The sequence below is a fragment of the Amphiprion ocellaris genome, chromosome 4 (assembly GCF_022539595.1).
Source record: "Amphiprion ocellaris isolate individual 3 ecotype Okinawa chromosome 4, ASM2253959v1, whole genome shotgun sequence".
NCBI lineage: Eukaryota > Metazoa > Chordata > Actinopteri > Pomacentridae > Amphiprion > Amphiprion ocellaris.
The window spans coordinates 162,572-234,660 of NC_072769.1; the positions used below are offsets into that span (position 1 = coordinate 162,572).

Below are 72,089 nucleotides of genomic sequence, written 5' to 3' on the forward strand. Positions count from 1 at the left end.
CAATCAAAGTTTGCTCCTGAACAACCCAAAGAATCAATGTAAACCTGTGTTCTCCCTTTACATCTCTTCCAGATCAATCAACAAGATGTATCTCTGTTCTCTTACAGCTCTTCATGTGTAATAATATCATGTAAACCATTGATCTTTTCCGCCAATAACATTGTTTTGATGCAATAACAGAACTGTGGATACATTATCCTCCATCTGTAAATACATAAATTCATCATGTCATATGTGTACATATCCATATATTAACTCACCATATCATAACTGTGTATATCCATATGTAAATTTCACTGTCATAATGTACATATTCATATGTAGATTTATCATGCCTTTATTTTCATCTTTACAGAAAACAATCCAAAGATGCAACTATGTGAAGGACTGAAAAAAAAACCACACCCTGACAGTGGGGGGGACGGACAAAACCAGGCTAAGGGAAGGCAGTCATCTGCCTCGACCGGTTGGGTGAGAGTGGGGATATTATTATATATTTGTTTATAGACCTGTCATATTTTTTGTAATTCTTGTGCTTTTTTCTGTCTGATCTGTATCCAGCTGCTCTAACATGTGAATTTCTCCAGTGAGGAATCAATGCTTATCTTATTTTATCTTAAACACCCAGTAATTGTCCAGATTCATATATTATGTAAAATTTCAGAAAAAATTGTTCTGATTCACTCAGATGGACAAAGCGACCCTGAACCAGAGAGAGGACTGGTATGGCTCTCTGACCTGTTCACATAATTGGGCTCGCCCCGGTGATTTTGTCTCTTTATCATGAATGTTCACAAATCCCTGGTAATGACATCATCTTGTTCTGGGGGAGCTGTAGCCAAACGGAGAGGGAAGCAGCACCAAGCGTAGCATCCAGATCCAAGCCCTCAGCAGTCACTCTCGTGAGCCAGCAGACCTGGACACCAGCAGAGAAAAATATGCCAAATACCTCCCCCCAACCACCACCCCACCCCAACCTTGTCCCCCCCTCACCACCTATTATATCTGCCCCCTTCCCTCTGTTCTTGAAAGCTTGGTTACATCATCCTCAGTGTCCACATTTCAATAATGCCTCTGAAATCTCCCACTGGCTACAAGACACAGGGGTGGGAGAGAGAGGAGAGGGGCTGGGATGGAGAGAGAAAATGCATGATAAAGAATAACAGCTTGCATACAGGAATCACAGAGCATTTGTTGAGAGACGGGAGTTTAAAACATTTGGAACATGTCAGTCAGATGTAGCTTTCTGTCTGTCCTCTTCTTCCCTCGTAATCCCAGCTAGTAGACGTGTAGTGGTAAGCGTTTGTATTGACTCAGGCTGGTCAGCCGAGCTCTCTTTTCAAATCCCCCTACCGCACCATCCAGCCGAGAGGGGTGGGGGGGTGGGGGCTCTGAGCTCCATGCAGGCCCAGCCATAGCAGACATTTTTGTGGTGAAATCATTAAACCCACGTGCAGCTCTCTCTCTGTGGTCACTGGGGGTCGTGCTCCTCTGCCTTTAGCTGAATAAATCATAAAGTTTGCCGGGGGACCACACAAGAAGCCAGCCCAGTGCAGCCAGAGCATCCAGCCTATGCAGCCAGCGCAAAACACATGCACACGCACAGACCCAGACCTTGTTATTTTTCAGAAAAACACCAGGAGTGAGACAGAGACAGAGGGAGCGAGACAGAAAGTGGCGAGGAGGCAAAACGGCAAAGGCACAAAAAAACAAGAGAGAGAACATTGCTTTGGAAATTATGTCAAAGAAATTATAAAATATTAAAAAAGGGGGGAAAAGTCGCATTCTAAGACAGAAAAGCCTGAGGGAAGGCACAGCTAGGTGGAAATCAACAGACTAAAAGGGAAAGCTTGAGCACAGTGAAGGAAAAACTGAAATTGAAGCGCAAAAAAGGCAGACTGACAAATCTGAAAAAGATGTCAACAACATTTGCTAACAACATCAGGTAGGATGGAAGTAAAAAAAAAAAAGTACAACATTTTTCAGTTCTGGACTCAGGAGCATCATAAACGACAGAGATCCTCTCTCTGTCTGGATGACCTCGCCAGACTGATCCTTTAGACAAGACGTGACTACTGGAGGAGGAAGCACTGTCCTGTCTGAGGATCACACACTGTCTGGGCCCACATCTGCAGCATACACCAATTAATACCAGATATTACTCAAACGGATCACCGCTGAAGCTGAGAGAGACTGAGAAGAGCTCTGTGGACACCTCAGACTCTCAAATTTAATGTTAATTTGTGAAAACATTATTAGATATCTTTGCTCAAGTGGTGACAAAAAAAGTTTTACTTAATTAAAGTTGTTCTAATAATAATATATTTTTTCATTCTTAAAAATGGTCAAATGGCAATGTATACTGACAAAATTTACAACTAGCTGGATAACATAGAGCCAGAGCTTTCAATTTGGAATTGGTGGAGAACAAAATTGAGCCAAAAACTGAGTAAATGTTGGTCTTACTTTTGTCATGAGGACAGAAATACAATTCCAAATGAGTGATAATGTTATTTTTATGTATGCTAAATGTGCTGACGTGGCAGCAGATTGCATTAATGTCAAATTTAAAGGTAAAAAAACAAACAAACAAAAGCACAGTTATTGCAAGTATTGGTTGAATACTAAACACTCTAAATATTTCTTTACAGTTTAAAGTCCAACTTCCAGAATCTTACACAAGTAAAAGTTAAATATTAGTAGCAAAATTTGTTAAAAATATGAAGTCATTAAGCAGCAGAATTCCCTCTGATAGTATCATATTACTATACAGTATAATATATACAGTATATATTATATATGTTGTATAAATATATAAGCAACATTTTAAAGTTATAGCCAGTCACTACTAAGCTCATTTTTTTACAATTTTCTATACTTTAGGTTGCTAAATAGTGGCAATACATATATTCTTAGTTTCTTACTGTCTTTCATAATGTAATTTCCAAAGTATGCTACACATAAATAATAGAACGTGTAGCACTAGAATACTGTACCATGAAGGACTCCATAATTGTGTCTATGTGCAGATACCAGATTCGTCATTGTGCCCCACGCTTTTACACCACTGTGCCATCAACACACCCCTTCCCACATAAAAGATGTTAAAAGATGAACCACTGCCGTCTAACTCTTTTTTAACACCCTGCTGTCCCGCTCTTTGTCCACCTCCGTCAGGCCTCCATCACCTGACTGAAAGATGGAGGTCGTCACGCGTGTCACGGTGAGAAATGTAAGCGGCAGAGCGGCCTGGAGAAAGAGGTGAGGGTGAGGGTGGAGGTTGAAATTCTAGTCTCACCGTTAACGGAGGCCAGAGCACCTCTCGACCCCGGGCCACACATTTCTGAGTGAACTTTGGCCTCGTGACCACACCAGTGGTGCTGGATACATCCTAGAGTCCAACATGCACGTACGTACACACACACACACACACACACACACGCACGCACACGCACGCACACACACGCGCGCACACACACACACACACATGCACACACACACACACACACGCGCGCGCGCCAACAGTATATCCTCAGACACCCTCTGGCTCGCAGTCAAGCAGCCATTACCTGGAGATTGTATCAGTGTCAGTTTGTGGGGGATTCTTGCTCCCTGGGGTAAAGCACAGAGGGCAGGCGCCTGATCTCTCTGTGAAATGTTAATGTGGAACAAAACAGGCTGAACTCAGAGTGTAGCAATATGCGGAGCCCTCCTCATTGGTTAAGAAACTCTATCCCCTCTAGCATCAGTTGGCATTTGACCAAGCCCAAAACAAATCAGACAGCTTTGAGTGCTTTGCAGAGCTTTTTAAGCACACGTTGATGGTTCCCCAGTTAGATCTGTGACACATGCTTTACAGTATATCTGCAGCGCTCTGCCCTCATTAAACTGAGACAAAAATCTCCCATTCAAGCTACAGTTAGAGCATTCATTAGTACTGGTATTCCAATTTTGAAGACAGTAAATTGGCCAAGGAATGCAGCCTGCAGAGCTTATCAAAGTCTAGAAGCCAAAGGATCTGGAAATGCCTTGCTTTGTTGAGCGTTTAGTTTATCTGTCCCATAATTGCACATTGTAAAACTGTCTCTCTGGGCTTCTTGCTATCCCCAGTGGCCAATGTAACCATCTGGCCCTCGCAAAGATCTGAGCAGGAAGTTATGTGAGACGTCAGAGGATAGGAACTCTGATAATAGATACTTAGCCTCACATGAAGTTGGGTGATTCTATGACATTCCCATCATTGCCTGAAATACCTGTCACTGCGTGTTTGGCAGCAGAGCCGGAGTTGTCAATCCTCACAGTGCTTTTCTGCAAGTAAGATGCTCGACAAAAAAGTTAACAAGCCCGTCGTGTTTTTTTCACACACTGCACTCTGCATTGGTGTACAGGTGGTAAGCAGGCACACCACTATGTTACTCGACCTTGTATAAATGGTTCATTGAATCAGAAATTCTGGCATCTCTTTACCCAAGTGCAGGTGGATGGAGCACACAGCCAAGTCTTTGTGCACACTAGCAGTGCAATTTCACTATGGGGAGCACCTGCTGTAGTCTTGCACAAATATGTCTCTATTATGAGTTCTTATGTCAACTGCATGGCATGGCAGAAGGAAGCACTTTTTCATTATTTTGTCATTATGTTGCTGATATATTGTCATTTCAGAGCTTGTGAGGTTGTCAAGACATGTGTTCTTTGTCTGTCTCCATCATTGTGGTTCAAACCTTTAACAATAAATCACTCTGTTAACACATACGAGCAGGTGGCTGGCAGCCTCTTAGAAACCAAGCCGCACAGTCCAGTTGTGTAGGATGAGAGTGATTACATCCTGCACCGCTGCCTACCCAGGGGGTTGAACTGTTTCAGAAAGCTGGAGACAGACACAGTGATATTAAGACAAGGAGGTCCCGAAGAGTCACCCTTCGCAAGGGCACCCCCTCTGCACAGATCCCTCTTTATGCTCCTGTTTATTACGGTCCCAAGTAATCCATGCCTTGTACACTACACCAGAGCTGCCATATGTCAACATCTTGCTGGTGGTTTGCAGGGTTCCAAACAACAGATAGGGTGCACTGAACCTACCATGTAAACTTTATAAAACACATTCAGCAGAACTGTAATTATTTACAAAACCAGAGCATGGGAATATTTTTAGTATGGGAGGGGGGATTTTATTTATTTATTTTTTGACATAACAAAAGTTCATTGTACATGGTTCATAGGGTGAAAACGTTTGTTATTAGGGAACACATTTAGGATGTTCATTATTATGGTGCCCCTTTCAAAGCTGATCGGTGCTGTATTTCATGTGAACATTTAATTTACACAGCTTTGCCCCAGCTCGGCTAACACGCACGTTTGTATATGTCAGCATTAGTGCCTTAATGATCTAATGAAGGGTTCTGCAAAATGTAGTCCACCTTTCCATATGGCAGGCGTGGCAAGAAAAAAAAACGGATGGGGAGAGGGGTTGTTGGTGAGGAGTGAGGGAGGTTATTTTTGTGAACACCCCTACAATGCTCCACCTGTGCCTCAGCCATACCCCAAAGGACCACCCACTTAGGGAGAGAGAGGGCAGTCGAGAATCCCTATAACCTCTTTGGGTGGGCAGTAAGGCCTTGCACTAAAGTAGAGTGTTTCAGGCAACTGAAAGACTCAGGAGGAATGACTCTGAGCGAATACTATCACACCACCAGCAAAGAATAGCAAGTGCTTGTTTGAATTAAGGAGGTGCTACATTAGGGCAGCCTCTGTGTGTGTGTGTGTGTGTGTGTGTGTGTGTGTGTGTGTGTGTGTGTGTGTGTGTGTGTGTGTGTGTGTGTAGGAGTAGCACACGCATACCCATATGTGTTTGTTATGAGTGTGTAAAGTTGATTTACAAAAAAGAAAAACTGAATTTATTTACCATCATCCATTTAAATTATTGCCACCATTAGACTGAATCAGAAGTCGCCCATGTAGACACCATGAATATGAAACTTTCACAAATTCATCAGCACCTCCAGACACTCTTTTCATCCCCACTTTTAAGATGAATGTCATGCAGATAACCAGAAACAATAACTGTCAGTTATGATAGCAGCATGAAACAGCTAACACCAGATGAGTAGCAGGCCTCCACCGAAGACACACTGAGGTCTTAAAGGTCAAAGACACACTTCACCATTACTGATGTAAAGCTGTGCAGGATTGGCGCAAAACACCAGGAGCAAAGATACAGGAAAAGTCCACTATATTGTCATTTACAAGCAAAATCTGAAATGCTGTATTTACTACAGATTGCAGGTCAAGTTGAATAAACCAAAGTGACAGATATAGATTATAGAGTCATTAGGAACAAAATTAGAATCAGCTGTGATGATACATGCTTAATGGATACATGTTTTGGTCAGGTTGCTTTCCAAACTGGGGATGCATTTCAAACAGTTTTGTCTGTACACAATAACTCAGTTCATACCCTGCAGAGTTGGTATTTTTTCTAACTTTCTGAAATCAAGCACTCTTCACATAGCATTTAGCAGGTGTGTGCAAGTGAGAAACCATCATCTTCTAACTTTTCTCCTTCTTTCCAGAATTACTTCTGTCCCTGTACAAGTTATCCATTTGATGGATTATCGTGGTTCTCTCCTTTGCAACAGCAGGTTTTTCTTCAGGGCTTCAAGTGTGGCTTCTAGCTAGAAACACCTTTGATCTCTGGCGTGCTTAGAGAACACGTCTCACACTACAGCTCTTTAGTTTCAAGCATACCCGGCTTTATTCGGTGTTACATTTTGGTGGACTGAGTAAAAAGTGTCAAAATAAAGAGCAGAGCATTTAAAAACATACACATTGGTGGTTCATGAGTACCACATGGTGCATCAATCAGTCCTTGTGAATCAAAGATCTGGCATGAAGAATATACAGCATGTGTAAATTACAATATATTTTCACTGTACGTAACTCTGGCTGAAAGTAAGTGTAAATTCCACATAATGGCAAGGTGCGAGGATGAGCGTCTGGTTGTGTTTGCTTGTATCTATCTTTGCTTATGTCTCTGTGAGTGATTGATGGCTGAGGAAGGAGGTGAAGGCCTCCTCCCTGGTGGTCTGGCTGGGCTCTTAGCCACTGTGCAATGACCGCTGCTGCTGCTATCCCTGACCCACATCACCACATCATTGACACTAAACCGACCGCCAATCTTCCGTTGGCCCATTGCCTTTGGCACAGACTGCACCGGAGCTGTTTGGATTATAAACCTGCTTATTAATGAAGACTGAACAATAATGAAGAAGAACGCTGTATCCACAAACTACAAGATAAAGTTTGTTTGTCTATCATTATCTTCAGGCCGACTGATATTTCTTTCTTTTTTTTAAAATGCCATGCACACTGCTGCACAGGCCAACACTGCGGTGCACGTGTTAAGTGGCAAACACAGGGAGGATAAAACAGCTCAGAAACACTATCCCATGTTCAAATAAACAGATGTGTGTGGGGTCTGAAGAACAAACACACATTCATTAGGTGTCTTGGTGCCTCTAGACCCATAGTGTTTGAGCAGTGATGCGCACACACACACACACACACACACACACACACACACACACACACACACACACACACACACACACACACACGCGCGCGCGCGCGTGCGCGTGCACACACGTACATATACACACTCAATCACATGCACAGCCTCCCATACTCTCTCTTTTTAGCGTTCATTCTCACACACACTCACATGGAGTCCAACCAACCCCCAATTAGACAATCAAACAGCTCTACTGACCCTTAGCTTCTCTGGGATTTGGAGTTTACACCCCAACATGGGCCGCCCACTCCTGTTTACCCAAGAAACCTGACTGATGGATTGTATTGTTTGGCCTTTCGCAGCTATAATTGGCCCCGTTGTATAGGTTAAAGCTTGGGATATATTCTGCAGACCCCAAACATGCCACGCATGGCCTCTGGGTCAATAACACTCATATCAGTCCAGGGCCCCCTAAATGGTAAAAGGGTCAGGAGTGAACGTCAGTGGCTCACTAACGACATTAGCTGGTGGCAATGACTTCACCATCTTACCCCTCCTTCGTCTCCTTGGTCCTGAACCAGAGACACGAGCTCGGCCAAGTATGCCTTCTAACCCCCCCCAGCACCCAGTAAATATTTAGCCAGGACTCCGCACTGTGACACACAGCCAGTCCAAACAACCTGCTAAACAATTATCATTGGCATAATCTGTATACTGCACTGCCTCCTTCATGTATCCATGTGTCAATATAGTATTTGGCTTTAAAACGCTGTGTGATATTTTGTTAGTTTGAAATGTCAAATTGTACATACTGTGTACTGACCATCACTCCGACACCACAGAACAAGAAAACATACATTTCAAATTGTAAAGTCAATGAAATAAATAATGTCCACAGGCTGGGTTTAGTGTGTCTGATCTCACTTATACCACACAGAACCACAACTGCAAGAAATTCTACAACACTGCATAAAAGTAAACAAGAGAGTCAGTCGCAAAAGTGGACAACCCGAAGTAGTGGTGGAATATAGCAACTCCACTGGGCAAAACCTACAACGGTAAGTGAAATTAATCAAATCTGCAGGACAAACACTGCTGTTTGTAATTTGAACCTATGTTAACCAGTGTTGGAGCATAAAATCAGACATAGATGCGTTTTTGTGTCGAATGTTGTATTGTCCTGTCTGATACCACAATACTACCATTGTGGCCATTTTTTGAGATTTATCTGGTGAAAAACAGAGTTCATTTAAGAAAAAATTACATTTTTCATCAGGGTTGCCCACTAGCTTTGCAAAAAGTAAAATGTTTTGCAGTCCATTGGCAGTTAAAAGTGTGAAGGAGATGCTTTAAGCTGCATGTTATGATGGAAAGTCATTTAGTCATGTGGATCTACAAGAGTCATAAATGTCAAAACCACTGGTTGCTAAGCATTCAACAAAGACAGTTACAAACACATGACACCTCTCTGTTTGGCAACTGGTGAAGTTGTCACACTTGGATATGCAAACATTTGCTAAAATATGGCTTCCTCTCCTCTGCTGCTTGCTAATGAGGCTGCAGTCACAGTGATTTAAGGATGTCCAGAATTTTGCAGTTGATCTTGGAGACCACGCCATTTCCAATAAATGTAATTATTTCCCTCATTTTTTTTATGCGTTTAAGTTTGTGTTAAATGCTTGACTTACATTTCTGTCTGTACTGGAGGCCTGCAGGAGCAATGACTCAACCAGGAGTTTACAGTAACTGTATTTGAACAATGATGCAGGTTTGTATACTGTGAACGTCCGTAGAGCCAGATGCTAATCTGGTCACTAGTTGATGCTGTACTGTTTGTGATAGCTGTCCAAAGAGAGCTAGACTGACAAAACCCTGTGAGCACGCAGCTTGGAATGAGACAAAGTGAAGTGTTGGACTTTATAGATGACATTAAAAAAAATCTAAGTACATATGATGAAAAAGAAAAGGTGTATGAGTGATGGCTACATTCTAATTAGGGTAGGTCCTGTTTCTGTGCATGTTAGTTCCTGTATCATGATGTTCTGAGATGCTTAATGTAACTGAGCCATCATCTGTATCTTGTGTTTCACCACAAGGCACTGCACATGCATGTTCTAAGCATGCTTATGACTGTAGAGAAGCACATTTCTGACAGCTGCAGAGGACATTGAAGGTTACTGCTGCTTCACACACAGGTGAGTTGAAGAGCGAGTCTCGCTCTGTCTTCTCTGGAAGAAGGGTAACTGATGGGCAATAGAACACACGTCACAGCTTCAGATTTCATATACGAATATTGTCACAGCCAGTTGGTTTGTCAGACTGTAAATGCAAGAAGTTTCATGTAAGGTAATTGTGATAAAAGACATTTATTTAGACGAAAATCTTTGAGATTGCCACTGAAAACAAGACAGCATGACCGCTTATAAACTTGTCATAAACACGACCTGGCAGGACTCAGTATCAAAACTTAAAGAAACTGTTTACCTATATGTGTTATGATTACATTGTACTGTCATTCTGACTATTGTCACGAAACTATTATAACTGTTTCATTGTGCTGCCAAGGAATGCGATGGAGTTATGTGACAACTGGCATTGGTTTGTCTGTCTATCTGTCTGTCTATTGGCAACATCACTCAAGAACAGACAAATGGATTTGGATGAAATTTTCAGGGAACGTCAGAAATAGCACAAGCACCAAGTGATTAGATTTTGGATCTGGATCCACGGATTTGTTAAAGATTTCTCTATCATTGCGAGATAGCGGCACGGAGTCACTGTAACCATGACAACAAGTGAATGCTACATCAGTTGCCTGCTGACGATCACATGATTGTGATCCTACTACAAATCAACCACTGAGGACTTATCAGGACTTATCCATCAGAACAGATCCAAGGAACAACTGATTAAATTGTGGGGGTGTTTCTGAGTCCCATCAATTCCTGCCTTCCGATACATATTTAGGTCATGCGATTCTGTATCCGTACATAAGGTACACATGCATAACACACACCTGTGCTCAGCACAGGGTCATTTTGTTTGTGGGTACATCTATATTAAATGGCCACATTCTATGTTGCTGTGATTTCTGATCATCAATAACTACTGCGCTCTCCAAGTGCTTTTCTAGTTTAAATTTGGTTTTACCTTCCATATTGTATTCATATAACCCTGTACAAACAAAGTAGTATTTTAGCAGCTGGGCTGGCAAAAATACTGTAAAATAATAAAAAAACAATACTGGTAACCCATATCCATAATTAAAATACATTTTCTAGTCCTAATTTTACATGAGAATATGTGTATTTGGCTATTAGACAGATGTATGTTTTCACTAATTGCATTTTTTTAAAAATATTTTTGCTGTAAATAAAAAGGAAATAAATGTGAAATTAAAATAGAAATGGTATGGTTATTCACAGTAATTTTGCTTTAGGCATGTAAATTCATATTTTACAAGTTTATAAATGCTGTAATCCCCACACTTGTTTAATGTCGTAACAAAAAAAATGATAAATCTTGCATTAAAAATGGTAAAATGGTGCTTAATCAAAACAATTATGAATATTAATAAAGACTCACCTCGTTTTCACGGCAGGTATCATGTCAGTTTTATGCGCAGGCCATCAAAAAAAACAGCACTGTTTGTTCTTCCTCGATGGGCTTTAACTTTAGAACATCCCTTTTTAATATTTTTGATCTAGAACACAAGTAACAAAGTCAAAATTTCACAACAGGAGATCCAGGAGAAAAGAGAGGAGAGTGTTTCTACCCTAAACACGCAACAAATGACAGACTCAAAAGCAACAGTTGAAGATCTCAGCACCTTTCAAAGTAATCACTTAGTCAACAGAACTGATTCACAAACTGATCTGCATATTATACAGATACACAGCATTATTGTTTTTTTTCTATTTGCTAAGCACTTAAACTCAAATTTGTTGCTCCTATAGAAGTTGTCAGATTGGTACCAAATGTTCCTTCTTAGTAAGTAGAACAGATATCAGAAATCAGCAGACAACAAAAAGTTATCCCCCTTTTAAAGCTTATTTTAGGGAGTAACAAAACAAAAGCACAACACTTGAAGAGTACAGTGCAGAACATGAAGCAGGTTCGAGAGTGTTTGAACATTACTGATGTGATCCAACCGCACAGTACTATCCAGATGACCACACAAATATTTGGAGTACGCAGTGATACTTGGCAGTCTGCTTCTCTTTGAAACAGCATGCGAGCCACAGGTTGTGAAAGACTGGTAGGAAAAAATGTACTTTCCCAAGGAGAGACAAGTGTTGAAATTGATCTGAATGTTGCACTGTGCTGCACAAATAATTTATAATCGATCGTTCGCCTGATTTGTAAACTAGTTTATCTTACCAGCACAGTAAAATCTGGTCCTTGGATATCAAAATTCACATAGCTCTTTGGTGGGCTGAGTGCCCCACAAGCGCGTAAAGGCTCAGTTCATTTAGCATCCTAGTAAAATACATGCCATATGGATTCTAGGTCTTGGCCTGTAAAATCGCAACAACCTTCCTAACCAAAGGCATTGTGTCTAAGGAATACTGATTCCAGTTGTGGCCTGATGTTGGCACATTTCCCTCTTTATATTCCTCTGCCAAAGGGTGAAGAAATAGACAGCAATTTACAGCACATTACCACAAATCGTACATCTATGCGTGCTGACGTTAAACACCTGTTCAAGCTCACCGCAATCCATGTAACAATACTGCTGTTCGCAATTATGTAGCACTTGTACCAAACAGATCTTCTCAAATCACATCCCTAAATGAAAGGTTTGACTGACTCGAAAAACAAAAAGACGTATTTTTCTGTTACCTCCAGTGGTGTTCAGCATGCACATATTTTGGTTTTATTTGTGCTGTTTTTTAAGGCTTCAGTATCTAAATAAATGCAACAGAGTACAAACTGCTGCTCAGCTTTTTCCATCATTAATCAAAAGTTATTGCAACTTATTCTGTCAGGTTTGTGAATAGAAAATGCTGTTGGTTTTCAGAGTGTTCATCGCACAGAATTTAGACTTTTGCTTATAGACACCTCAAATAAGAGATTACAGACGCAGCACTGCCTCTCTGACAAGCAGAGGATGGATAAGTAGCAGAGGCAAATGTTTTATCAGAGTCTTTGTACATATCAAGTCATGTAAGTATACTTAAAATCCCTGGTGGTCCAATGGCTCTATCAGCGTCTGGAATGTAGCACCAAAAAAATTCTGCTCTGTATCTTTGCAATTAGCTGGGGATAAACTTGCGTTTTACACTGTCCTGATTTATCCTTTGTTTCCTAAATTATTTACAAAATGATCTTTCCCACAAGAAAGTACAAACATGTAGGCTGTGTTTATGGTCACTGACTTTGGTTAATTTGTTGTCTGTTCTAAAGGCTGTGAGGGTGAAGTTGAAGATAATGAAGCCGTGTTTACGATTTCGAGTGCTCGGTGGTAATGGGCCTGCAACTGTTTGCGTGTTGGATCTATCGGTTCTTGCACATGAATGTATGGAGGACATCTGTGAGTTTCATATGAGACGGTCTGCCTGTCCATGTGTCAGTGTGACGGAGGGTTTGAGGAATGGGAGGGGGCATACAGTGGCAGACAGGGCAGCGACCCCATTCGTCTGAGATGAACCCTGCTGAGAGAGGTCTGAGGCCGGGGACGCAACTGCTCAATCACACTCTCTGTGTTTACATGCACTTGTGGAACTGGGTTATTGTGAGATTTCTGCATTAAGTTGATGTTTTTATAAAGTCATTTAAATGAGTATTTTGGTTTGCTCAATCAGATGAGGACATTAGACATACATCGCCAAGAAATAGTATTTTTTGGCAGAGTATACATGCATTTGTGTTTCTAATGGAGCTTTTACATGTGGCCACATGCCGAACTAATATATCAAGGAAAGTATAGCTGTGGATATAATACAGGAGTCACAACAGAAATAAAAGTAGTGGCCATGCTTTAACATGTCCTAATAATTATATGCAAAATGCTAAATAGATTGTCATTAAATATATTTGATGCTGTGCTGCAAAATAACACAAACCTCATCCTCTACTTCAAATCAAAATCTGCCAAACGTGAGCTCGTTCAAAGTCATCAAGACTCTTTAAGCAATTCCTGTTCATCCTGTTCACGGCTCTCCGGCAGACCAGGTTTGGTGTCTGACTGGGTTCACTGTTGCCAGCATTGTCCATTAAGTATGTCTGGTCCTCCTCGTCCAGTGTCATGATGTAGGTGAAACAGATTTCTTGTGGCAGAGGGTAACTTCAGGGCCTAAAGTAAATAATAAAACTGAAACTGACACAAAACAACACCTGGACATAAAAAATGAAGCATATTGATGTCACACGGTGTTTAGAGCGAACATGGCTAACAAAAGCAGTGGCAAGTGTGGCACTTTATGGTTTTCAATCCATTGCTTCAAAGCTACCACCAAATAGCTTCCATGGCTTGTATGAACCAAATTCACAAAGGAGACCACAGTTTGAATTAAATTTAGAGGGGAAATGTGAAAATGTATACTGTACTAACTGGGCAGTGTTTTGGAGCCGACGTACCTTGGGCCAACTGTAAGGGATTAGAACAAAAATATCCCGACAGGAGAGGGGGGCACATTACAAAAAAAATGACTCATGCTTTGTAATCAGATCCCAGACAAAGAGGAAGTTTTCACTCGGGCTTTTTGATATAAAAGAATGAGGATCGGCCGAGGAAATATCACTCTGAAATGACACCTCGAAACAATTCCCTGGGACAAAAAAACTCAGTAAGTTCCCAAACAGTAACCTTTGTGTAGAAGGGAAAAAAAACGGAAAAATTTCAAAATGATTCCACACCAAATGGCCTACTTGGGAGTCCCATTTTCCAGTCACCTCTTTCCTTTTCTGTTGTAAAATGATCCCAATCCCAACTGACTACTTTTCCTGGGAAAAGCATGTAATCTCCACTTTTGGGAGAAATTGTACAGTGCAGCACAACCGAGCCAATCAAACTCATGCCGAGGACCACCTTGGAAGCTGCTTTTTCAAATAAGAGAGGTAAAATATTTTCTTTTAGCTCAATCTAAATAAGGGTGGAACTGATTAATCTGGTTGATAAATTTGCTACTTTATTTGTTTGTATGACTTCCAGATAAAATGTTCACGTTCAGTGAGAATTGATGTCTTTCTCTTAAAGGTACAAATTTGCTTAGAAAGGGGAAGACACTGCTTAGATCTGAAATGTTGATCTTAGAAAAGAAATCTGCAGCAACAAAATGTGTTACAGCTTTTGATATGACCTGATCCTCTTATTTACTGGAAAGAATAACTGTTAACAGCACACACATTTCTGTATTTACGCTGGATATTTTCACTTGAACTGATCTGCTCAAAGTCAAATTGTTGGCCAGCTAATGACATTGGTGGGCCCTCATTTATCAAACATTTTAGGCAGTACATAAAAAAAAAAAAAACAAACTTGCAGGTGTACACACACACATGCACATAGTCCTCTGCCTGGCTTATTCAGATGCCAGGAGTTGAAGGAGCACTCAATAGCTCAGGCCTACCTGATGGAGAGCTTGAGAGGCCAAGCAGGAACAGATGGGCTGAGGACGGCGGGGTACTGAGAATGAGGGAGTAAAGGGAGGGAAAGAAGGGAGAGAGCATCGACAGTCAGGGACCACCATCATTGCTGCCCGCACCAGACTGCACTTACCACCAGCCTCCCGCCCGCCCGACCCATCCCATCCCACCAAATTCATTTTCACTGCAGTGTAATGAATGTGCAATTTGCACACATATGTATAGTGCCTAACATGGTATTACTTTGGGATCTGTTTAACCCCGATGGAAACATTTACAAACAAGTGACCACAAAGAGCCATCAATCTGCACATTAACCTCTAACTTGTCTTTGGGGGATTGTGCTATTCACTATTATAGAGTTCAGAGAGGACCAAAGAAACTGGAACAGGGAGGAAATGGAAATAGTCCCGTTCAAAGCAGAGTACAGCCGTAATTAGCCGAGTACTAACAGAACCGAGCTATGGTCACTCCAGTCATGGTCTTCTGTCAACTTTATGATTAGAGAAGAATACATGATCAAAGAAAAGTGGGAGATCTGAGACCCTTGAGAGGTGGAACGACCCCTTCTAAGCTCCATGAACTGGAATCTAAAGAGCCACCTCTTTGAAAGCTACTGAAAAGTATCTATCTAAAGCAAATGATTGATCAGTTTTATACCTTTCCTTAGAGAAGAAATGGAATCTACCACTGCTGTTCTTATCTCCATGGAGCTGCATCACTGTATTTGCATTGAGTATAGCTCCATCAGTTACAGGACAACTTGTGCAGCACGGTATGTGTCTCGTGCCACCACGCTAGGGAGCCCTGGGTGGCTTCACTTACTCATGCCATGTGTATACTTTAGCCAAACAAGGCCTAAGGACACTCCAGGGTGGTACAGGGGAAGGAGGGGCGAGGAAGCTAAAGGCGAAGTAGTGTGGTCTGATGGTTGAAGCCGGTGATTTAGAGGCTGTTGATACCGGGCAGACAGCCCAGGCTCAGTCACTGACTCACTGTGGATGACGCTGCATAAGTCACTACACTTAAAATGTCCTCATGTGTTTAGAGCCATTCAAGTGGAAATCAGGCGCACTCACACAGCTGGAAATTGCTACTGGATCTGATTTTCTTGTTTCTCTTTTGCGTTTCCCTGAAGCTTTCATAAACAGATGGCAGAGGCTCATTAAGCTGTTGTCAGGACTATTAATGACATTGTGAACACTTTCCGAGGTCTGTATGCCTTAAGGCGAACGATTGCCAAATCTGGCCCATTAAAGAAGGTGTGAGAGTAATACAATGCTGCTGTGTGCTGCAAGGTGAGGGATGGATGCCATGAAAGAGAAGTACACACATGGTTGAACGACTGTTAGCAGCAGGCTGACGTTAATGATTTCATGTTAGTAGTGAGGCTGAGAAAAAACGGAATAATGTGATTTTAGCACTGTAGAAATATGCTGAATGCTTTGACCTTGCAGTGCTACATTGCATGCTTACTATATGAGTTATATGTGCTTGACTTCTGATGACGGACGAGCCATAGTTGTACGATCAGATATTAACATTTCACACAGATAATACTTTTGTATTACTTTGCTTTACAAGTTCACATAATATTTAGAGTCCTAACGAGCCTAGAGGGGCGAGTACACTTTGCCAAAAACTGTATATCAGATTGATGAACAGTTTCAGAAACCATCTTCCCCCACATCTTTCTGACATTGAATTAGGAAGGGTCTGAATGTGTCCCACCATTTCTGTAACTTTTTGAAACAGACGATGTGACATTCACACCTTTGATGGTTGGCTAGCTGAGCAGACATGATAGACAAACCAGAGCTTCTGGCTTTAGCTCACTTTTTCATACTTGGTTCAACTATTTCTATCACACAAGTGCGATATTTTAAAGGTCTTCCAGGCGATAAAGTCAGAAAATGTGAATTCTCTATGATGATCATGTTCTTCCACACACTTCTGAGTTGTGATATGGTCAGATAGCTCATCATACAAACCATTCTGGTTGCATATTCCCTGGGCCTAAGACACTAAAGCCACCCTTGGCATTGTGGAGCTATATTAATGATGCTGATGTTAGGTTTTTAAAATGCTTACCAAATTCACCAACTTAATTGTGCATTTCAGCAGTTTAATTGTCACTTTTTATACCACAGCATTGGCCAAATAGGCAATTTTTACTAGATGATGGCACTGCATTGAAGCAAATGCAGTCTAGAGGACAGATCTGGAGATCATCAGTCATTAAAGTTCATCCTCTGGTGACCATGAATGTCTGCACTAGTGTTAAAAAAAAATCCATCCAGCTATTGCTAAGATGTTTTAGAATAACTGAAAATGAACTGAAAATGGACTGATTCCATTTTTTTTTACAGCTATTTAGAAAAGACATTGGGTTCTTCTCATGTTTACAGCTATATTATATAGTTAACAGTAAAACTCATACTAGATGAACCATTTTGAACCTGCAGTTAAGTGTCGGCCACCTCTACCAACACTCAGGAATAACATAGGTGGACTTATGAACTGTGAGGTGTGAGGTAGTGGTTTCTGCCTGCTCCGAATGGAAACACTGAAAATGCACAGATGGAGTCCTGTCATTTCCCTCGTCATGTGTTTTTTCTCATGATTATGAAGCAAACAATGCAGCAACAGAGTGGACAGCAACAACAGAGTAAACTTTCAACGTCTCCTTGGTCTGGGAAACAGCGGAGGCGGCAATGAGAGCTCACGGAGCTCCGAAGTCATGTTGTTGATCCTTATGTGGTCACACTCAAACCTAACCATCATCCCCTGGGATATCCTTTCACAGGGTCAGACTCTGAGCGCATGAGAATTCCCCCACTGACCCTGCAGAAATAAAGGACGAAGCAGGTGGTATCTTGTCAGGAAATTATCATCCTCTTTGCTTATTTTACTTACACCAATACTAAGTTTACAAAAACTGACCAGCCAATTTAAGGCGAAGAGAGTCTGATATGTCAGAAAATAAAACAAACTGAGTTTGTACTGAGTAATGTGGAGGGCAAGTACTGCAAGACAAGACATTTTATATGGATGTCTGATTATTTCTTCCTGTGTGTGCATGTGTGTGTGTGTGTGTGTGTGTGTGCGTGCGTGCGTGCGTGCGTGCGTGCGTGTGTGTGTCTGTGTCTCACTATGTCAGCTCAGAACTGCGGTCTGTCGAACTGTGATTCTTTTGGTCTATCTCTCCCAGCAGATGTACTCTTCTCTGCGCCACAGCTGCATCCCACATGTTTTCACGCTGTTTGACAATGCAGTTATATTCTTTTCTGTGCTCGGAGCTCTAGTGTTAGTGGTGGTGGAGGCAGATTCCTTCTCTTCATATGGTCCCACTCCTTTTCCTCCTTTACATCTAGAATACAGTGGTAGCACTTTGGCTATACTTGGTCCTGAAATGCCTTCTAGTTGGGTAACGTAAAGAATGTAGAGGGTGGGGGGTCAGATCTGGCAGGGTCTACCACGGCTTCATAGCACACACAGTCATTTCCATAATTGCCCACAATCAAACCAACCCCTCCTGGATTCCACCCGCTCCAGATTCCTGTAGATAAGCTGAGCCAGGGCTCTAGTGAGTGCTGGAGACCCCCAAGTAAGAACAGGTGCTGCTAATGTAACTGATTTCAGGTTCTCTGTGTATCCAAAAAAAAAGGGGGGGGGGAGGGGGCGCTGTTGTTTCTCCAGTAATTGGACATTCCCGTTTGGATTGCTATCACGTGACTGTTCTGAAGAGGGGAATGAGCGAGGATTTGTCCCACATTTGGTACTATCAGGAGACTTGAGCCAAATTATGATGCCTTACATTATGTGCGGCAACAAATTGCTCAGGTCGTCAGTGATTGATTCACATCGTGGCCAGTTTTCCACAGCCTGCAACACGTGTAATTCTTCTGCGGCTACCAGAGTAAACCTTCAAACCATATTAAGAAACAAAGTCAAACAACCCATGACACAGTATGTGATGTAGCATTATGCTCCCCGTTTTCAGAATGCCAGAGTCTTGCAGAAGTAACAGTTGCCTCTGCCATAAAGTCAGTCATGCAGAGACAAATGCGTGTATCATTTTTATAGGCTATGTTATATACCATATATTTTAAAGACATGGCTCTGGTACATGAGCTTTAAGTAAGTCCAACATATGGATAGGGGTGAGAATGTGCTTAGTGGCCTATGTAAAAATAATCCATTACATTCAATAATTTATACTTATGCTGTATATTTTAAGACAGTAAACTTGTTGTGCCTGGCTGAGAGGGAGTCTGTGTTGACTAGTCCATAACAAGGCATCATATTTCGAAAGCTGGCCATATGTTTTGCATGTGAAATCATTATCTGCAGAATAATTACAGACTATTTTCATCTTAAATGTAATGCAAAAGGAGTTTTTCTATTTTTTTAGTCAAGCTCAACTGTAACTGCACTTTTTCAGACATTTTCAGCTGCAACTAAGAAATCACAGGAATGTGGTTTATAAAACCAATAACCATGGAGACTATTAAAAAAACAAGAGAAAGATCTTGCAAAACCAGATTGGGCTGGAAATTCAGTAGACAGTATTTCATGTTTCCCTGATATCTTTTCAACATGTCATTTACATTTGTTTACATCATAAGTTCAAGATGACAGAGGGTGAATGATTCTCGTTTTGTTTGCTGTTTTTTGTTTTTTCGCTTCACTGAGCAGTCTGCAGTGACTCCGGTCTGTGCGCGCCGCTCCGTCAGGTAACCGCTTACCTCGACGTGGACGCGGCTGCGGCCACACGCGCGCCCCCGCGGAGTCATACGTCACCGCGCTCACTCCTCTTCTCGCGCGCTGGTTAAAAAGAAGGAGGAAAGAGCACAAGAAAACATGTGAGCGTTCTGAGGACTTTAGTGAGAGGCAACTTTTATTTTCTTATGTGTTTTTTTCTCCACCCGTGCATGTCCACACTCTCTCTGAAGGAATTACATCTGAAAGGAACGTCACGTCTCTTTTTTTGTGTTTGTGTGTGTGTTCATCAGGATAAATTGTGTTTTTGCTTTGCTTTAGTTTTTTTTTTTTAATATTTTGCGCTATATAATCAAAAGAAGCAATAATTAATTTTTTTAAACACCTGCCTTTGTTGACGTGAATCAAATTTTGGGACAGCTGCGTTTACAAACAACTAATTTGTAATTAACGGCTTTTGCTACTTGGAAAATAGAGCTCTAATAAATATATTCTTCATATACTGCAGGTTAACATCTCTCTTTTTTAAAAAGAAAAAAGGGGGGGGTGATATTTTGTATTTTTCAGTTTTTTTAAATATATATATATATTTTTTGTCATTATTTTATTTGATGATTTTTTTGAAACTATGAAGCATTTGCAATTCGTGCTCGTCCTGGCCATCGCGGTCAACGTGTGGGAATGTGGGGACGCAAAGTTCGGCGAGAGAGGAGAGCTCAGCCCCAGGAGGAGAAGATGTTACGACGGGAGTTTGCCCAAGCGGCTGAAGAAAAGGGAGCGAAAAGTGTTGCTTGACGGCAGCAGCAGCGGAGACGTTTGCCACAGGTTGTATCCTCGGGTGTCCTGCTGTCCCACCAGGAGAGCCGCCTATCAGATCCTGCACCGCAGGGATGCCAGGGTAGGTTACAGTCCATCCACCACGTTGCATTTTTCCTCAAATTTAAGGTTTGGGTGTGTTTTTGTTTGTTTGGTTGGTTTTTTTTTGCTTGTTTGCTTTAGTTTTTTTTTTTTTTTTTTTTACTGCGGATGTCTCGGGAGATGCGTTCATTGCCCTTGTGTATGGTCATCCTGCGTGTTATTGCCGACAGCTGAATTTGGGGATGGTTGGAGGAAGCTGCCCCGGGGCTGAGCTGCTCCTGAGTCCCGATGAGAACATTTAAATACATCCGGGGACACACTGAACTCACCTTGTCACACCTGGTGTTTTTAACACTACTGTTATTATCATTACCCCCACTGCGACAACACGGTTTATGTTTTTTTAGCCTGTTTTTTGTTGTTGTTGTTTGTTTTTTTACATTCCGATAGCAACTTAATCTGCTCGCGTCTGTTTTTTCACCCCGTGTTTTAGCTTATACCTGCTCTGAAATAGAACCAACTTGCAGCATTCCGGGATAAATGTACATTTTGTTTACCCGCTATCTCGCTTTGCACAATCTGGTGCAGCTCTAATTCAGCATGTCCAATGCGCTTCGGCGTTACCATGGCAATCACTCGCCGATTTACGTTACTTGTTCAGCGAGCTACAGCTGCCAGCACCGAGGCTACTAGCTAAACTGTTGAACCCCAAAAGGTAGGAGCTAGGTTGTACTGTGTTTTTAGTCAACAGTGGACGTTTTTTTATGTTTTTTAACCGAAGCTGGGAGCTGATAGTGGTTTGTTTTCTTCGCGTGTTAACGTACAGACATTTGTTTGTTTCACGTATTTACTGGAAACTTCCATTAAACGTACCAGGCTAGCACTGCCTGTCGCTACAGCGTCTCACGAAGTGCGTGTTAAAATGTCATGTAGCATTAAGCTAAAGGCTTTAAACCTCTCCTCAGAAATGCAGGAGGTTAAAAAAGGCGACTGTATGCGCAAAAAACTTGTAGCGGATTCTCACCGGGCCTTTCTCATGTAAACCACCCCTCGAATCATTCAGTGGCTGGGTGGTATCTCACTTTGTGTTGCGACAAAAAGCCATATTGCATCATTTAATTTGCTCAAGTCATGCAAATAAGAGGGGGGAAACTGAATGGGACGAACTCGACTTCTCCTCCTCCCCACTACACTGCCCACACACGGAGCCCTTTCTGATTATGGCAAAAGAATAACAACAACACCATTGTGTTTGTTGGTTTCACTAATGGGAGAAGCTGGAGAACATCACTCTCCCCCAGTCATCAGCCCTGTCCAAGTGTTAATGCCTTTGAGAGGGTGTGTGTCCTTGACTATATCCCCCTGCCGGCAAACTTACACCTATTCCCTGAGGACAAGTGTTTTGTTAAAGCTTAGTGTTGCCTACCTCAGTGCTCTCCCCCTTCCTCTCTCTCTCAGTCTCCCTGACCATGAGAAGTTTGCAGATTTTTTTTCTTTCCTGTGACTGAATGGCATTTTTTGTTTTTAAATGAGGCGATATTTATTATGTTTGTTCCGGCAATGTTGCTGTCAAGCCACGATGCAGATGCGATCATAAAAAAAAGAAGTAATCCTGTAACAGCTGTTCTCCCACATGAAGCTGAACATTGCAGGTGTGAAGCCAATATTATAAAATGCAATGTAAACATTGGGAAAGGCTTGGGAATAAGTTGCTGACAATTTTATTTCCTTATGCCATTATAGTTCCATGTTTCTGATTATGGCTCTGTTCTTGACCTCAGCAAAAGTGCAACAGCTGACCCTCATTACTATTTTCTCCCTGATTTTTTGAGCAACATACACACTGAGATTCAGCAAAAGGCAACAAACAAAGGTCCACTTGTTCTGGTTTGGATGATGGCAACATTGGAGCCCATCCCAGCAGCATATGGACACAGGGCATGGCTGAGAGCACACAAATGCTACTCTCTGTGGACCTTGTGCCAGCCCATGGCACACAGAATCAATGGGCAATTTAGAGCAGGCAAGCAGGCATGCCTGTACACTACATGGCATAAGTGTAGAGGGCACCGAGACAGAGGAACACACCACATATAAAGGGTCATAGCCAGCCTGGAGCTCTCTTTTTGAGGAAAACATCAACACTGCAAATTGTAGAACAAAATTTGATTTAGATTGGAGTTAACTTCAAAACTCGGAAAAACTAGATGTTCTTCTTCCTCTTTATTTAGTCCTTTATACTGCTGCTATGGTGAGACATTTCCTGTGTGCATGTCAATATATCCTTCAGCTAGACCCACAGATTTTTCCATAGGTTCAGCCACCTGTGGGATGAACACAGCTCTGTACAACTTCTCAACAGAAAGTCCTTTCCTCGGTTGCAGTTTGCTCTGCAACCAGAGTGAATTGTAAGGTGTCTATATGTTAGCCTTGGGTCCCCCGGTCTAATTGACTTCGACAGACTGCTAATTTGTTGATACCAGAGTGGGAATGATGTGCCTGTCTATCTCTAAATTGGTGTTTACACATGGACCTCACACAGAGCAAAGCACTACCAGTGTGCCTGCCTGCCTGGCTGCCCAAGCAGCACTGCTCTTGACCTAAAACAGATTACATTGTGTTTTATTACAGCTAATTTGTTATGTAAATAATCCTGCTGATTTCTTTTGGATTAACTCTATGTGTACTTTTGCGTAATGACCCCCAGGCTCTTGTTTGCCTTCATTCATTTCATGCCCTGAGATCTGTCACAAGTGGGAATTTTAATTTGACTTTAACTGTTTGTGAACTTGGGTAAGTAGGCAGGGAATGAGAAGATTTCTTTGTTTAGTTGTGTAAAAAGAAAGAGTTCTCTAACATCAGTGCTTTGCAATTTGGTATTGAAGGATACAGACTGTATAACGTTATTAGAATTGCGTGATGTGAAAATATCTATTTAGTTTAACAGATTTAGTTTGTAAAATTAGACTGTAAAAGCTCAATCAAAAGAGAAAAAGTGTCGACTCCACTGCTTACTAGTGAGAAACTGGAATACCTTTGCGATGTGTTGATGTAGACTGAATAAAGATGCTGCACAAGAAAATTACTGTGCAAAGAAACTGTTCAACATCAATACCAACACTTGAAATATGTATTCAGTCTCAAACACATCTGATAATTAAATACTAATTTAATTTTGACATTAAATTAGTGATGTGTCACAACTAGATTCATGACTTGTATTATTGTTTCAGTCTTTGTTACCAGCTACAGAGTATCTCACTGTGTCAAGCAGGAGAAGGGATTTGTTAACATAAAACTGCTATGTGAATGTGAAAGGTCTTGTTAGGCATCTGTGTTTTTGTTTTGTTTTTTTCTGAAGAAAAGATCTAAATATTTAATCAAAGCCATTCATTTTATACATCTCATTGGCCCTTTGCATACACCTCTAACATTTAAAAGGTTAGTTAAGTATAGCAATTTACTTTTAAATGTTAATTTGAACTCACCAAGATAATATGAAACCTCAGTTTTTGTAGTTATAACCTTGGAAAATCTCACACTGTGTCTAAAGTTGTCAGGAATTAATGATAATGAAGATTTAAAAGTGCAGTTTATAATCCAAACTTTTCCTGCTTTATAGTGCAATATTTATGTTGTTAATATCACCAAAGTTCAGCAAATCCCAAACTACACATCAGCTTGCCTGTGTTATGTGAAGTAAGTGGTAAAAGTTAACAGCCAGCCATTTTAATCAGGCATTGGTTCTTGTTGCGTGTGGTCTCCAGATTTTCTCCACCAACAATACAGAATGTGGACGTCTCCTGGAGGAGATCAAGTGTGCTCACTGCTCCCCCAATGCCCAGGTGTTGTTCCACTCCTTGGACATGGATAAGATGCCACACAGGGAGCCAGACCTGCCGCGGCTCTGCCAGGACTTCTGCCGCGAGTTCTACTACACCTGCAGGGGACACATACCAGGTAATTACACAGATAATAATGGTCATGATTGTAACTTTAATTGTTGCCTGTGTGGTTACCTGGTGGTACACAAGCAAACCTATGCACAGGAACGGAGTAAGTGAAAGTAAGCATACGTTATGCAGTCTCTCACACATTTAAACTAACATGTCTGATTGTGATTAATTGAAATTCACAGCAGGCCTCATTTCTTATTGAGACTCAGTTTGCACATTTAGAACTGGCAGATTTTTGGACTTATGCAAGAAGTGGTGCGTCAGTAGTCTGGTCTGTGAATATTTATTTATCCAGCTCTTACCTCATCTGACCTCACCTCCATTTGTTGCTGAGCTTGTCTTACTGCTCACTTGCTTGCTGCTTCGTTTCCTATTTTACTGTTCCGTTTTAATTAATCATTCTACAGACACAACATCTGATCAGACTGAAGACTTGTGTAAGCACAACTGATCTAGCAAAGTGCGGAGGGATATTTGTGCATTTTATGACAAGCATAAATTTATGTCACCAGGTGCAGATATTTTTGTTCACCTGTCCTTTTTAGATTTGTTCAGATCATGCAGGTTTATTTTAATCAGCAGAAGTTTGACCTCGAGTGTAGTAACAACACACAGATTTGAGACATCTGATGTGTGAATGGAAAATATTAGATTTGCAAAGGTGGGTGTGAAGGCAAATTTCTCAGTACACTGACAAAAGCCAGCCCGCCTGACCAGTGTACCAGAAAACTTGACTGACTGGAGCAGAATCAACTATTTTATGACCTATTCCTGGATACTGTTCACCAGACTCGACTCTTGGGCTTGATTCTTTATTTGGGATTCATGTGCACCTTAGCTGTGGTCTAGACATGACTGCTGGGTGCTTTGCTTTTCTCAGACATAAACTGTCACCAACAAACCTGTGTCTCATGCTCTGCCATTACAGTGTTTTCATTTGAGCAATAAGTTCACATGATTCTAAACATAGCTGAAGTGTTACTCTACTGACCAATTCCGTCCCTGACTGAGTTCTACTAGGAGGTAGGAGAATCCACAAAGCAGGGATGAAACACATTGATGCAAGTTTTGCTTGTGTATATGGTACTGTTACATAGGAACCCGTCTGCCCCCTGAAAGCGTTTACTCTTCAGAAGAATTTCCTTTGAAGGGATGCAAGATCACAGGTACCTATGCCTTCAGAGTGCATACCAAACATGATCAAACACTTTTTGACTGTCTCTTCTCCTCCAGCCAAGTCTTCTTCCAATCTCTGTCGCCACAAACTGATTAGATCTGCTGAGATTTGCAAACAGAGAACAGTTTCAAACACACTTGTCTGCAACCCACCCACACGATACTCTGCAGCCCAAGTCAAATATCAAACACATGCATTCCATCCCATTCCATCTGAGTCTGCATCTAATGACCAGTAGGCATATCATGTACAACACTTAAACTACAATTGAGGTTCACGAGTGGGGCTCCACAGAACAAAGACAAGAAGGAGGAAGAAGTCTTGTCTGAAGCTGCATAACTTGCTCATGAACTGAGAGTCAAACCAAAAAAGCTCAAGAGAAGAATCCAGAGAAGAATCCCCCCTCCCCATGTTCGTTGTTGTGCTCCTCCCTGCTCACCCCCTCTCCTCAGCCCCCGACAGATCAGCATATGTGGTGACGAATGACACATTTATTTTTCTACAAAGGTTGTGTGTATGTAAAACTGCTGAAGTGCATCAAGATGTCAAGTACTCTGGGTGGGCCACCCAGGTTGCCTTGGAAGATAACCAGATGGAAGTATAACTTTAGCGCTGGGGAGCCAGGAATATGGACAGAGTTCTGTCTCTCACTCTCTGTTTCTCTCTCTCTCTTTCTCACTTCCTTCTTCGCTTTCTCTTTTCATCTCCTGTCTTTTTTTCTTTTGCCTGCTACTCTTTGCCTGTTTTTATTTTGTTAGTGCACATGTTACCACGTAGCTATTGTAATATATTTCAATGAAGATGGAACATATTGTGCAAAATTTATGCACACCCTACTAACTGCAGACAGGGTAATTTGGTTAAATCCTAAGACAGAGAACACTACTTCCCTTAAATGTATTTTAAAATAGCTGATAGATAGATATTTGAAACTATACATCTGCATACTGAGGCAGCAAAAATGAGTATAACCACAATTATGACCAGACAATAAGACACTTGCTTAAGTTTCACTAATTCAAAACCACTGTCCAAAAGTTTTAAACAGTAGCCTTTACAGCATCCATAACTGTCGTCCTTCTCCCATGAAATTTCCTACCGGCGCTTGATTAGGCCGTGTACTTGGCCCCTTTTTCTCTATAAAAATATTTACTGCCTTGACTCTCACTTCTGCCGTACGGGCCTCCCACCTTCTCCATACTGCTCTTCTCTCATATCTTCCTTTACTCATCCCCCCACCCTGCACCCGAGGTCCCCAACCAGCATGGTTAAGATAACTGCAGACACAAGAGTGTGGGTGGTATAGCCAGAGCTGTGTGTGTGTTTCTATGTGTGTTTGATCTTCATGTTGTGTTTAGATGTTTGAGGGGATATCCTGTCACCTCCAGTATTTGGTGTGGTCAGCCCTTGCGGTGTGTGGCAGGAGAGGGAGATGAAAGGGGGGACAGGGAGAGTCTTGTTTGTGTTTTTATCACTGGTATATTTGCTCTCCTCTGTCCTCTGAGGGATTGACTAAAGGAAACAATATTGGCAAGATTGTTTTTAGGTCGCAAAGGGCCTCTGAGACCCACTGCACACTTTGCTTTTTGCTGGGAATAGTGTTGTGGCTGCACTGGCTGGAGGCGTAGCTGTGTGTGACGGCCATGTTTATGCAGATCACCTTTTGCTCTGGCACTGAAACATTTCAGATGAACTAGCAGGCCAAAGGCAAATAAGGAATGACGTGATGTCAGTTTTACCTTGAATACATGTGCTAAATTAGCAGAATGCAATCTTCAGCATTTGGGAACATCATGTCATTGTTTAGCATTGCAAGTAAATTAACATCTCTCACCATGAAAACATTTTTGTTTATTCGGAATTACATGCCATATTTAACAGGCTGATTATTTCATTTCACATGCTGTGCCCATGTGCAGCTCAGTAATGCAAAACAGCCAGACCTGTTTGAAGAATAAAACAAGTGGTTGGTTCGTTTTTTTGTTTTTATAAAAGAGCATTAAGCCATCCCTAAGAATATCTTACTCCAATTACGTGAATGAAGATAGTTTTGCTACCACCTTCACTGATTGCAAAAACTGTGATTGAAACTGCTATAATAATGCTTTTTGTCATTTTAAAATTATATACACATTGCAGTACAACTTTTGTCTGTATATGCAGGGTTGTAGAACACAATGTCTGGTTTGTCATATTCATAAAGTCCATTTGGTTCTCAGAATTGTCTTCCATTGAGACATACTAGTTGTTGACACTGCCAATAGAATAGTTTGGCCTGAGATGACGTAGTTTCCTACTTGTACTAATCATATAGTTGGCTCTCTTTCAGAGACATGGTAAAGGTAAAACTCCCTGTAGAACTTATATTGGGGTATAGGTATGAGCAGTGTTTATTTTCTAGATATAGCTTTGTCAAGAACACTGCTGGGTATGTCACCACCTACTCAACCCTTAAGTGACCCATGGACCAGCTGAGATAAGAGAGAAAACTACAGCCCTGATTATACCTGATTGTGCACTGGCTTATTTCAAGTTCTTTATTATTTACTGCTGAGGAGATGCACACTTGTTGTGCAAACATGATGTCTCTTGCAACCACTTGCAAGGTGTTGCTACCCATTTCCAAAAGGCTTTTCATTTCTTCTGCTCCTGTTAGCAGGTGCTATAAATTCAAACGCAAGCAGCTGGTGGACACTGACACTATTCACTGGATTTAACTATTAGTTAATATTTAATGAAGGGCCCCTTAAGTTGAAGTGAATGCAACCTCATTACTGACAAAAGTGTTGCTGAATAGACTTCATGGGATGCCAGGCACAGAACATTTTCCATTAGGAAATCATTTGGACACATTGTGCTGAAGCATCATTTCACAACTCAAAATATTGACAGGGTCAGCTAAAATTGAGAATGCTGTCTTTCTGCTCTCTGGAAGTGGCGTAGTTCACTGTTGAGCCCTGTCTAATCTGTGATCCATTTGGTTTGGCCCAGTTTCTCTTCACTTGTTCATTTCAGCCTAGTCTAGCCAGGTTTTGGTTTGGCTCATCAAGTGTAACTCCAACCCTCCCCAATACACTAGCATATCACATAGTTTCAGATCACTTCTCCCTTCCTTATTCTCCACTCACCTTTATCACCTTTATCTTCTATTACACACTCATACATGCACTGGCAGTCCATTACAGGCACACAGAACTAGCTACCATATAAACAGTGTTATGAGAATATTCATTGGATCTTCATGGTTTAGTCAGCTACATGAGCCAAGTACATGAAATCAATTAACCATGCCTTATTTACAGTAAGTGTAAGACCCTATGACTATTTCTGTATCTGTTGTGTTTTCTAGAGCTCTTCCAAGCCGATGTGGATGAGTTCTGCCAGTACTATGGGAGGAGAGATTCCAGTTTATGCTTTCCGGATTTTCAACGAAAGCAACCACATGGGCAAGATTCCAACTACTTGGGAGATGAGAAAATAGAAGATATCAGCAGGTTTGTAGTCTGACTTTTACTATGTTTAATTTCATTTGATGACTTAGTTACACTGGGAAAGGTGTACAGTATTATTTTAGGTAGGATTTGACTGGTTCATGTGTTTCAGCTAAGTTTCGTCAGTTCCTACGAGTGCAGATTGAAGAGTTTCAACCATGATATTTATGTTATTATAAAAACGGACGTAGCCTCTGTAACATGTTCCCGGTTTACTGGTCCATTTTGACATGGTCCATACTTTCAGACAGAAATGCTATGCAATTTCTCCTCTAATCCTAAAGTTTGTCCAGACTTCTTCTGCTCTGCTTTGCTAAAATAATGAAAATGCTTATCCTGCATCATTCTGTTTCCCTCCCTCATTGCAATGGTCTGTACATCACAGAGAGCTTTGCCCTTTTGTCTATGGGGGGGATTCCTTTCATCTCTGTTTTCCCTGAGACAAGAAAGCCAGGAAGCATGTGCACCTGAATGGCAGCAACCAACATTCTGTGAAATAACTTCCGACAGTTAGAAAGTCAGGGGCTCATTTATCCCTTCTGTGCCTTTTGCTTTGAGAAATCTACTGACATAAATGACATTGAGCAAGGGTCTCCTACGTTAAAAACTGGGGGAAAATTTTTAAAAATTCAATCAAAGTTAATGTCTAAGATTATGGGCTTAATTTTTGGGAATTAAGGCACAGAGCTCGTATGTCATTTGTGCAATGCACAGATGGAGTGTTAGAGTAACTTTTTGGTATTTTCTGTTGGCGTGTGCTACCCACCCTAGAAGCACATATAAAATGGAATAGGATAGGAAAGAATCCAGCATCTGAATTATTACTGGATGTGTCAGAAGGTTATTGGCTGGTATCACTTGTGGCCAATCACCTCTGCTCTTCTTATTCCCCTTGAAATCAGTGCACCCAAGTGGTCACGTTCATGGGAAAGTCTTAAGGGTTCTTGACCTTGTCTCCATGGGATGATCACATACCTTCGCAGTACAGAATAGATGTAGGAGGGTTAGTTTGAACCTCCTGTCTCTTCTTTTACCACATCGATTAAAAAGGCAGTGTGGACACACACAGTAATGTCCAGATAAGCTGGTGTTGTGAATGAAGTTTTAAAACAGGAGAAAAAAAAGTGGTGGGAATAGGTGACTGTGACTGAATTCTGCGGTGTAAAGAGGAAAGAGGTTTTAGTTGTCTTATAGCATGCAAAGGAAGAACTGCGTTGCTGACATTCACAGCGTAAAGTAGAAATCTTTGTTGAAATCTCAGACACAAGCAACCAAATAGGTCCAGGTGAAATACTGAATTTTGAGTGTTTAGTTTGCAGCTGTCTCTTGTGTGTGAGGACCAGTACTCAGATTTGTCACTCCAGGTAAAGACTGCAGATTGAAAACATTGTACCTGGTGCCCTCAGATGGCTGCAGAGAGAGTTAATCAACATTAAGCTTTCATATAACAGATGCACTGTTACAGTTGAGACATGTTGGTAGGAATCAAAAACAACGGTAAATCCAACTTTTACTGTGTATTTAGACATATTTTGTGGTTTAAATGCACAATAAAAGTGAAATAAACAAGCATGTATGCATAATACCTCATACATCCTGGCTCTAGCAAAGTAGTCTCTTCCCACATTGCGAAATGGCATGTCACAAAATTAGTAAATCAGTAAAGATGAGAAAAACCTTACTTAGTCTTAGTTAAAAGTAAAATCTGATGTGATTCAAAGAATACAACGACTTGTCTTGTGAGCTGAGAAAAATTTCAAGTCCCACCCAGCCGAGACAGCCACATGACAGGTGTTTATCACACATTTTTAATCATTGTACGTCATAAAAAGTTTAGGTTTACCTGATATCTTACTGTTGATTGTTTAACGCTTCCTTGAAAATTCTACTGCGTGGAAGTCTCCCCTGCCCCTTCTACCCTATAGCTGGATTCCTTGCCGCTACCATCATTCTCTGACATTTTGTAACTTCCCTGTTACCCAGGAAACACAAACACAACTGCTACTGTGCCCAGGAGGTGTTGAGTGGTCTAAGGCAGCCGGTGGCTGTGATGCACTGTGGTGATGGTTCCCAGCGTCTCTTTGTCCTGGAGAGGGAGGGAATTGTCAGGATACTCAACCATGACCTCGAGCTCATCAAGGAGCCCTTCTTGGACATCCACAAGCTGGTGCAGAGTGGCCTGAAGGTAGGGATAAATCTTAGACTGTTACCTGTTTTGAAGTAATTATAAAAGTAGTGTCTTAATATGGATGTAATTTGATTACAGACGTAAACAAACAAGAGAAAAGGAAAGGAGCCTGGCTGATGCAGTATGAAATAGTTTCTTTCTACATTTATAGAGTAAGGCAGTAATGTGATAGGGTTTTAACACAAGTCTTCACAACACAAATGTTTGCACCTAGGTAAACGTGTGAAGGATATTTTCCAGCCAAGATAAATCCCTTCAAAGTGGTGCCTGCTCATTGTTCATATTCAATTATATAATTAGACTAAATAAGCAGTCATTCATCAAGTGTGATTGTGCATTACACTATTATTTGCTAATTAACTGTACATACTCCACACATTATACAAACTGCTAATTTTCTGCTAGTTATCACATGAATGGTTAATGACTTTATTAATCTTTTCCATATTTTCCTGTAAGGGCTCTAATATCATAGTGACATATGCCACATATTAACTGGAATACCAGTCTCTCAGGTTTATTTGTAACCTTTGTCTATGCTATTAATTCACCTGCATAGAGGCATTTTTATCATATGGCTGTGATAACTTTTTGCTCTTTTGCAATAGTTATTATGGGTTAGTAATACATATAAAATGTAGAGCTGAGTAGACATTGAGCAGAGTTCGATATGTGTCTGTCTCACAGTGCACCACTGTGAAAGTCTGTTTGCCAGAAGAGGGAGCTTGATAGGATATTGGGGTGTCAGAGGGCAAGTAAACATGTGTTCTACTTCTGTTTGGGTCAGGGCCCTATCTGAGAAAATAAACACAGGCAGAATCATAACAAAGAAATAAAGGTGCACATGAATTACCATTTGTCATTCATATGTTTTGAACATGATCTAGATTTTGGTTATTATTACATCAAGAAGATATATGCTTAAAAAATGTGTATTGTAGTAAGGTGCTAGTTCTTGAAATATCTTTATTGTCTATGGATATCTCAGGTGCATTGGCAACTTCAATATCACAGTGACATCTTTAGACTTATCTTTCATCCCTAATCTTTACTGGATCTCAGATTTTGAATTCAAGAGTTTATAAGTTGTTTAGATTCCACGAGGAGCTGGCGTAGCTGGGATGTTTTGGGTCCACACTCCCAGACAGGAAGTTTATCTATCACGCATGCCTCTTGCTCCTCCACTGACAACACCCTTTGCTTACAAGGAGTCAAACGGAGCACAGCATTTGAATATGCAACTACTCCCAGCGGGATGCTCTCCCTGCTCTTCTCAACTCTCTTATCCTAATTCAATCCAAACTGGTTGTGGATAAAGTGACCATTATGACAATTAGATGTGGCTCAGTCCCCTGCAAGCCCCCCGAGTCCTATTCTGTGATGTTGGCTGCCGGAACGGGCTCCCAGCCACCAGCCACATGGGTTGGACAGAACCAGGGGAGGGCTAAGGTGTTTACTGGCAGCATCAACAGGATGGAGCTGTCCTTTATACAGAGAGAGGAACCCAGGCACCCAGGAGACAGGGTAGATAACGGGTTTATCATAAACCCCATGCACATGCTTTGATTGTAATGTTCTGTGTTTCCTCTCACTCTTCTCTCCCCCTCCTGCCATGCAACCCCTCGGTGCCAATTAAGGCGAACTGCACAGAAACAATACTGTGCTGTGGTAATGTGGTTTCCTACCTGCACTGTGGGTGTTCTCCTGAAATTCAATCCCTATACTCGTGCTCAATCCCACGCTAGCCTCGCTACCCATGCCACCAGAGTGGTCAAATTTGGTGAACGAAGCCAATTTTGACTGTTCTTACTGGAGTCTGAGTGAAACTAGACATTTAAACATCCAAAAATCTAAGAGAGCAATGCATTAATAAGCAACACGTAGCAAAAACATTGCTGTCAAGAATATCTCCTGAGCATTTCAGTTTTTTTCCATTACTTTTATTAGAATTGTTTAAGGATATACATATTTTTTTCACAGATCTCACCTTTCCCCAGTCAAACACAACAGAAAAGATCTGACAGCACTCTTGCCAGTCAATGTGCTTGTTTATAGAAGATGCAAATTAATATTTAGCACAGTTAAAGACCTTAAAGTCATTCAGTTCTGTCACCAAATGTTCTGAAATGTTCCGTTCAGTATGCAGCTCAGTTAGACCGTATCTATGAGTAGTAAAATGTGAGTTCTGCTCATATTTTTTTTTGCCCATTCTGTATGTTGGTACCACAAAAACTCCGGCATGATTTGGGTCGTGTACAACCGCATCTTTATGTTTTACTGAAGAGAAATGCTTCCAGCATACAGTGTTTACATAAAGCTTCATAAAGATATAACTCACAGATGTTTGAACATAATTAAAGATGACAACAACTACAAATACCCTTGAACATATTTGGATAAGATAAGATAAGATAAGATAAAGTTCTTTATTTCTCCCCACTCCAGGGGAAATTTACATTGTTACAGCAGCTTATGTAACAGTAGACATAGTGATAAGAATAAAAGAATAATAGAACAATAGTAATAATATTTACAATATATACAAGGGTGACAGATGAGGGTAAAGTGGCTTAACAGAAAAAATAAAAATAAAGTTTAAAAGTGCAGAGATGTGCAGTGCAAGAATGTCAGTGCCAATGTCAATGGAGTCGCTCTCAAGGAAACCATTTTACGATGCAACCAACAGCAACACTCTTTGATATACGTGTAAATCTTCAGTGCATTCTGTGCTTTCTGGTAGTTTTGGTTGACTTTGATGCTGAGCTTTAGCTTAAAACCTTGACAGCGTCTTACACTATAGAACCTCCAAAGATGTGCTTGAGAGTAGCATGTGTGATAGTGACAGTTTATAAATGAAGACGTCTTTTAGCCCCACCCCAGAGCTGACAGTCTACTCACTTGAATTAGCCTTTGTAACAGGGGTGAGCGGGACTACTATAAAATATTTCATTGTTCAAACAAAATAAGTCAGAGAATGTTGTTCTTTTTGTCCCTGCTGTCAGAAGCTCAGAGCTGCCAGTGCCGTGTAAAATGTGGCCTTACTCATCTTCACTCTTTACTCTGTCTAGAAGCAAAGGTGGCGTCAGACTCATGTTGATCTCACTAGACAGCGAAACCTGCTAGTGAAAGCTGAATTGCTTACATAAATGTAGCAGGCAGAAAAATCAGCTTTCTATTAACTTTATGACTCGAATGATGGATTATATCTTGTTCTCGGTTGGTGGGAGGATTCATGCATTGCTGCGTTCTGGTCCAAGGACTTAAGCATCAACAGGTGAGGGGGCTACAGTGGAGGTTTGCCTGTGATTATCATTGCACGAGAAAACGGCAGAGAAGACTACACAGGAAGTGAATGTGTTGGCTGTGCATGAGGGAGGTGTGAGCATACGTGCTTGAGGTAGTCTTTGAGTGAAGGACGTAGACATTGTTTTCCTTTAGTCAACTCGTGGAATGTTTTTTGGTAGAGGAATGTCCACAAGCCAGCAAGGAAGGATCAAAAGGTTCAGGGTAACAATGCATGACCCAGCGCATGTGTCACTAGCGCTCAAAGACAGCTGCCCCTGTAGAATTAGAAATCGTAGTATTATGTGTGTCACTGTCTCCACCATTCAGGCAGGGTCAGAATTCCATGAAATGTACCGTGAGATGTGAGATAACAACCGCCCCTCATCCCTGCACCTCACATTCCCAGATTTCTGTGGAATGATGCCAGAAGTTTGACAGAGCCAAAGCTGGAGCCCCAGAGAACTGAATTTGGAGGGAAAAGAGGAATGCAGAGGCAGGTGTTTGTGAAAAATGAAGAGATAATACCTCGTGAGAGATTCAATCAGAACCCCCTGCCTGTCTGTGAAAGAATGATGGCAGTCATGAAAAGACGAAGATGTTCAGGAGAAAAATGTGTTTTAAGCAGACACAGCAGTCATTTGTATAGTTTGATAGAAGTTTGGAGATGGCAGGCATTTACTTTATATCAGCCTGCTATTAACATCTGTTGTGAAGACATTAAGTGACCGTAACAATCAGGAAGCTTCAAAATGTTGGTCAACATTTATAATAAGAGGATTTTGCAGCTTATCTTGTGTGGCATAAATTGACACACACAACAACAGCACACATGGACATTGTTGGTTAATTGTACTATGGTACAAAGTGCAGCTTTTAAATCCACAATCTAGAACCTGAAAACCCTGAAAATGCACTCTACAGCTGACAATATGTGAAACCTGCAGTTTGTACATTTTCTAAATTAGTTTGTTTATTCAGTGTATTCGTTTTTGAGCTGTGCCAAGAATATCTTACCTACTTCTGCTTTGGCAGCAGTTTTAGCATGATCAATGCTTAGGGGCCTAAGGTTGGCACTTTGTCTTCTTTTAATCAAGCTATCTCCCTGGATTGACTGTGCAGTGAAAGGCTCACTGATGCAGTGTTTGTTTCTTATGGCTCTGGTGCCAGCTCTGCTGTTCGCCTGCTGCTGAAGGAGCTAGTCATTAGCAAGGGAGCTAATATTTCAGCCCATTTAACCACTGTGTATCTTGGTAGTCCCCCTTTGGCTCCGGATTTAGACCTCTTTGGAATCATGGTCTTTGACCTACTCCCTATGGTGAATTTATTTTGGGGATATGGGTCACTGCATCTCCAAATCCAACATATGGATCCAGCATTTCAAAGTGAGGTTGAAAATTTTTCTTCCCAAGATGAAACTTTTTGACATTCTTTGGCAAAGGCCAGTCACCTCTACTCCAGCTAACTTCCCGCTGTACGGGGTGCTGCACCAACTCCCACATAACTCTGTTTTTATTTGCCTTCAATGATCTGACATTTAGTAGTACCCATAAATTTTTGGGGTGGAGATTTATTTGTTAACTTTCACAATACTTCATTTTATATTAAAATTGATAGACCCCCAGTGGCTTGTCACATGGGTCTCTGTTGTTGCTCATTGGTACTTAGAGTACATTCCTTTGCAAAGTGTCATCATTTTTGCATTCGCATGTGGCCTGTGTCACTGCTGTGTTTGACTGGGCTGGGCCTAATGCAGTCCAAACAGAACTGGGAGATCCAGTACACCAATTTATGATGTGTGTTTCTTGGCCTGTGACATAGACTACACCTATCCAGAGCCTGCCACTGTAGTGCATACACCAATATATATATTTTTTTCTTCATGATTTTGAAAGGGAATACCTGAAGAATGAGACAGCTGTACTGGTGCTTGTGTGTTAATTGCAGGCAAAATGCATAAAATGCCATTTTTAAAGTTTCTTAGTGTAAATAGAAGAATTAAGCTGTTTTGAGGGGGTACACACAGACAGGGACCACTTTAGAAACATTCTTCCCACCTAAGCTTAGAATTCTGTTCATTCTTTTGTCAAGAAGAAATAGCAAGGGAGAGTACAACATAAAAAAGGGCCGACCTGGCTTGCCTTGCCTGGGGAATGAAATGCTATAGCTGATTATTACAACTAACTATAATGGGAGGACCACCAGGGTAGTGACAACTGATGTAGCTGCCTCCGGGGTGAGACAAAGGTTTACATATTACACAAGCAATTTAGATGTTTTCTAAACATGTTGCCAAGACAGTGGGAGTTGGCAGCTCCTTCCTTGTTTAGGTTTTCTTTTTTCCTCTTTTACTCTGCTCTATCCTCCCTCCCTCCCTCCCTCCTCCCATCCAAGCCTCAAATTTTGCATGGATTTTGTGTAAATCAGGAAAAAGCGAGGGGACAGGGAGCAAAAAGCACGGACTGAAGCACTCTGCACTTTTGTGCTCTCTATGAACTGTGAGTGAGCTAATAAATTCTTTCAGCCACTCAGCGTAGCATTCACGGATATCCCCCAAAGATTACACACACAAATCACTGCACAATGGAGGCCACCGGGAGGGTCTGGGCGTCACAGGGGCCCCCGACCCTGAGGACAAGCACACATAACCAGGCTGCAGAAAAGACTCTGCAAAGGCGGGGGGTTGTAGAGAAGGTGCAGCTCTATCCAGAGTCAAACGCTTTATAATGGTTGGTAATGGTATATTCAGGAAGGTTGGTGAAGGTGTGAAGTGAAACAGCAGAGGGTAGGGAAGGAGAGAATGAGAGAATAGCAGGGGTATGAAAGGGAATGTGATGGACAAATAAAAAAGGGGATTAGAGAAGTTGAAGAATTAAAGGAGGGAAGGGGGTGTAGGGGTTGCATGTTGGTGATGATGAAAATGACAGAGGGGGGTGATTCCAACCCCACTCAGCCGAGCAGAAGCCAAGGAGGGACATAATTAACTCCTGGATCTTTTGTGTTTCTCATCTGACTGCAGGGTGGAGATGAAAGGGGCCTGCTAAGCCTGGCATTCCACCCCAATTACAAGAAGAATGGCAAGCTCTACGTCTCCTACACCACCAACCAAGAGCGCTGGGCCATTGGACCACACGACCACATTCTCCGTGTGGTTGAATACACCATTTCAAGGTAATGGGAGAAGTGTGTGCCAAATCTACCTTAAATATGGGTTCTTCATCACTGCCTGCAAGGACAACAAAACCTCAGCTGGCTCACAGTGTACACATTAATGGGTTGAGATAAATATAGACTGGACATGCATGGGTTCATTCTAAACCTAGTTACTTATTCAGAATTATTTTGAAGCACCTTTGTTACATAAATACACAACAGCTTTCAATTTTGATCAGGTGTTATTTGCAATGATTTGTGAATATAAGTGAAATTTCCCATATGCTGTCATTCATTTATTCATTGGTGTGAAAAAAGGGCAAAACTGAAACAATCAGATCACAGAATTCTGGATTTGTTGATTATATCACTGTTAAAATCTATTGACATTGATTTCTACCAGAAACCACAGTAACTACAGCTTCAAGGACACATAGAGCAATTTACCAGAGATTCAGTGAAAATAAATAAATAAAAAAACAATGGACAGGATGTTATTGCAGCAGCTATGATGTACATCCAAACCATGAAAACTCAGTGTGTACTTGGAAAACAAACATCTTCTTTTGCCATCATTTTGATCTGAGCCTCACACTTGTAAAGTGTCGTGACTGCATCTTGCACAGCTGTGATGCTCTCGCATTAATATTAGTAACTTTGTTTGGATAGCACATTGGTAGAATCTGTCCACAGACGACAGACAGACAAACGTATAAACACCTGTGAGTACTGTGTGAGTACTGAAAACCACCTTTGTGGTAGTTCCTGCTACTGTAGGTGTCTCCGGGATGACATTTTGCAATGATGATACACACACACACACACACACAAACACACACAAACACAGACAGACTCACAAGGCGAAAACAGTACCAGCCATGCTATTGCGGCTGGTAACAAGAATTTTTGTCTTATGGGGATTTAGAATGTAGGTCAAACCTCTGAGAAGTGTTTTGCTGAATGTGTGCAACACTCCTATGATAGCAGTGCTTCGCCTTTTCCTGTGTCGGTACCTTTGCAATGACCTATGATTAGGAAAACAATTTTTTCTCACGAACATGTTTAACTGTTGTGTTTTAATTTACATAATCACAGTTGTATGTTTGACTTAATGATCTAATCTCAATTATAGTTTTGGAATGCAGTCGTAGTGACTGCAGCGTATAGTCCTTAATTTGAGGGTCCGATAGAGAAATGACAGTTAAGGTATTTGATGGTGGTTTAAGAGATATTTTTTATCTTTGGCAAGCCGCTTTTTAAAAAATTGCAGGACTACCCAAAATAACACATTATGACATATTTGTTGCTGATACTGTAAAACCGAATTCTCACTTTTCACTAGAAACATTTTGCATCATTTTGAAATCTGTGTTACATCTCCACCCACTGTCTTTGCCATAATGAGACAGTACATTAGATTTAGACTAAATGTCTCAACAAAATATTTAACATCATTTCATTTTAGATTTTGTGAGGTATGTCATGTCAACATTCCTTATCCATACTTTATCATTTTACCTATTGACACAATTATTTTTTTAAGTCAGTTAAGGCAACCTGAGTGTATACTGACACTTCATGTGGCCCACAAATATCATTTTTCATTTCTTCTGTGTATTTTATGCCAATTAAAATACAATTTCGGGCCGACTGTTTAAAAGCCACTTAGGAAGGCCACATATGTGTGTATACTTTTGAATATTTGTATTGAACAGACACTTTACTGTATATGTTATTGACTGTTGTTAGTGTACACATGCTGCAGATGCTCCTCATACAGGTATTCGATACTTTGCAGGTTGGTCATCATAGTTTTTGCACCATTTTGACAGAAACCCAATGACAATGCTTTTTTCTGTTTTTATCAGGAAAAATCCAAACCAGGTAGACACCAGGACAGTCAGGGTGCTCATGGAAGTGGCAGAGCTACACAGGAAACACCTAGGGGGTCAACTTCTTTTCAGCCCTGATGGTCTGCTGCACATCATTCTGGGAGATGGCATGATCACTCTGGATGATATGGAGGAAATGGATGGACTCAGGTGAGATCGAAGGTCAAAAGATCATTTTATACAAGGTTGCATACTGTTGTGTGCTCCAAGATTGAATCCTGTCCTAGCTCCTACCGTCGTGAAGATGTTCTTTTGTTTGTGTTTTTGAATGCAGTGATTTCACAGGGTCCGTGTTAAGGGTAGATGTGGACACAGACTGTTGTACGTCAGCCTACTCCATACCACGAAACAATCCCTACTTCAACAGCACCAACCAGCCACCTGAAATCTTTGCCCATGGATTACATGACCCAGGCAGGTAAGTGAAACACTTGATGGGACCCTTGCATAGCATCTCACTCATGTTACGACCACACTAATTAGTTTTTGTTTTAAAATGCATAACTTTAGCTGTTTACACAACTACCATTTACACTACTCTGGTGCTTTAGGACCCCCAGGATTAAACACTTGGGGCGACGCTACTGACCCTGTTTTAATTTGAAAACTCCAGGATTAAGTTTTAGTTGGAATGGGAAAAGACTGACACTTTTGGAAAAGATGAAGCAAACATTCATGTTTGCTGTGTCACACATTTGCTGTTCATTTTCTGCCGACATGGTCCCTTTAGACTCTCGTGCTGCAATAACAACAAAAGAATTTCTCATATTACAGAATAGAATTCTACTATTCAAAATGTGGCTGCTGTGACTGATGTTTAACTTTCGTTGTGTCATAAAATATCAGTCACTGTTGGAGTGCTCATGCCTTATACTGTTTTATTACTGCTGTTGCCACTTTGCAGGTGGTTAGTGTCACAACATTGTTTGTAGTTCTCATATTTAGTTCTGGCAGGTTGACCTGATAGTCAAGAGGTTATGGTGCACACCTCATGTGCACAAATGCTGTCAGTGCTGAGTGATTGCTAGCCGGTCGGACCTTCACAACGTGTCATTTCCCCGTTCTTCTTCCCCACATTTCTTGTCTTTCTCCACTGTCACTATGTCATAAAAAAGGCAGAAAAATTACATTGTTTTATGTTCACTCCTGGCATTTTGTATTCTGTAGGTGTGCAGTGGATCGACTTCAGACAGACAATGGCACTCTCCTAATCCTCTGTACAGATGCCAGTGGCAAAAACACATCAGCAGGAAGAATATTGGAAATTACTAAGGGGAAGGATTATGGTGAGTTATGATTTACATGAGATTTTCCAAAAATATTCATAATATTTATGTTTTTCATTTTTGGAATGAGTTCATTATTTTGCAGTGTTAATGTAGCCCATGATAAGAACAATTGAGTGAAACTTTTGCCTGAATTTTGTTTGATGATATTCCTTGAGAAAGAAAGGAAAAACATTAACCTCTTGGATAACCTTTCATATTTATTTTTCTGTAAATTACATCTGTTTTTATTAATGTCTTTCATTTTGTAAGAACACAATGTTTTGGCAACAAATTCAGAAACACACCAGGTTGAGTACAGAAACAGTGAAGGTTAAATGCAAAAATTATGTGATCCAGAAATGTTCCCCTCTTGTGGAGAGCAGATTTGCTAAAGGAATGTGAGGTTGTGTCCACCATTAAGATTTAAAGCTGTCAACAACAATAACTATCTAGAAGATGGTTTAGTATTGTTGAAAACACAGCTGAGAAGGGTTTAGTTCTTCTCACATTGAGAAAATAATGAATAACGGCACCGCCTTTACAATGCTTAGTCTATTTCTCTTCACAAAAAAAGAAATTAGTACTGTTTGTTCCACATTACAACAAAGAGGCTATCTTTGTCACAATGGCTGATGTTTTGTCAACGTAAATTATTCCTTCAACCGTGATTTTTCACGACAGCCTAATACATCGCACCGACCACCTGATAAGTGGTGACTGTTGGGAATTGAACATACCACGTCTTGGATTATATATTTTAAAGGGAGAAGCAAAACTCCATTCATTTTTCCCATTGCCAGACAACTATAATCCACAAAACATGCCACAGTGCCTTAACATCACTCTTTCGGAAATAAGATTAATACATTCTTTATATAAAGACATAACAGAGACTAAGTTGGCTGCCAAGGAAGAAGTCTCAAATCATACATTCATCCTATTTGTCAGGATTCACCTTTTTGTCTTCTTTCTTGTGAGTATCTCTAATATGGACAAGACAGCCATTAAGTCAAAGTGAAGTACACAGTTTTTGTTTTTGATGCCAAAACAAAAAAAGCAGCACTTGTTACATTCATAAATCACAATTACAATCTACATTATTTCTACAGTGAGATGGATTTGATTGTCTATTTGGTAAAACTTTCAACTGTTCATGCCTGCAGACAGCATGAGATAGTGTTACAGATGAATGACATGCGGTAGGTCGTTCAGCAGAGCCTAAACCAGACCTACACTCCCCTGTCTCTCTGTAGAAAATGAGCCCTCTGTCTATGACCTGCAGTCCAGTGGAGGAGCACCACCTGTGGGGGGCTTCATCTACAGGGGCTGCCAGTCCAGAAGACTTTATGGCAGTTATGTGTTTGGAGATAAAAATGGGTAAGTACAATGAACGGCCGATTGATTAATAGTCCAATGGGAAAATTAAGTAGCTCTGTGTTGCGAAATCTTAATTGAGTTTCTTAATACATAATGTTGGACAGCTGTATTTGAAATGCATTCTAGTAGCTTCAGCCTCTTGGCATTATATTTGATCGATTTATGACTTATTGAGATCAACGTGACTCTTCCTTCTGTTCTTATACAAAAAAATCTGTCCCTCACATCAACACGTGCCAATGTAAACACAAAGTTCCATCCACGTGGGGGGAAAACAAGTTTTATGTTACTGTCACCGCTACAGCACGGCCCATTGAGTGTAAATGGAGATTAGACATCCTGCCCTGGGCTGTTCACACTTTGCTTTGGTCTGTAATTCATCCTACTTTACTGATGTCAAACAATGATGCTTGAGTAAACAAAGGAAGTAAATAGTGAGGGGAGGGGCGCACTATCAGGAGTTGGCACTGTGTTTAAAACAATGTGTGGTCGGTTAATTCTGTGCCTCATTACAATTTTGGGGGCATATTGTTGTGGCTAAGTGTAGGCTCCGGCATGATGTTTGTTTTGAAACTAAAAGCTGAGGTCTTAAGTAACGCCATGTGCGACATGGGGTGGAAAAGGAAGATGGATCAATGAACCATATGATGGAATGAGAAGTAAAAATTGTCTTTGTTTCCAGATTGCAACTCTAATTTGGCCAATGCTGCTACAGTTCAGTTATATTGTATTAGTCACTGGCATAGCAATTTGTAAATGTAAGAAATGTGCGTGTCTTGTACAGAACATTCACTACTTTATTAGTTGACACTAGTAACAATAGTGACCCACCCTGTTTGTTTTGTTTGCCTTAGTAACCTGCGGATCCTTCAGAAGTCTACATTTCCGTCATCAGCAAGTGATGAACAATGGCAGGAAAAATCTCTGTGTCTGGGCTCAGCTGGCTCCTGCGGCTCTGCGCTTGTTGGACACATCTTGGGTTTCGGAGAGGATGAACTGGGTTAGTAGAGTGATTAATAGGACACCTACAATGTTTATCTCTTTCTAGATATTCAGTTTCACCCTCTTTGTCTTTTCTCTGTTCTTTGATTTGTTCTTTCTCCTCATATCCACATAACAGCCATGTGTTGGCATATTTTCTCACGCTATGCATGACAGATGTCAAAACACTGCTTAAAGGTATTTTTGTTGTATGTTTATCAGCGATACATATATTTACATCATGGTATATCATTTTCCAGTCTGGAATTGAACCAGATATTTGTAATGCTGTGCTCTTAACACAGTTGAAAGTCTGTAGAAATTACAGCACCTTGCCAAAAGGAAGTGCCACTTAAAACTACAGTGAAACTAATACCCGTCTTGCTCTACTTGTATTACTCATTCTTAAAGAGTGTGTACTTTCTTCTGGGTTGATTTAAATTTCCATACGATAGCAATAATCCTCCAAGCACCCACTTATTGTTTTGGGCCACCTACAAAGCGATATTTTCTACATTGCTAGTGAGATGTGTTATTGTTTATCTGCGGGGCTGCAACGTTAAGGTAAAATTTGTAGGTTAGCTGAGGTGAACGGACTAATATGATGCAAGGCATTTTTACCACTTGGACCCCCACCACACACCCGCAGAATTATTAACTGTCAGCTCTGGTGTTTCTGATTAAAATGAGCACATGATGTGAATCGCTCACACAGCCATCAGAGATGTTTGATCACAGTTATTGCCAGGTCTTGGAGTTATTATTTGACGAGGTATTTAAAGATTCCTGCATTTGATCATGATTTGCAAGCGGTGCAAGATTGTGGAGGGGGGCCGGCATATGTCCCAAAGAAGGGGCCCCACAGACACATGTTTACAATTTGTCCCCTTATGGAATTTTCTTGCAGGCTTGTTCCTCATTAAATTATCCGCCTGGTTCCCAGTCATGAGTATCCAATTGTCCCATTAAACTTTTTCTTATAGTCCTTCGGCAAGTGCAGCATTGCAGAAGCCTTAGCTATACTTATTCTTCTCATCCCTTCATGTCCTCCGCTTTCATCTTCTTGTGTCTGCTGGTCATGTCTTGTCTCTCTTTATTTTGGAACAAGGGTTCAGTGGATTGCATGCATGGCAGAAAAGTTAATTACCCGGTCATTCAAGCATCCTGCACATTAAAATGTTTAATGTAAATAACGCCGGTGGCTCATTTCTATGTTGCTGTTCCTCTTTTGCAGGCGAAGTCTACATGCTGGCAAGCAGTAAAAGCATGGCACAGTCACACAGTGGGAAACTCTACAAGCTGGTAGACCCCAAAAGGTACAATCAAGGAGTACTTTTGTAGATTGTAATTGTGTGCGGTTGGGTCTCTGTTCAGTAGGTGATCCCTTAGTAGTTACTAGTACTGCAGGTGGGACAAAGTACTCCACCGTCCCTCATTTAATCCTGTCTTTGTTTGGTGGTGAGACTTAGGTGATCCTACATACTGTATATCATACAAAATCTGGCACTCCACACTGCAGCTGACTCTCATGATACCACGAATCTGTAGTTAATCACATTAAACAGCTGTGACGTCTTTTCTCGCTCATTTTCCTCCTCGGGTCTTGAGTGCTTACATGTATCACTGTGACAAAAACAAATGCTGAGCAGTAACTGGAAAATAAGCATAGTATTTCAAAATGTTAGTGTAACGAATAGCTAATAGCAACGCTGATTAGCTGGACTTGTTCACTTTAGTTACCATTGCCTGCTGGTTATTTGCAGAAAAGTTGACAGCAGAGGTTTGTTTTTTTTTTTTTTCTGGTGAGTGTAAGGAAAACACAAAGGCACCTGTTGTCAAGCCAAGACTTAGTCTAATTAGACACGTTTAAACACACACAACAGTATAAACATATAATCCAATGCACATTTTATTCGTCATTATGTGGATCACGTTCAGCACACACACAAATCAACTTCAGTTTAGTTGGTAAAATCCAGTCCATTTCTCTGCAGTCTAGTGCTTAACTAGCTGATATTAAACAACTGGAATATGGAAAGAAAATGTGCAACTTCAGAATTCAAATGTGTGTGCGTGCCACTGTCTCCTAATCTTTACCATATGCATCTATATGCATTGCAGTATTAAAAATCAATCTGATAGTGATGGAACTATAAACTGTGTGTGTGGAAAACCAAGTACATGTGAAAAACATTTGTCACTCAGGATGAGAAAATATGCAGACAGATGGGATGTATAAAAAGTTTTGTCTGATACATTACCTTGGCAGTGAAGAAATCCCTTCAAACATAAGCAGACATTGTAATTCAAACCAATTGCATATAAAGTTCCAAGGCGAACCGCCCCCCGATGTTTCTGCTGATCTTCTTATCAGCATTTTTGCAGGGAGATGAGAGTGGAATCTTGTAGAGGTTTGCTGATCTGTTTTAAGTCAGTCCGTTGGTCATGTCAGCCTTAAATGTAATCTAAACTTGCGAATTAATATTTTTTAGTTAGATCAAATTTGATTAAGAGAGGCAGATAAAGTAAGAGAGGCAGACTTGGAGTGGGAGAATTTGCATGCCTCAGATTCAGAATAGAAACATATCCGCAGCTGATTATTCCTGGGTGACGACAGTGCCACCCAGGCATTAGCACAATTAATTACACCACAGATGTTTCAAAGGGGCCCTGGTGGCTTGCTTCGTATTTATGTTTTCTGGCATGGCTGCTGGACGCATTTCTCCCTGAGAACAATTCTTTCCACCATCAACTGGACTTGTTTAGTCTGTATGGACCCTGTGGTGTTGGAGTCCTGACTCCTAATACACTCTGGCTTCATTATTAGGATCTTGTTACAGGGAGGATGGAGAACGGGTGACAGGGGGGAGTAAATGGGGTAGCTAACGTGTCTGACCTCAGCACGTTATCAAGTCTGGTGGTCCTCCCCTCTATTCTCTTCCATACTGCAGGGACATCTGGACCCTAAAGCCCTTTCAGACAGAGGTTTGTTTTAGAGTATCGTGGTTTTTGTGGTTCAGTATAGCATCTAGCGCTGTGTTTTGATCAACTGTGTGTTTGGGAACATAGAGGGGGAAAAAGAGGAACTGTTAGGGAGAGCGGTAAAGGCTTACAAGGAAACATCAGCCATAAAATCCCTCAGCAGTGTTTGTGTAAACATGTCCTCGCCAGATGACTTCATTTCTAGGTATTTGTTTGTCAGTTGGAGTACCCCTCCAATAATAAATAGGCCACCATGCATTTTGAAACACACTGAATGTGTGTGGTGTGAGTGATGGTGTATTTGAGAGAAAGAAGGAACACAAGAGGAGGTTTGTTTGTGGTATAGCAATGGGATAGAAATATTTCCAATTATATAGTCACTATATGGAAAATGTTAGATGTGGCTGAAAGCTCCAAATCATTATTAAGTGGACCTTAAAGCTTGTATTTTCTTCAATATATCATTCCCCAAAGTTAAGAAGTATTTATGTGGCACCTTTCAAACACAAGGAAAACATAAAAATATAGTAAGACTAGATATATGACAAGAAGAAATAGTTTTTTAAATGGTTAAATATGCAATTCTGTAGTGTCTATTTGACAGCAGTGTAATATTGAACCTTTCATATCTTTTGTTGCTTATGTTATTTTGATTTTTTAACAATTTTACTTCCAATATGACAAGGTTTGATCGTGGCTTACTCTGCTCATATACACGGATACTTGTGAGCATGTTTGGCTGCTTTTTGGTCCCGCTGAGTGTGCATTTAATGACATAATTATTTATACAGTGTGAGGATTATATTTATACAAAGAGCAAATCTCCTTATAAAAATGAAATATTAACAAAGCTATTGTTGTACATCACAGCACAAGGATTCATTTCAGCCTATCAGTGTGTATACAATACTTGTATAAAATGGGACTCACATTGCAAAATTTTATGTTTGTCATATCATAATTTAATAGGCCCATGTTGCCCTGCAGCCTTGTAGCTGGATAGAATCTGCCTTGCTCTTACAGTTGTTCCTTAGCACTAGCTTAATTAACATATAGAGCCAGACCTCCCGCTGCTTTCTGGTGTAAAACGCAGTTTGCCTTTCAGTTTGCTGCAGCACCTCAACACAGAGAAGAAGTGAAAGCAGTATTAAAAAGGACTTTTCACACGTTCAGGTTTTGTCAGCTGCAGGCTGAACTAATTGAATTACAGTGAGCAGGGACTTTAAAAAGACACAGTCAACTTCAGATATTGTGCTGGGACCTCCTTTATGAACTGCATTAGCCATGGAAGTCACAAATCACTGGATGCACAGGGGAAGGAGACTGTAGGGTGCTCGTTTGTGGATATATTTATCTGTATGTGAGCTTCTCCCTGTGTTGTGTGTACAGATATAAACCATGTGGGTGGTGGGTACACGCGCACATGCACATCTGTGAGCCTGTATGAGCGTGTAGTATGCTAGCTCCCAGCATGCTGCAGGAAAAAAAAGCCTTTTATTTATTTTCCTATCCCTCCTAAATCTTCCTACATCTCTGCTGTGGTCCTCCCCTTGACAAAGCTGCTTGCCAGTCCTACTGAATAGCCCTGGCTCCTACAATACACAGTAAATTTCTTGCACAATTAAAACAAGGAATGAAGTTACAAAAGGAGCCCCCAAACAATGGAGTCGGATGACAAAACAGCAAAAGAGACCACACTGGGCCGTTTGATTAAGCCATTGTTGAGGTGCACAATGTACACCACTCCACAGCCCTTTTCTCACATATACCTCATGTCAATCAAACAGGCCCTTCGAGCTAACAACCTAAACACACATGCACACTGACCAACATAATAACCAAACAGATCAGGAGCAAATTCGAGGAAGAGCATCCACACTCCTCTGACAGAGGAGACTTGAATGGATGTCAGTGTTAAAATATGTTAATGTTTAGCTGATGTAAGGAAAGAAGGGACGGCTTCTCAGCACTGAACCCCCATCTTAACCTGCATTAATCTTCCTCATTCTCCGTCTTATCTTTGTAGCCATTCCTGGACTTTTATGCTTGAATGCTGACTTTCCACTCGGTTTTAATTTTAATGGCATGATCTGTGTTATATGCAAGTATCTGACTTAAGTCGTGCTCATTATCTCTCTCTCTGTCCATGTATCCAGCTCATGTGTGAGCGCTGTCGTCTTCTCCCACTCCTTCGCTTTCACACATACACCACCCCTCCCAAAGTTGATAAATTCCCACAGTGGCTGTTGACCCAGCTGCCTTTGTCAAGTGGCGCTACCAGCAGGTGCTGTTTTCACAGCCACCCTGGCAGTCGTACAGACTGTTTAGTAGCGCTGCTGACCCCTGCCTGCTATTAACAGTGTTAGCTACAGACCCCCCAATTCTCCAGGGACTCTTACTCTTTCTCTCTCTCCTTCTCTTTCTGTTTTCTTCCTTCCTTTGCTCTTTTTTAACTACATGCAGCCTGCAACAACAAAAGCCAGCAGGGATGGAGTCTGGAGTTGGGTGCTGATGGGAGCATGGGAATCTCCCCCCCCCCCCCCCCCCCCCCCAATCCATCCTTCAAATTTAAAGCAACTTTAACACACACGCACACACAGTCACAGTATTGTCACCGCCATCGGTCAGTCTGTCTGTCAGCACATTCACAGCACAGAACAGTCGCAGTCAGATAAATACAATTAGTATCACACAAATCATGCTTAGTTATTTATTTGCCGGATTTTTAATAAAAGTAGAAAAACAGTGAAAGAAACATACTCATATCTGTTAAACTAGTCAAGGTCAGAAGAGGTGATTTGACCAAAGTCGAACACTAACTATCTAATAGTGAATTGACTGTCAAATCTACTTCTCACATGGATCTACTACTATATGCAAATGTAAAACTTGGTCGGTTTCAGCTTTAACATACAAAATGCTTGTTGTAACTCCTAAACTCCATCTAGTTTTGGCTTCTACTGCTGATTGACCATTTGCTCTCTCGCCATGATTGATGAAGCCTGTTCTTGCATGGACTAAGCATTACATACACAGTCACCCACTCTGACCTCACTACTCACGCCTCTCAGCTCTCATACCAGCATCAGCCTACAGGAGTCCAGTTACTCTGCCTGTGTGTGTGTGTGTGTGTGTGTGTGTGTGTGTGTGTGTGTGTGTGTGTGTGTGTGTGTGTGTGTGTGTGTGTGTGTGTGTGTGTGTGTGTGTGTGTGTGTGTGTGTGTGTGTGTGTGTGTGTGTGTGTGTGCGCACGTGTTCTCATTGTCCCACAACGTCCAGTGTTTTTTACCTCAACACAACAGTAATGTTTACACATCTATATTTCTTCCTCACAAACGCACACATTGACGTGTGTGTGTGTGGGCCCGTGGGCAGCAGGCACTAACAGACGCTTCACATTTGAACTTGATTACACACTCGCTGTATTATTTCCAGATTTGTAGAGCGTGATGTGAAATAATTCTGTCTCAGCCCATTTGCTGATGTGCGTGTCTGGATGTTTGTCTTAATATGAAATGATCACAATATGTCTCTTTGGTGTTCAGACTTGACGCATATGGTGTGGAGATGTTTGTGTTTGTGTCTGTGTGCATTTTCCAGATTATGTTTATATCCATGGGAGCCCTGTGTTAACCCTGTGTTGTTGTTTTGTTGTGCAAATAGGGAGAATGTAAGAGTCAAAATAATAAAAACACAGCACTTGACATGGCTGTACAGTTTAAGTCCATCTTAGACAGTACATTTAAAATTAACGTGCTATAAATTGACAGACAATGAAAACTATCAGCATAGGGATGTTATTATTAATAATATTCTAACTATAGAGGTCAGAAGTCTGCATCTTCATGTGCATCACTTCAAAAATGCTGTCCCATTTAGGTTGCATATCAACAAAAGCCAATAGCCCTGACAGTCATCTTGACATCACAGATGCAACATGTGATGGCAGATTTGTTCTTCTTGTATCATTCAAAAATAGCTTAACGGTAAACAAATGCCTACAGCAATCACGATACATCAAGATGAAGTGTTAGATGTTTTAATACAACATATTTCCTACAGCACTATCACAAATCATGGTACAGAATCACTGTGTACCTCAGCCAACGAGAGCTGGATGACGCTTTTGTTTTTGTCTAGTCTAAGCTTTTTGTTTAACGGGACATTTTTAAAAAGTTACGAATGGGTTTTACACGAAACTTTGTGGAAACGGAAAGTGATCTGGCAAATCAGGGCTGATGTGTGTTGGTGGGCGAGACTCAAACTTCTAAACAGACTCATGTAACACAGCACTTCTAAAAGCAGACAAAAAGAAGGAACCCATCCATTACTAGCCCAATCAAACACCCTGTGGATGCCGGAGAATCTCATTTTTGGACTAAGCTTTGGACATAATACCAGTTTCTTCATTTAAGACAGCAGCGGAACACAGAACAGATGCAGTACTGATTAGTGGGTAGAATTTAAACAACATATCGCACGTTTCATGACATGCAATCCAAACACTGAATTGCAGCATGACTGCACACCTTTATATAACACTTTGCTTTCCACTGATAAATCAATATGGCCCTGTTTCCATTCGTAATCATTTCCAGTATGTGGTTGCTATCGGACGTAAGCTGAACTGTTAAACTAATTTGAAACAATGAGGTCATGACTTAGCCACGTGGCCTTTGAGTCGATGTTTTTAATTTTTTGTGTTCATTCATAACTACAATAATAGTGAACAGCAGTTAGATACATTTACAGCACCTGGAAAAGTAACACGTTAAGGTATTTAGCAGATTTTTAACCTTGATATGTTTTGTATTGTTACGATGTATTCTTACTAGGGCTGGGACTTTAACGCGTCAATTTCAATTAATTAATTACAGCGAAAATAACACGCTAAAAATAATAACGCAATTAATTGCACCCTCCTCAGTTCCCTCATTTCTGACACACCGGTAACTCTGATGAACACTCCAGCCCAGTAGGTGGCGGTAATGAACCTAAAGTCTTTTTGTAGCCATGAAGAAGAAGCACAGGAACCACTGAGTGAAGTCAGGCACTGGTGAACAGTGAAGGAAGATGAGATTGAACTTGTTGGGCAGAAAGTTTTCTTTTAAAAATCTTCCTGATGTCAGCTTGGATAAAAGCCTGGTTGTGTGCAAATTGTACAACAAAGAGTTTTCTGATCACTGCATCACTTCAAGCCAACGGTATCACCTCAATGTAAAACATGTTGCTGTTAGCACCAGAGCTAACATTAGCTACGAGTCATGCTAACGGCTAACGGTGTAGCCATCCCATAATAGACCACTTTTCTAGACAGTGCTTGAGTTTACATAAAGTCTTAAAATGTTGAATAAAATCGCTCTAATTGCACTTAGATTTGCAATAATCTGTGAATGTAGCAGACAGATTAAAAAATGCAGATAAATAGAAATGAAACATTTTTGTGGTTTAAGTTTTTACTCCATCGAGGCTTTTCTATATCTCCCATTTTCCTTTTTGAAATAAATTTTAAATTATAAACATGTATATGTCTATTCATTGATTCAACTGTCAACCACAATTTTATTTGAATTGAAAAAATTCACTTATTGTGTCAAATATTGCTATTTGACAAAACTGCAATTAATTGCGATTAATTAATTACAACACCTGTAATAGATTAAATTTTTTAATCACGTCCCACCACTAATTCTTACTGTTTGTAGTGTAACCAATATTTAAAGTCCCTTTCTGGTCTTTCATTTAACCCCTCAGAACTCACTTCTATGTACCAAAATAGTCCCTTCCTACTTTAAATGACCTCTACACTCTAGGCCCATCTAGAATATGTAAATCTACACAGTCCCTGCCTCATATGTTCAAAGCAGAAAATAATTCTGAAGAGAATAGCCAACCTGCAAGGTGACAGGATTGGTTCCGCAAGTCTGAATCTGTTTCTGAGACCCAGGTGCTCAGCCATGGTGCTGACTGCTTATTTAGCTAATGATATCTCTTCTATCATATAAAAAAACCAAAAAACACCATGTTATAAAGATTTCCCAAAAAAAAGACACAGCCGGAAAAGTTGATTTTCACCAGAGGGAGACTTTACAATCATGCTGAAGTCATTGAATGCCTGAAATACAATATGTTGAAATTGAATAATTGCATTTTTATTTCTATTTATGTAACCATCTTATTTTATCAGTGTGACTTCACTGAAAGATATTAAGTGGGATTAAATGAATGTTTAGCTCTGCTGCCTGTGATTCCTTACTATGCCATGTGATGCTTCTGTCGCCCACGTTCTGACTTTCCCTCTTGTTTTTACCAACTGTTGCAGGCCTCATGCCCCCAAGGAGTGCCAGCGTCAGGTGGAGCCGCCAGAGCTGCTGATGACAGCTTGTTCCCGACACTGTAAGAACGGACACTGCACTCCCACTGGCAAGTGCTGCTGCAGCCTCGGCTGGGAGGGACCCTTCTGCCGAGTTGGTAAGTGCACATCTGCTGCTTTCTGAGCAGTATCATCTGGACCAACATCCATGTGTTGTTTCACACCAGATGTGTAAATGAGGTTTGGTAATGCACAACATGCACAGTAGGCCTGCCAACATTTTTTCATATAAATCATTAAAAACCTGCCTGACGCTTTGTGACTTTGGTTCTGAATGAAACACCAGCTTGTGTTATTTACTTTGCGTTTGATCAATCTGTTTTCGTCTCTTCCCTCCCTGTGACCGCAGCCAAATGTGAACCAGCCTGCCGCAACGGAGGGGTGTGCATGGAGCCTAACAAGTGCCTGTGTAAGAGCGGCTACTCCGGAGACCAGTGTGAGAAGAGCGAGCGGGGTATGCCCAACGACCAGGAGAAAGACGGCATACTGGACCACATCATTGACATGACCTCGTACCTCTTAGACCTGACCAGCTACATCGTATAGGGGTGTGCAGAGGGGGGCTGCTCCCCACCATCATCCTCAAGTTGACACAAATCTACCTATCACCACCAGCAGACCCTAACGAGGTGTCCTTAATATGGCCTCTTAATCTCCCTCACACCCACACAGGCATGCACACACACACACACACGCATACACACACACACACACACACACACACACACACACGCTTCCAAATACACACCAGATCCCCATCAGACTGCTTTTATTCCACGTCACCATACCAAACTCTTCCTCTTCTCACCTATAAGCTACTTGCTCTTGAGCACCAGGCCTGGCATCCAAGCCGTGTTCACAAGTTCAAAGAGACCTGCGGACAGTTGATCGACAAGCAAGGCTAAGTTATGGAAGTTCCACTAAGACATTTCCTCTCTTGTTCAGACAACGCCTGCACCCGGCTGACTCCACAGGAACAAGAACTCCACAGGAACAGGAACTCCACAGGAACGAACTATTTAAATCCAGGACTTTGGATGTTTTCAGGGGCTATCTGTTGCCTTACTTAAGACCCCCCCCCCCCCCCCCCCCCCCCCCCCCCCACCAAAAAAAAAAAAAAAAAAAAAAAAAACCATAGTTTGAGGCATTTCACTGGAGACAGTTCAGGAGTTCATTAAGGATTCAAAATTGTAAGGAACGGCACGGCTCAAGATCCAATTTGTGCTCCTGGTCCTTTAAAAACACGGCAAAGTAAATGTCTTCACACACAGACTTTGAAGGAACAGAGTCACGCGTCACATAGAGCCTGCAGTGCTTTGTGCTCTACTATCCTAAAGGCACTAATACAAGAACAACCATGTCGTCTCATTTATGATGTTGTATTTAGTTTGTGGGTACATTGTCATACAAAGCGATAACAGTATACAGTATGTATAGTTTGTTTTGCAACACTCGCTTGCTATCAGTGTACAGATCGGATCCACACACAACAGAGGACTGTTAAACAAAAGTAGTGACAAGTGAGTGAGAACATCGTGTTTCGTCACAGCCAGTTTCATGCATTCTGAAGGGAGTTTTTGAACTGAGTTTTCCCATGCACTGTATTCATTTTTATTGTTTCCTTCACTTGATTATTCACAACGAGTCTCGACATTTATTCAAAGCGTAGTGAGAAAAAGTTACACACTCGGATACCACACGATCACAGGTATGGTTTGGCAGACTCCTTTCGTTGCGTCACACTGAAAGTCGAATTCAAAACTACAAAGGGAAGAGATAGCGCGGTGATGTATATTTCCAATAGAGCTTACCTAAGTACTGCTTAGCATTGCAAAAAAAAACTATAGCATTACTATTGTTATCATAGAGGAGGGTTTATTTTTTTAAGCGTAATAATATATGGGAGAATATGGTGTTTATAGAAAGCAGTTTTACACTAAGCTTGTCAGTTCATGTCATTTCATGTCGTACTTATACATATGCAGCTTTTATGGAAGACACGTGAGGACTTTTTTTCTTTTCTTTTTTTTCCCCAGTGTAAAAGTAATGCATGTCTATGCCTGCATAGAATAATTCAGAGCAGTTGGCGGAGTCCATCTAACTCTTTCCCCTGACATATGGTTATATTACCACTGTCAGAAATGTGTCTCTGTTGTAAGATGATCAAAGATCCCATCGGGCCTCTGAGTCACTGTGGAAGCAGCTCACAGTCAGAGGCAGATCTTATCCGCAAAGAGCAGATTTAAGATTAACCTGAGGGGAAAAAAAATGTCAAGATTAAATCCTCTCATGAGCATCTGACTCCTACACAGTCAGAAAACGGTCACACACAGATCGTCTGGAGCCACAGCGGTGTGTTCGTCTTTTCAGATGCCAGAAATAAGTTCATACAGAGATTATATTTATATGAATTCTTTTTTCAACAACTGATTAATCTTATTAGGACTTCTGCATCTGATCATTAGCTACTTTAAATCCCATAAAATGAGTATGACAGAGCCATCAGTTGTTGTGTTGAGCAGTTTGACGGTAAACAGGTGTAATTCTTACTTTCTCCCCTACTTTTATTTCGGCAAACAAGTTTCACAGTTAATTGAAGTTCGGTGTCTGTAAATGATGTATTTGCCGGTCATCTCCCACTTCGCTCGAGTTTGCTGAAATAAATCAGCTCTACCTGGTCTTCATAAGTCAAAAACGGAATTCATGCTGTAAAATGGAAAATTCTAATTTTTTTTTAGCACTTAATGTGAAAGTTGCATTGTAGCTGCTGAGACGGCGTGGTGTGAATAGAATAACCATTTTCATTATTTAAGTAGTTACACAAATAAAATAATTATTTAAGTTCTCTATGTTGTTTTTACCATTGTACTGTATGTGACAGTTTTTATTCCTGTATTGTAAATATAACTAGGGATAACTTTGTTTCTCTTCAGAAATATCAATATGTCTATTAAAGTTTATAGCATGTCTGAAACGCTGGTCTCTTTTGTTTTGGGGTATACAGTCTTTTTGACAGTAACAATAGCTTTATTTTCATTTCTGTTGTCATTTTTTTTTTTGAAAAAAAAAAATTGGTACTGAATACAATATGAAAGCGCAGTACTCCGCCAAGGCTGCTCATTCCTTGTATTATTTCCAACGGCTGAAATATTTAAGATCCAGACTATAAGCAGCATCACTGCCAAAATCTAATCGCTTGGTCCTTGTATCATTTCTGACCTTCCCTGAAAATTCCATCCAAATCCGTTAATTCGTATTTGAATAGTGTTGTGAACAGACAAACATTCGCCGATTGTCACAATTCTGCCATGTTCCTTGGCAGAGTAATAAGAATTTCACTGTACAGTGTAACTGCCTAGTTTCTGTGCACATGACAATAAACCTCTTGAATCTTGAAAATCATATATACTAGCAAAACATCGACTGACAACATTGTTCTGCAGAACATTTTTTAAATAAATTTTGCAAACAGTCATACTTCAGTGTTAATTTTGTTTAACTGAGGTTTTAACTGCATGACTTATTTAGTTCAATCACAAACGTTTGCACCAGCTAACATGTAATCACAATTGACATTAACCCAGCCTGAAATTGGTGTTTAAACCACACAGTGGCTGGATTGAATGCTGGATGTTGAACTTCATCCCATTCTGCAGCAGGTTCTCCTCGCTAGTGTTGGGGAGTGGGGTTGCCTTAAGGTGGAAGAGACGGGGTGCTTGGTCTACAACTATTCTGAGTAAGTAGCACATGTCAAAGTAACATCTACATAGAAGCCAAGCTCCAAGGTTTCCCAGCACAACATATTGTAATGAGATGATCAGTGTCATTCACTTCACCTGTCAGTGGTTTTAACGTTACGGCTCATCTGTGTGTGTACTATTATAATTACAAAAAAAGCTCAGATGTTAGAGTAAAATTAAAAGAACTGTATCCTTGGCCTCATACTGGGAATTTCTGGTAAGTCAGCTGCAGCATTCCCACTGATGGTTTTTCCTCCAACCAGGTAAATCGAGTAAAGAAGAGGATGTTAAGATAATATTTGAAGTTAAACCAGAGCCAGTGTGGCTGCAAATGCAGACTTTTCTCGTCGTTGCTGCTCTAAATGGAAAAGCTGCCTGCGGAGTCAACAGTGAGGAGCGAGTCCAGCGACGGCTGCTGTGTCGTCATGCAGCATCACGCCATCACTCAGAAGTTCAGCCTGAAAATTCCTCATTTGAAGTGGAAATTCTCTGCTCTGTTTTTCGGAAGTACACAAACACGTTTGTGCGTGGAGACACACGCAAGAGCCACTGCTGATGGCAATATTAATTTCCTTCTCAAAATACCAATGAGGCTTTTGTGTTGTATAATGGTAAGTGAGCGGAGACCACCCACCTCACTCTGGTCTCACACACACAAGTGCACACACTGCCATATTTAGAGTAATGTGATACTAATTTGTCTATGCAATGTTCAGATCCAATCAAAATTGCATAAAGTGGAACTGTCCAATAGGGCTGCGAGGTCCAGCATATATTTTAGTTTATACTCTATCAGTGGCATGAATCATTACTTTTCATTTGGAGTAGTTTTCTTTTTCCTTCCCAAAGGGCCCTTGTCTGGCTATCTTTCCCAAACAGTGTAACCCAGTACTTTGAATAAACATGAGGAGCCTGTATACCAAATATTTGTAGGACTGAGATGGCTGGAAGTGCATGCTATAACATTGTATACATGCCTGAAAGAGTCAGCACAAGCAATACTTATAGGGTAACAGGAAGAGACGTGCAGAGCAGGAAAACAATAGCCCAGTGATTTAAAAGAGAAACGTCATTCTGTTTCTCCTCATCCAGGACAAAGTGAACAATTTATCATAGTGTATTTAGGTGCGTTTGTATTTTATAGCAACTTACAAGGTGCTCTGGGAACCACTAGTGGTAATCAATACTTGTAATACTTGACTGATGCACACAGTCAGTAAATCTGAGTTCAGGTGCCAGATATGAGCAGATCAGACTGATTAGACTGTTGAGTTGGTGTGCTCCAGCTACAGCGAGGAGGGAAGATTAAGTGGAGAGAGAAGCAGGGTCTTCATAGATCTGCACAAACTAAAGGATACGACTATGTAGAATCCCATCTAAGCCATTTTAAGGCAGGAAGGGATTATTTTAATGGAAAAATCTTCTCTGTGTGTAACTTTGATGCACTGAGATGATGTTCTGGGATTAAGTCATGACAGGAGAGAGACTTTAATATGTTATTTATGGGTTTGATTAAGACACTGGAATAGTCGTATTACTTCAAGGTTGACAAAATCCATGATGTCAACACTCCATAAGGTAAGACTATCTAGAAGTTAGTGCATCATGTTTTATAGAGCAGCAGACTGTATGTACATTCAAAAGGTATTTTTGTGATCAGAGAGATGTCTGTCTGAAATGGAAAAAAATGTTTTGTATGATATGCAAAAGGAACACAATGTGACAGAATCACATACAAAGCATTCAGATCCCAAATGTGGATAGAAATGACATTGATAATACTTAATGATTGGGCAGGTTTTGTAAACTCTGGAAAAAGAAAAAAAAATACAGCTTATTTTTGCCGTTCATTTTAAAGCATGGCATTGATTCAGGTAGCCAGCTGTGCAGCTAGCGGATGGCTAAAGCATTTTGTCATATTCAAGCAAATGTACGGCTACTTTCCACTGTTTCTCTGCTGATAACCAAAGCTGCTGGCATTATTTATCTAACTAATGTTCATTAATGTGTTCTTCATAAAAGGTTAACATGTCATTGTATTGCATTAATGTTTACAATCCAAAGTCATTACTGATATGAAACACAACCAGAACTATGAAAGCAAGACTCAAGTTTGCAAACTTGACCAGAAGCTTGTGTAGATTTTAAGTACTCTGAAAAGGATAGGTTTTTAGATTTTCAAGTCAGTACAGGTTTTTTTCATTGTTCTTGTTGTTTTTGTTTATTTTTTTATAGTACCTATTCTCAATGTAAGATATTATATTACGGAAAGAAAACCAACAAATCCAAAGATTCTCTTTGAGCAAACCTTTTGGTGACACTGGGGAGAAAAAACTCCCTTTCAATAGGAAGAAATTTCTGGCAGAACTAGGTTCAGGAAGGGCAGACATCTGAGCACAGGTGTGTTTTATGCATGTATGAATTATGTACGGATGCTGAATTGCGTGACCTAAATATGTAGAATTGATGGGACTCGGAAACATCCCCACAGTTTAATCAATTGCTCCTTGTATCATTTTCGTCGTATAAGTCCGCAGCGGTCAATTTGTAGTAGAATCACAATCATGTGTTCATCAGCAGCCAGCTGACATAGTGTTCATAGTGTTGTCATAGTTACAGTGACGCCATGCCTCTATCTCGCACTGATACAGAAATGTTTAACAAACCTGTGGATCCAGACTATAAGCCGCATCACTGCCAAAATCTAATCACTTGATCCTTGTGTCATTTCTGACCTTCCCTGAAATTTCATCCAAATCCGTTGGACTGTTTTTGAGTGACATTGCACACAGACAAACAGACAAACAAATGTAAACCGATTGTCACATAACTGCCGCATTCCTTGGCGGAGTAACACTAAATACTGGAAAAGCGGTGAGGTCAATAGATGCAGATCAGAAATGTGTTGCTCTGCAGCCAGAGACACCTGCAGAGGACAAACACAACAGATGATAGAAAAAAGCAACATTAATGATTTGCAATAATATTTAGAATTTTAGATTGAGTAAAACAATTTGAGACATTTAAGGATTAAGCACATTCATATGCAAGATAAAGAGGGACGAACCCTCCATGATCTACACCACTTTGGCCATCATCTTCTTGGCATTCCCCGACTCCTCCAAAAATCCTGGCTAATCCAAAAATATGAAAAGAGGCGAACTGTGAGTGGAGCTGAGATGAGCCATGTGAACATCTCTGGACTGTCCTTTAAGAAAATCCTGCTATAATTTAAGGTGGCCACATCATTATTAAACACTGAAATTAACTATGTAGAGAGCAAAACTGCTTTCTGTACCTGTTAAAGGCTGTAAAGCAACATCAAGTGGCCATTCAACAAACTGTAGATCTGAGCACTTCCACACTGGTTTCATTTTTCAGCTTGATTTAAACTTGCAAAACCCTCAACTGCGTCTACATATAAACTGGTTTGTTAGTTTCTTAAATTTTTACTCTTTTGTTAATGTCAGTCTGTTGACTTAGACACTGATGCATTAGTGAAGCTGTGCTTGTTAATCTTTACATTACACAAATACACATTACCTAATATTTACATTATGATACAGCAAAAGTGAACTTTAAAAGATTTTTTTTAGTTTATGTTTGACCTATAATATGTTTTTTCATGTGCAGGTGTGGCACTATTTGCACAGTGACTGTAAGGACCAGAGTTGTGTGAAAGTAAGGAGTAAATGCCCCTAAACTTCAGGTTTATAGCACAAACTACAGCATGAATGTGACGGTAAAATATAACAGAGCAGGTACGTAGGTTGACTCATGCAGTGGAAAAGCCATTTATAATTCTACCCAGCCATACACACAGACTTAAAAAGCAAAGAGTTGGTGTGAAAGATGTAATGGCCTAATGTCTCAATAGTCTTTTCAAGGATTTATAAATATAATATGATATAAATAATTTTGATTTGCACCTTTGAAAAAAGCTGGTGGATGATTTTAAACAGACCACCAGGAACGGTGTGTTTTCTTTAACAACCCATAAAAAAAAAGAAAAGTATGTATTTTTCACCCCGTGTTCTTGTCTGGCGCTCTTCTTTATCAAAGCCACATTACAATCCATTATTTGAAATGACGACTCCAGTGATTTCATTCTTCTGATGCCTCCCATGCCCACACATGACACATTTCTGGAAACACCTCGTGATGTTCGCTGTGATTGTGACAACCCTTCACTTCTTGTTTGACTCTCCCTGCGCTGTGAGTAATTGTTTCCACTGTGATCTAACTGTGCTTAACCGCCTCGCCACAATACCACAAAACGGTGGAAATCCCTGTTAAATGTAAATTTAGCGGAGTTTGATGTCATGTGTTAACATATGAAGTCATGATGTCTTGTCAGGGAAGGTTCCTCAGCTGGGGAGCGACGCCGATGGAGCCTATGCATTAACATTTCACTTTTATCTGTGAACCCTGGCCCCTCCAGGTTCCAACATATTGATTTATGCGAGGATATTTTATCTGGACATTGTAAATGGTTGCTTCGGTGCTTTTATGTCATGTGTTCATCAGTGTCCCCAGTTGTGTGTCTGGTTTTGTCACACCCCTGACTGCGTAGTGTATTCTGTGACCTCATGTGTTTACTCTGGGCAGACTACTGCTGAAAAACGCACGGCAGAGGCAGCTAAAATCTCTTATTCCCTGTCCTCCATCGCTCACTAATGAAGACACACTTTCCAACCAGGCTGCTGCTGCCTCACTAAACTCTAGGCTGATCACATAACAAAACAAACCGCACTCGCCGACCACCTTGGAGGAGGTACGGCTGGATATGAGCTGTTGACTTTTGTCGTTTTAAAGGACTTCTAGAGATTGCTTTTGTCACCACTCTTGCCACCTTTGCTTTCTCATATTTCCCTCAATAGCTCCAATTTCCTCTTCAACTCCAGTATTCATCCTCTCCATCCCTTCTTCATTCCATCACTCCCTCTCCCCTTTTCTTATCCCTCGTCTCTTTCTGCTCCTGGATTCGGAGCTTGTTTACTCTCCCATACCACAGCACTGACTCGCATCCATGAAATGATGCAATTAAGGTTCCCACTGGGGCTCAATCTGTCATGTTAACACATGCTAAACCCCCACAGAGGGCTGGGAGCAGCACTGAGTGTTGGGCGACAGGTAAGACTGACGGGGGTGAGGGGCGGTGGGTAAAAACATAAATAAAAATGTGAAGATAATTTGATTTTCCACCTTTCCAGGAGAGGATTCTGCAGCAAAACATCAGCTGTGCTTATGTGAATGTTAGTGTGTCAGGGTGAGTGGAGTACATCAGTTTATGAGTGTCCACTTCATCCCAGGGTCTGGTCCTATTTATTGCTTTTATTTGTATATTTACGTGGAGTTCATTTTCTGTCAGGAGACAGTAATTAAAAGCAAAGAAAAAATACACAATAGCATAAGTACAGTTTTGCAATATAGCCCTTGGTGGAGTCTAGACGCTGGTGGTGAGTGAAGGCAGCAGATCTTGCGTATTGATGTCATGCGTCATGAGATTTATGATGAGCTCACTGGAGGGAACACCTGGTTCTGATGGGAGGTGGATCTCACTATCTGAGATGTTCGCTGTCAGCAGAGAAATAACAGGTTTACAGGAGCAGAGATGATTGGCTCACAAGAACCAAACGTAAATCTTTACACCGCAATAACTTTCTCTTTCAATCTGATTGAACTTTGACATGCAAAAGTCCAGCCCAGGTTCATGTAAGTGTTTCGCTGTGTGTTCACTTTGCACAATCAAAACTAAACAAATGAAAAATGAGTTGAACACTTTGTCAGTGTGTTTCTGTACTACACTTCATAAAAGAATAAACTGACAATGACCCATTATTCTAATTTTCCATGTCTGTGTTTTGTGGTTAGACTGTACCATTAGTGGACAGCTGAAAGAAATCTGAAGTTACAAGCACCTCGGCTGCTTTGCTGCTGCTGCTGAGTGAATTGGAGAACAGGAAACATAATAGAAAGTTTTGATTAACTCCAGCATTTTCTATCTGGACATTTTGGAGTTGTTTGTGAACATTAGGCTAGACCTACTAATGGACTGGAGCTGGACTGTAAATCTACTGGTATTGCTCTTTTAATTCAGACTGAAAGTAGATTAGCAACATTTAAACAGATTTAACAATCTATTCAGAGAGAGAGCAAGTGTTCACCTGTTTCTGAATGTGTTTGTGTCCCTAAATATAGCTTTCAGGCTAATAAATGAACTAATGACAGCAAACAAACAAAACAAAACTATTCTAATAATATTGTAGGACAATATATTGTCTATAGTATGTTGTTAATGATTGACATAGTGTAGCTGATATATCATTGCATGGTCAGATGAAGCGAAACCCCAAAAATTATTAATTAAAAATACATTGCGAGACAATCATCCATTTGTGACATAATCAGAAAATAATTAATGAAAGTTTCAGGCCAATTTCTCATTAGATCCATTTCAAACAACGAACCGTAAAGTTGGTTCAAGTAAATGCAGCATCAGAGATCAGTAAAAAAAACAAAACTGTTTAATTCACTAAGTCTAATGTAAAACAAGATGAGACACATTCACTTCAGTTTAATCAGACTGAACTTTGACATGCCAACTTGTGAGACCTACCCTCAACCAGAAAATATTGTTTGTTTGTGTTTGTTTTATAAAATCATGGTGACTTTAACACATCGGGTGTAAAAGTAAGTATGCCGTTTGCGTCAGAGGTTAATGATAGTAAAGTGGCAAATAAAATTATGTATACGGTAATTAAGACATTTGTGGACTGCGGTTGTAAGCATGCTAACCATGCTAGCTCCTGGATGTCATGTTTACAACCTTAACCATATTTCCTCCTGCTTTTCTTAATTAACTGAGTTTGTTGATTAAGTTTTCTCAGGCCTGACCTATTTAAATCTATGAGAACCTAAAAATCATCTATGATTTGAACTAAATGATGGTGGAAGCATCTATTTTTTTCCACCCTCCCCTTTGGAAGATGACAGTTTGACCTTATGGTGGTCATGTTGTCCCACTGTTGTATACACAGAGTGTGTCAGATTTATCGTCACAGTGGCACGATGGTGTTGCAGCTGCTTACAGGTTTACTTTAGAGCAACACTTCTTTTGTTATTGGAGGATTTTCATGACAGCAGATCTGCTAATGAAGATTTACCTGATGCTAGTGGAGACATATAATATCATAAATCAGATCATTTAAAAGGAGAACTGTTGCATTAGAATCTCAAAAAACATTCAGAGTGATTATCAGATCTTAGATCAAAGCTTGAACATTTTTATTCCAGAATCAGAGCTGCTTAAGTTGAAAAACTATTGAAAAATTCTTTATGTATCTCGTGTTCATGTACATATACAGTAGATTGTTTTCTTGCAATAACCAAAAGCATGTCATTGTAATAAGTACTAACTGTGCTGACTGATTTGTGTTTGGTAGAGATCACTCTTTAAGAAGGTAAAGCAGGTTGTCTGCAAGATAAGGCAGGGAAAATATAAAAGTATCAGTGCACTTACTAAAAAAATCTGAATTAAATTTCAAAAAGACACATTTGTCAACATTTAAAAATAATTTTAACACATTTCTAAATGACTAAAACATATTTTGTTGATGCTTTTAAAATCAGAAATTTCAAATTAGAGCAGGCTGTCTGCAAGATAAGGCAGGAAAAATATAAAATTATCTGTGTACATACCGAGAAATATGAATTAATTTTTAGAAAGAGATCATTTTTACCATTTATAAATAATTCTAGCTCATTTCTAAATGACTAACACATATTTTTATTGATGGTTTTGAAAAGATTACAAGCAAAATTATTTTATAATGTGACACAATCTGCCTTACATACATGGTGTAAATAATGAAAACATTTGAGGGTATTTAAGAGCGATATTAAGAGAAAGACTGGCTTTGTCACATTTTGGATTTGACTGATGTATTTGCTCGACCAGCTTCATCAGTTCATCTTTTCTTTATACTTTACAGCAGCATAAATCTTGCTAACCTGACTCTTAATATCATTGGCAACCACAAAGCACAGAATCTGATTCATTCATTTTTTTATGCTCTTTTAGTGTTGACTACATAAAGCAAAATGTGATGTTTTTCCTGATTGAGAGACAAAAAAAATAATTTCATGTGAGTGAAATGAGAAGTAAAGTATAGGTTTGTATGTGTCATGTGTTTCTTTATGTATGTGCATGTGATCCATATGAGCGTGTACGTGGCTGTCAAAGACAACACATCGCTCTCTGTCTGCTTCCCCTCACTGATCCACAGTCGGGCAAGGTAAACAACTGATGTCGGCTGGAATGGACCACCTAAGTATAAGTTTCCATGTGGGGGTATATCCTCAAAGCAAAGCAAGGAAACTTTCCGAAACACATTAAAAGGAGTTATGCAAATGGTTTACGGCAGCGCTCGTGTGGCAGTATTGTTATATTAATCTGTATACACTGTGGCTCATCTTGGCAGGACCCTTTGTTTGCCTTCACTCTTAATCTGCAGGGCTCATCTCGAGCTTACATCACTCAGAGTCAACAGAAGGACATCCGCCTCGGTCTTACTGCTAACACTAGAGCTAACACTGGGGTCAAATACTCAGAGTGTGTGTGTGTCTGAGTGTGCGTCAACCAGCGAGACCAAGCAAAGCCAAAAAAGGTCAGCAAAACTGTCCGCCGATGTTCGCAGGCACCTGACCACTGCAGCAGAGCAAACATCCCCTGTTTGCGGCTGTTCTGTATCTCCCATTTACAAAAGAAATGGGCTGGAACAATTTCCTAGCCCTGTGTAACCAATATGCATTTTCTGATGACCATGTCACCATATGTATTTGCTCTTCAAACACTGACTTCCTCCCAGAAATTTCCTGCCCTGCAAGACAGAGAGGAGGGAAAGGAAAAGAAAGTGGGGGACAGTTGTTTTTCTGTGCTTGCAGAGATGTGGTTTCCTCTGGCAGAAGTTGGGCCATGTAGCTAGCTCACATCAGTCTGTCCATGTGTCTGTGTGTCCAGGCTAGTGAACTCTGCCAGATGCCTTGTTATCTGTACAGGCACGGCCCGCTCTGCTGTGTTGTGAACGCCAAACAGTTTATCACATCACACACTGCTAGCAAATAGACCGAGGCCTTGCACAAGTGATAGCAGACATGCACACATACATACACACACAAACTGCAATTACATGTATGCTTGGAGAACACAAAACCTGCATGAACACATATGGATGGAGACAAATGCACACTCCAGCATGTAATCTTTATCCTCCCGCAGCCCATGTTCACTTCTTGCTTGGGGAATTTCTTAAGCACAAAAGTGAACTTAAATAGCTGTCATCTAACTCTGGCTCATGTTAATTAGTTTCACTCACGTTCAACCTCTTTGCCCACTTTTGGATCAGCTGGGGATTTGGAAGAGACATTTACTGCCAAGATGGCAATGGCCAGAGCCACCACACTGAGATCCAAAACTGCTTTCTAGGAAACCTATGGGTGACATCATGGAGGGTTTGTCCATCTTTATATTCAGTCTGTTGTATTGGATGAAAGCACCACTGTGCAGCTGTAGAGTGTTCTGACATAGATCAGCTCACTCACTGCTTCCTGTCCTTGTGTAAAACTACGATAACCAACTGCTCTGTTTTCACATCTAATGTACAAAAACAGTAAACTGCTGAGGAAAGCTCTTCACAAGAAATTAAATAATCGTATTTCCCAAAATGACCAGGTTTGTTATCTAATTAAATAGGGCTTTTAAATCTGTCAGCATTCAAAATAAAAATAAAAACACTTAAGACTATTGAAGTTGACTAATCAATCAGCATTTACTGTTGAACAAAAAAAGCAAAGAAAGGCTTGGTAAAGAAAAAATCTGATTGTTTATGGCTCAGCTATCACAGCAAATTGCAACAGTGCAAGTCCCCTCAGCCAAACCCACACACAATCACATAAATGCACCCCCATAATTCTAACTCCAGCGTCAGAGCGCACTCTACAAAATGAATCATAAATAAATCAAGTGAATGTTATTCCACAAATGGAGGATTACAGACTTTTCTCAGTGAAATATGGTCCATTCCTTTGCAGAAAAATATCTGCAATTCATTCTCATCAGTGCCACATAAGGTAAATGTTGTGTATACATTTTCCTGGCAATTCTCTGGTGCCTTTTGCTTTGTTAAGTGTTTTTCGGTGGCACTGCCTCACCATTGCCAAATCCTTAATCCTCGTTTGGTACAGAGACTGCCTGTGGTGGTGGTGTACTGTGTGCATCCTAATCTCTCCAAAGCTCTGTGTCTAATGGCTGCACTGCCTCTCTGTACACTGTGTACTTCCAGTTTAGCTTTAACATAACAGGCATGGCAAAGTGGTGACAGGAAGAGGTTGTTACACAAACACACTGGGAAGGAAGGAAGGAAGGAAGGAAGGAAGGAAGGAAGGAAGGAAGGAGTTAAAGGTTTAATCTGGAACTCTTTGACAACATTCATTTTAGGTGTACTGATACTTGCAAAGTCACGTTTGACTCCGACTTTAAAATTAAAAAATCTGCTCCTTGAGTTTACAGATTGTAAATGAAATTCCAACTCATGTACACAAACCTCAGCAGATTCTGCTGTTAGTCCCATCGATAGGTTTGGCAGCAATTCTGTTAATAATTGTAATGGACCCCCCTTGAAAACGAGGTGACACACCTCAAGGGGTTATTCCAAATAAATAAATTTCACCATAATGGAAGGGTTAAATGTTTGTTTCAAGATCGCAAGTAATGATTATCTTCATTAGAAATTTAGCCTCAAAAAATCTATCTTCAATTTGCTTGTTTTTTTTCTCAACCAAAAGTCCAGAATTAAAATATATTTTATGTACGTTTTCTTGTTTGAGTAACTTTAACTAGAAGACATTTGACTTAGTTTGCCTGTAATGGCAATAACCTCATTTACTGATGATCTAAATTGCTCTTCTTGTTATTTTCTGTTGAAAAAAATCTATTATTGTATCCTTTAAACAAATAGAAATCATCTCAATGCACTTTTCTGTGCTCCCTCTGCAGGCATATGCAGGACAAAATAAATACTCCTTTGCTCACCAGCAGTGGAGACCAGTGTTTAGTCTTGTTTTGCTAGTATTTCTGTTACTAATTTTCTTTGCCAGCTATTAGTCGACTCATTTAAGTTCCGATATGATGTTTAACATTGTGGATGTCTGCGACATGGAGCCAGTGGCTGCACAATTAACATGTGTTAGTAGGAAAGAATAATTGTTGGATTCGGTCTTGTCATACAGTATGTAGTCCATTTTTATGCTTTAAAAGAGGTAAAATAAATCAAATTTGAAAATGGGCATCAGTTTTTCACAGCAATTTTGGCTGTTTAGAGAATTTTCTTGCTGCAAATGAGACCAATCCTTCAATCTTCTCATAGCAGAACATCACTTTATTCATTTAGTCTCTTGAAATAGATGGTCTTATTATGCAAAGACTTGAATTTTTTTTTCTTACCACAAAACCAAGTCCAACATTGTGACTACAAGTATAAATGTGCATATGTAGCATGAGGTAGACGATTTAAAGTTGGTGACTTTGGTGTAAGATGCCTCGCTTCTCTCTCAGGTCTGCTACATTGTCTTCCTGCTGCAGCCCTCCCTGCTGTCCTCATCATTCCCTCGCAGGTGTCCTGTCTGCTGACCTTCTTCCTGATCTCCAGCCTTTGGCCCCTCACACCTGGGAGACTCCTTTGCATACCCTCTGAACTCTGACCCCAGACTGTCGATCATCTAGGGGTCACCTGTTAAAACCGTTAGCCAGAAACACAGAAGTAGCTCAGTGGTGATGAAAGTCTCTGCACGGCGACTCACAGAAACACCCACAAAGTAACGGTGTACTCACGCTTTGACATAAACTGAGAGTTATGTGCATGTCCCAACATGTAGCTGTGTATGTTTTGAATACCATTTGGATTTTTGGTATTGTGGTCATGAAAAAAATTATTGTAGATTGCAAGACATTTGCATACACATCCTATATATTCATGTAGTTTTACATTTGCACTACCGTTCCAAGGTTTGGGGTCACCCTCGATTCCATGTTTTCCATGTAAACTCACACTTTTATCCATGTGCTAACATAACTGCACAAGGGTTTTCTATTCATCAATGAGCCTTTCAACACCATTAGCTAACACAATGTAGCATTAGAACACAGGAGTGATGGTTGCTGGAAATGTTCCTCTGTAACCCTATGGAGATATTCCATTAAAAATCAGCTGTTTCCAGCTAGAATAGTCATTTACCACATTAACAATGTCTAGACTGTATTTCTGATCAATTTAATGCTATCTTCACTGAAAAGAAATGCTTTTCTTTCAAAAATAAGGACATTTCTAAGTGACCCCAAACTTTTGAACAGAGTTAGAACCAAATGTAGTTTTACACTTTGACGTGAAAATAGCATACTGTGTATATACAATGTATTTATCATGCATATTATTACAAACTTGGTTCAGGCTTATAACAAGGCTATTTACATTGTATACAAGATTTGCTTGAGGCTTCTTCCAGTTGTCATTTGGCCTAAAACCTCTCTCAAGTGGCTTCTTTCATAGATATTACAGACAGGGCAGGTCCTCTTCCCAGTCACAGTAAAGCAGTGCAGTGACACGTAACTGGGATTTAGGGGTGCAGTCCAGTATGTGGACTTGCAACCTGGGAAAACTTATCTAAAGACATTGTGTGTGAAGCTCCATTTAATATAAGTGGTGACATGAAAACGTCAATATTCATTTTCTCTTTCCATAATGCAACCAAAAAGTTTCAAATTCCTAACTGATAAATTTAACTATAAGCAAAAAAGAAGGTTGTGAGAATGTGGAGATATGGAAGGACTCAGTGGAGTAATGCACATATGGATGAGGGTAAGTATGCATGAGAGTGCTGTTTAAGGTTTATATAGAATGGAAACAAGGTTGTGGAGACCGCAGGGAAATGTTGAGGCTGCCCTGTGAGAGAGAGTGAGGCCTGGAGGCAGGGTTGTGGTGGAACAGTCATCGCGTTCTTTCTTTTCCTAAACATTTTTCCTCGACCTTGATGAGGTCATTAGAAGTTAAGTTGAATTCATAAGGACTTTGGAAAAGACAGCCATGGTGCGAAGAGAATTCGACTGCACTTAGGTTCGATTGCATAGTCATGTGATAGTCTATAATAAGAATGATGCTGCCACAAGAAGTCCTTTACTTTCATAAAAGATGGAGCAGTGTATCTCACACAAAAGGAGATAAAGGATTTTCTTGGCATTTAGAGAATTCAACCCACTCATATTTTGACTGCTACTTAGATACTGGTTATTCAGGATCATTTCACTTAGTTAGGGAACCTTCTTAAGCAAAAATACAGCAACTCTGGTCTTTTAGTGCCTTCTCAAATACATCCAGTTGATGCAAAGACCAATGAAGGATCCTTGGGCCATTACAGCACCATGAGAGACATATACTGTACAGTTCTTACTTGTTAACCTCTGCTACCTGTAAGTTGTGCATTGATTCCTTGCTTGATTGATCGCATACAGTAGGAGAACTCCTAAACAAATAAGAATTATAGGATCCAGCTGAAATCTAAAATAAAGTGCTTAATGCGCACTTGAAAAATGTGTTTTTTCAGTTGCCAGTAGTGATCTGGCCTTCATAGCTAAAACATGTCACTTGCCATTTACTGACAAGATAACCAAAAACTTTTACAAACTGTATGTGACATAGCAACTTTAAAATGCAGAGGTATATGATTTTTTTTTAATCATATAAAAATAAAACAATCCCGAGGATAAATGATGCTGTCTTGCTTTATTTCTCTCTTTTTTGATACTAACAATCAGGCAGTGTGTTCATTAGCAAATCCATATTTAATCTGGCTAAAATTTGGCAAAGACTACTCCAGGGTTGCATTCTTTCATTTTCTATTATATTTATGGGATTTAAAAACAAACTTTATTATGAGCTGATTTCATTTCAGTATGATTTGTTTTAAAAATAGAAAATGATAGTGATCACTTATAACATTTGCTTTGTGTCTTATTTAAAACAGGCTGCTTGACAATAAGATGTCAGCATGTTTTATAGATGGAAAAAATAAAACTCTGTTAAAGGTCTAAAACACATCTGGTTCACTGTTCTTTCAAATAGAATTTTTGTTTGCGTTTTTCTCACTTTCTCACAGATTGTTGTGTAATTTATTTCCACAATTTGTATCCTTCTTGACAAGTAAATTCTCTACAAGTGTGAACATTCCAGTGACTCCAACATATAAAACAATAAACATAAAATAAGGGCTAAAATACACTTGTGTGTGACTCTTGGAAGCAGCCTTTGACAGTTTAGTCTAAATCAAGCCTTTAGTGTCAGTGTTTAAGTCCAAAATGATGATCTGCAGTTATGAAATTAAGTTTGATTTCCAGTGCGTTTGTGGTCTTCCATCCATCCATTATCTATACACCGCTTAATCCTCACTAGGGTCATGGGGGGGCTGGAGTCTATCCCAGCTGACTCGGGCGAAGGCAGGGGACACCCTAGACAGGTCGCCAGTCTGTCGCAGGGCCACATACAAAGACAAACAAGCACTCTCACATTCACACCTACGGGCAATTTAGAATGATCAATTAACCTCAGCATATTTTTGGACTGTGGGAGGAAGCCGGAGTACCCGGAGAAAACCCACGCATGCACAGGGAGAACATGCAAACTCCATGCAGAAAGATCCCGGGAAAGCCGGGACACGAACCAGGGATCTTCTTGCTGCAAGGCGAAAGTGCTAACCACTACGCCACTGTGCAGCCCTGCGTTTGTGGTCTTTTTATTTCAAATGTTCCTCAAAAAAAAAAAGTGAAAATGCATCTGAATTGTCACACAGAACACCCACATGTCACTATTATATATGAAGAAATGCAATTTAATAAGAGCAGAAGGGCTGTCTGTGGGATTCTGTGTGACTGACCACCAACACTGTTCCTGGAATCTTATTTTCACATCAGGAGATTCACTCAACTTCATCACTTGTGACGGATATGTTGTATTTTTCGAGTGAGTGGGGAGAAGGAGCTTTAAATGATATCTGATCTCTTTGTGGGGCATCCCTTTTCAAGTCGAAGAATCAAAGACCACCAATGTGTTACACCTCTAATGTGGTCAGAGCAGGGGGAGGAGGAGGGGGTGGATCTGCAGATTTGGCTCAGAGACACACTTGAAATCTTGATCCTCTCCCACCAAGTCCAGGCTGGCAGATGGAAGAGAGCGCAGCTCGACTCTCTGATCAACTCCTGCACTTGCCACACACTGAGCTTGCACCGACAGTGTTTATCATCCTGTTTTACTGTTGACGGCCACTTTTCCTTTTTTCTCCATTTCCCTCATTCCTTTCCTTTTTGGCAGCCAGGATTAAGTTTAATTGTATTGTGTATGACAGATATGGAGTGAGGTTTGGTGCTAACTCAAGGCAGACCATGAACAGCCATTTTATGGTTTCTTTCCACCTCACTTGCTGATGTGTGGTGGTGACACATTTGACAAAA

At 40.5% G+C, this 72,089-nt stretch overlaps 1 protein-coding gene across 2 annotated transcripts; it reads left to right on the forward strand.

The window, feature by feature from the left end:
• The first annotated feature begins 19,933 nt into the window (after window positions 1-19,933).
• hhip (hedgehog interacting protein) lies at window positions 19,934-55,767 on the forward strand. Of its 2 annotated transcripts, none has more exons than XM_023262244.3 (13): window positions 19,934-20,714; window positions 24,442-24,634; window positions 29,157-29,301; window positions 31,282-31,483; window positions 37,788-37,939; window positions 39,790-39,963; window positions 40,088-40,231; window positions 40,981-41,099; window positions 42,335-42,458; window positions 43,313-43,458; window positions 44,674-44,755; window positions 52,743-52,891; window positions 53,143-55,767. In XM_023262244.3, exons 1-13 carry the CDS (start codon window positions 20,445-20,447, stop codon window positions 53,337-53,339), a joined length of 2,097 nt encoding a protein of 698 aa, XP_023118012.1. In that variant the 5' UTR covers window positions 19,934-20,444; the 3' UTR covers window positions 53,340-55,767. The 2 variants fall into 2 exon arrangements, with proteins under 2 accessions (XP_023118012.1, XP_023118013.1); XM_023262245.3 differs by lacking the exon at window positions 19,934-20,714 and adding an exon at window positions 21,248-21,389.
• The last annotated feature ends 16,322 nt before the right edge of the window (window positions 55,768-72,089 follow it).

Excerpts from the sequence above, each read along its gene's own strand:
- hhip (XM_023262244.3), top strand. The coding sequence starts at position 20,445 with ATGAAGCATTTGCAATTCGTGCTCGTCCTGGCCATCGCGGTCAACGTG. Across the intron at positions 31,484-37,787 it reads TGGTGCAGAGTGGCCTGAAG|GGTGGAGATGAAAGGGGCCT; the intron begins GTAGGGATAAAT and ends ATCTGACTGCAG. Across the intron at positions 39,964-40,087 it reads GAGGAAATGGATGGACTCAG|TGATTTCACAGGGTCCGTGT; the intron begins GTGAGATCGAAG and ends TTTTGAATGCAG.